Here is a 72,089-nt window from a genome sequence, read left to right as displayed (position 1 = left end):
GACGCTGCAGAGCAGTGGTTAGCTTTGTGCATGGTCCATGTTTTGTCTGCATATTGCAGTTTTATGTTCATTCATACATTCATTTGATCTTAAAAGCTCTATGAATGTAAACCGGACCACAGGGACATTTTAGCATGTTCAAACCAGCACACAAGTAACCATGGCCTTTCACTTTGTCTGGTGAAAACAATTTGTGTCATGCCGGCTTGGTTTTAAAGTTAAAGTTTGTCAATTAGGATCCTTTGATGATGTGGTCACACAAATTGACAGGTACAACCGTAACATGTTTTGATGAAAGTCAATGTAGGACGGAGATCGGGGTCGACAGATGGGTCAAACACAGGACTTTCATCCAGGAGACCTGTGTCAATGTGAAGTGAGAGTCAACATTATTATTTTAAAATAAGTAATCTAACAATAAGTTGTTTCTGTGGAGGCGACATGTCATTTGAACACATTTTGCGTCACCCAATGTAATGCATGCAATGTTAAGAGGTCATGGTCATTGGCGGTATTTCTGTGAGATTACGTTGATACCAGTACATATATATAATAACAACAATGAAGAAATTTTACTTTTTACTTTTACTTTTCTGCAGTGAGAGCACATATAGCATACATCTTTGGTGCTAACTGACATTATCTGTACTGGTAAATTGATTGACGCCATATCTTGTGGGCCGACACTCGTTTGATGCATCGCCTCAATTCCAAGAGGCAGTTAACCAGCAGAGGGGCCGGCGTTGTTAACCACTCCATAGCTCCATCTGTGATTTGAGCACTGGTCACTCCCTCTGCTACCCACAAAGGGATGAGGGGCGTGATCAAACTGTCAAACTCACAGCGACGAGGTGTCCTGTAACCTCAGCACCATGTTAGGGAATCATGTGCTGTAGAACTGAACGCAGTTGACTTTTCCCCTGAAGCCCCTTTCCTTTTTTAGTGTAAAACTTGTGATTCAAGCAGAAAGACCTATTAAAATTGATAAACTGTATATTATATTTGTGTATAATACAGTATTGAAAGAAGCATCATTGAACAACATGAATAGCAGGTGAAGAGGCTGTGGTTGTGGTACTCTTACCCTAGCAGAGGTGTCCTGGTCCTGGGCAGAGGTGGTAGAAAAAGCTCCTTGGGGTTTTTCCAGTCGACCAGTGACTTAGATGCAGAATAATCCAGCAAACTCTTTCTACCTCTACTTGTGGTCTCTTTCTCTCTCTTGACTTGCTTACAGCTCTGTTCTGCTTCCGCTCTTTCTCTCTGTCACCATGCACATCTTCCTTCATCCCTCTCTGTCTCTCTCTCTGGTTTTGGTATGTGGTTCTCCGAATCCCCTTGTTGATAACTTTTGGTCTTCGGAGTTGACTCGCTCTTCGACATTGAGCGTCACCCAGGAGAGATTGACTTACTCTTCTATTAATCTGGCATTGTGGCTTTGGAGTCAGCATGTGTGTGTGTAATCAAACTAACCACCTGCCCCCCTCAGCCAACAGTTTCACAGAGGAAGTAGCTGTGGTTAGAGCTAGAGAAATGGAGGGAGAGGGCGTTGCGGTGTGTGTCTTTGAGCACTCTTATGTGCGTTTGTGGTTTTGTGTGTGTAGTAGGCTGTTTGACAGAGGGAGTGAGTCACCTTTACTTCACCAAGCCTCATTGCAGGTCAGACTCTTAGACCGCCTTGACCACGAGTGTGTGTGTGATGGTTAGTTGAGGACAGAAGTCTATTGCTGAGATTATTAGTGAAATATTACAAGTAGAACTTTGATCATGCTTGATACGGGGTGCATGGTACTCACAATATTCCGGTATCCACTGAGTTTATGTGACACGATTGACTTTACTCCACCTCAAACTCACCTCCTACTCTATACCTCTGAAAACAGTTGTATAGTGTATTCAGTGGATCCAAGTTACTTTGATTAGAAATATTTCAAAGACAGCTGGAGTCACTGTCCTTAAGTTTCATCAAGTTTCTAGAGTGATGAGTGCAGATAGAAGCCTGAAGTCTCTCCTGCATATTCCAAACATGCAGCAAGGTAAATGAAGATTGCGCCTATAGTCTTTCGACCAATCAAAGCGCTGTACACTACATGTTAACAGTATGATGACACCTCTGATGACATAGGTGCCAACCTGCTCATCAGGATGTCAACCAATGCTCATTCACACCGATGTCAGCCTTTAGGAGCCATTAGGGGATCAGTATCTTGGCAAAAGACTCTTCGACTTGAAGAGACGGGAATCAAACTACCAATCGCCCGATTAGTGGATGACCGCTGAGTCACTCATGGGCGAGGATGGATTATTGAACAGGCTTACCAGGGGCCCAGGGTGGACGGGTCAACAAGCCCAGTATTTGTTTAGGTTTGGACAAAATAAAAACACAGGACTTTCACCCAGAAGACCCGTGTTTGTGTCCAGTGTGAAACCAAAAGCCAGCGTTGACTCGTTAAATAACTTGCATCACAAAGGTGACATACTGAACTATATGACAAATGTACTTATTCTAACCCAAACCACAATCTTCTCCTGAAACTGATGAAGTTACAACTTACCAAGTTGTTTCCTGTAAACACAGAAGTTTATTTTGAAAGGACTGTGTATGCATGTGACCTGCAGGTGCAAAACTATCGCTAGAAGGGAACCTAGAGCGTCATAGTTTGAAGCGTATGACCACTGACCAAGCTGCCAAAGTTGAAGAGAACATGCTGGTATATGAGTGTGTATGTGGGTCATCCAGCTTTTAGCACCTGCTGGTGAATTACCTATACTCGAGGGTTAACAGAGTGCAAACATACACACGCCCAAAGGCAACCTGACCGTTAAATCTACGCCTATTTACACTCCAACACCTGCACTGACACACTTCTACCCCTCCCTAACTCGACCACTGCCACCTCAACATACACACACATACGCACACACACACACACACACACACACACACACACACACACACACACACACACACACACAGCTGTTGCTCCACCTCATCAGGTTTAGGTTTCTGTCAAGGCAACCTGTTCAGGTACTGTTGGTATTCGATCACGTCTCCTAAAGTGGAGCTGAAACCGAAATCTTTCAGGACAGAGGGTATTTGAGGACTGTGTTGGGAAACAGGCCAGTGGATGTCCTACTTCAAGTCCTGGGAGAACTCAGTGGGAGGCTGCTCCTCTGCTGATCCCTGACCCCTCCCAGACACAACATGACCTCCAGCTGCAACTTCCTGGGTCAGGCTGGGTCAGACAGCGACGCAGGGGGCTGAATCAGCTATAATTGTGAGGAAGAGAGAAAGACATGACGATACTGTAAACAGATTATTATTATTATTTAATATTTTAGATGGTGATCCTCTGACTTTTCATCAGGTCTAAATTTGTCCAATACTTTCAATGCCATTCCCATCAGCCTCAACTCTACTTTGTGTTTACTGCTGATTGGTCCCATTTGCGTTCACAAAGGCAAAATGGTCCAGAAATTGAAAACACTCAAGGTGGAAATGTTGTTCGATCATTGGCCATACAGTTGGATCCTTGTACGACTCAAAAGTTGCCTCTACAGTTGTGATGTGCTTTCCGCGATGTGATAATAGCATGTGTATCAAGCAAAATTTAAAATTGTACTCATTTAGCGCCTTGCTATTTTCACCATGCTGTCATGCTACACTGGTTAGCATACGGAAAATGAGCAGACAAGATCACTCAACTGGTAATAGCATTGTGCTTTCCTTTACTGTGACAAGAGTATGTTGATGAAGCGCTAAGTGGTTTACATTTTACTCATGGCTAGTTAGATAGCTACCTTGCTAATTCCACCATGCTTCACTAGTTACTGAAAAGGACTAGTCTCTTAGCGGCACTGAGGGAGGCAAAGGGACCACGAGTTGTACGAGCTAGCTAATTATTCTCTTGTGGTCTGATCCAGTTAATTATAGTTAATCCATCAAATTCATTGTCAAGCGCAAATAGGCATATTATACAGATCAATTATTAGATTGCTTCCTTGACACTTTACAATCATTAGATGGATTTATTAGCTTAGCTTTTAATATCACATATGTGCTATCATAAAACCCAAACAGCACCACTTGGAAGGAGACCTTTGTTTTTAGACAGTCTGGGTATAGTTGGTCCACCAGGGTATGACTGACAGCTTCCACAGCAGCCCAAATGAACCAAACTAAACTGGCAAACACACCAGGTTTGGCTTCAACTGAAGAGGTTCGAGCTTTGGTCTATCACAGCTCACTTTTAGGTCACATCAGGGTTGGCAGTTCAAACAGAGCAGCATGCAATGTCCAAGGAGTCACCGCACCTTCACTCTCTCCACAGGAAAAGGAAAGCAGCGCATTAGCACAATGAATGTCTCTGGTTAATATATTTACATCTTGAGATCACGATCAGCTGCTGAGGTTGTTTTTTTGCAGGCGTGTGCATGTTGTAAGTTGTATTATCGTTCAACAGTGCATCTTCTTTTTCTCCTTCTCTTTATTGCACTTGTTTCCATCCCCCCTTCCTTCATCTCCTCCTTTTCTCCAACTGCCCCTCCTTGTCCTCCTCTGCATCCCACAGAGCTCCCACGACATCATACCCCATCATGTCTAGACCCTGCTCACATGTGTGTGTGTGTGTGAGTGTGTTCTTACCAGCTGCTAAAATACAACAGTTGAAGTGGCCTTTGAATTTATCAACAAACAAAAACAAAGAACTGTATTCTATTCATACGGAGTGGACAGACGTTGAGTCGTCGTCATAATAGATAGATAGATAGATAGATAGATAGATAGATAGATAGATAGATAGATAGATAGATAGATAGATAGATAGATAGATAGATAGATAGATAGATAGATACACTCAAAAAAACGACGCTTTCAACGAACTTAATAAAATCATGGAAAGGATTTCCACATGATTAAAATGCTTTCTTTAAGCATAAAACAATTATGTTGATCCAACTTAAAGTACTTGAGTAGGATCAACTTAATTGATTAGGGTTGGTTTGACTAATTCTACATTAGTAAAAAATACAACAGTCAATTAAGTTGGACCAACCCAAATTAATTAATTGAATCCGGCCCAAGTAAAATAGGTTGGACTAACCCGAATAAATTACGTTGATCCAACAGAATTGCTTTTTGCTTGAAGAAAGCATTTTAATCGTGTGGAAATCCTTTCTATGATTTTATTAAGTTCGTTGAAAGCGTCATTTTTTTTTATTAAAACGTGGAGTTGTCAGGTGCTTGTATGGGTCTATAGACTCATACAAGCACCTGACAACTCCACGTTTAATCGTGTTGAAATACTTTCCATGATTTAGCTAAGGTAATTCTAAAAATAACTTTAGAGTGTTAACATTTTTTAAACGTTTACCGTGAACCAGAACTGAAACTTAAGTTTTAACAAAATATACAGCCGGCTGGTAACATAACAAGACAAATGGGAGATTTTGCAATACAATTGTATTTCTCAAAGGAGGCACTGAATAATGTTTTAACAACCAGTTGCTTGCAAACATACATATCAAAATTACAAGTTTTTTCAACTTTCTATGACATACATACATTCAAAATAATAAAGTACACTGCTTCACTTATTTTTGAAAGTGCCAATATAGTGGATCTTGGTACTTAATCCATTTGAAAAAAAACAAGGGGTCTAAAAAAAAAACCCACATTCCTCTTAAAACCTTTCAAACATTATTCTTAAAAGATTTCAAACATTCTTCTTAAAACATTCCTTTTTACATTTTGCAATTACTAACTTACTGCACTTGTCGTTTAATGTCCTGGTGAACTCACAGGATTACAGAAAATAGCACAGAAACACGGAAGTTTCTTATCTGCTTTAGCCATCAGTGGGCAGTCTCAAACTAATGGAAAAGCTTTGTTTTGAGAGCTTGTCCTTTTATGGATAGTTTGTTTCCATTTAGTTCCATCATGATCTTCTGCAGAGCTTCGAATGTGTACTTGAGCTCTGGAAGGTAGCTCAGGTTGAGAGCATACACGAGCGCAAGCAACATTGACACCGCAAAAGGTACCTTTTCCAACTCATCTAGCACTTCCACCCCCTCCAGAATGACTCGAACATCCTCAGGGTCATCACTGGGCTCTGCACCTTCTTTTCAAATGACAAGGATTCCAAAGACGGTCTCTGCCATGGCCGTTTGACTGCTTTCGAAATTCTGTGACAAAACAATTAACAAGGGCAATAATTTTCACTTATGTGCATTACATCCCATTTTTATTGCACATGTTAATTTGACTGTATAAACAGCTATCAATACCTTTATTCACATAATTAAAAGACATTATGACTACCTGATATTAAATTGTTTCACTGAGCCATGGTGAGCTACTTCAATGACTAAGCCCTACCAGTGGCTTGTCTGTTACCATGAGATCAGTGGTTGTTATTCTAGCATTACCAAGGTAAATAAAAGTTTCACATTTTTAAAACTAATGGCAACCAAGAGGAAACCACATCTATTCCAACTGTGATCATCCCCAAATAAAGATAAAGGTAAATGAACATACCTTGTATTCCATCACCAGCTTCTCTGAATCTTCGTTCAGGTAGACACAGACCTTTGAGGACGCATTCTCGTCTGACGTCAACGCTGTCAGTCTAAGTATGCAGATAAGAGAAAATATGCAAAATAAAATAACATTAGGAACACCATCTCAACCAACCAGCTTATTAATCACAATGATTAACCATGCAATATCCATGTGTGCATTAGTATATGAACCCTTGGGATCCAGTAGCTGCTGGCGCCTATGACTTCAACTACACCTTTCCTAAAGTTTCTTATTAATCTCCCAAGGTTTTTGAATGTTCGCTACCGATCACAGCTTGGCATCACCACCCTAATTTCAGAAATGCGTATTATTCTGGAACCTCTCAGTTCATTTTAAATTGCCAAGGGGCGTTATCAACAGGTGCAGACAACCAATAAGAGCAACGGGGAAGTAAAAAAATACAAAAGCTCTACGAGTAGAATAGCCTCTCTTTAACTTTTCCATTGTTATCATACCTGGGTTATGGGTACCATGATGCTCTTGATCTTTCTCCCTTGAACTCCACCTTTCTTGGCATACACCTGGATCAGGTTTTCAGAGTGAAGATCCAGCTGGGAGAAGAACTTTGACTGCAAATTGATTGTTGTGATTCTCTTGAATTCTGCATTCACCTACACAAAAAAGAAATTAGTTTGGCTATTTTGTTGTCACTGTTGTTAGGTACACATTTGATATTGCAGTTCAGTCCGTTCAAGACATGCAAATGCACAATACACGCATCTTCAACTGCAGGGTTATCTTCAGTATGTTCATCTTCCTCAGGATTATCACAGGATTCTTGTGAAACTTCACTGGTTGTAACTACATCTGGCTTGAAATATTTGAATGTATGTGGATTGTGTTTCCTGGTCTTGTGAGAGTGAAATGTTCCGTATACATTTGTTTGAACACTGCAACCCCCAAACATACAAGTAACAGTTTCTTGACTCTTCACATGAGTGCAAATGTGTAAAAAAGAATCCTTCTCTGTGGAAGATCAATACAAGTGCACAAATGACAACTGAATGTTGACAATTCTAGCAGCTCCTGGGAGTTTTGTTGAAGATGGACTCTACTTAAATGAATGTGCAAAGCATTCCACGTCTTAAAAGTACATGGGCAGTTTATGTGTGGGCATGGATAGCGCTGCCTGTGCTGTCGTCTAATATGTTTTAGTAGCTCATATCTACCAGATAGAGATACACTACACTCCATACACCTCCACATAATTTAGCTAGACCATCACACATAAGCTTTTTAACATTGGAATCGCTTGTTCAGTGAGAAATGTCGAGGGAAAAATCTCCTCACAATGAAAGTGGAGCAGGCCAGCACACGTGGACTGATAGCTTTTCAGTCACACGGCGCTAAAAACGTTACCGAAACTGATTTACAATTATAAGGAATTTAATTCCACTGATGCAAGTACGATTACAGTTAAACATTGGAGTACATACTCCTATGAAATATTAAAACAATAAAACCCCATTTGCAAAAAACTCTACTCAGCTCCTCAGGTATAAAACACGTCTGTCCTCTGCGAGCATTCACGGGAGAGAGAAAAAAAGACTTGAAATTAAACCACCCACATCTGTTCGAAACACCTCCTCTTCCGTTTATCCCGATTCCTATTGGCTAACTTCCAGGAGTGTATTCGCCTGTCTGCCTTTCTGTCCCTGAGTTTACATTCAACACATTCAATGACCGTCAGTTACGTTTTAATCCCTTCTATAATAATCCTTCAGTGTGAAAGTTAAACTTCTGCAACTTGGCAGAAGCTTCATGTCTTTTAGCTACTATTCCTACATCACTTTATGTTTATCTTAATTATGCATTCCCAAAACCCTTATGATTATGACTAATTATGAATTATTAATTATGAATTATTAAACACTTTTATTATATCTACTAACTACAGTTTTTTGCTAAAATTTCTTACAATTCCCCCCTAACTCACAGTTCACTGTGAGTTAGCTACTCAAATGTAGTTAGTTATTCAAATGTCCCTGGAGACCTCCCCCCTACTCAATCCAGGGAGAGGCTCCCTATCTATCTAAACAGAGGCAAACAATTCATGCATACAGATATCATTTCAAGTATTCCTGTTCAGTCCGTTTCAAAATCGAATCCGTAAAAAAGGAAAAAATCGAATCCGTAAAAAAAAGAAAAGATCGAATGCGTTGAAAATCACTGCCTTCCATGTCTTGGGGCTGGCAGGATCAGGATACAGCCTGTAGGCTAGAGAACACATACTGAGAAGCCTTGACTGTTCTTTTACACTTGACAAAATTGCATTTCTTAATCCTTACACCCTAAAATCCCCTTATAACCCAATTAAACTAAAAATAAAATCTCAAAATACTCATCCAAAACAATCCTTCTATTTCCCAAATTTCCAACATCTCACCGGATGTTTTAGAAGTCCATCTGGGCCTTATCAGGTCCTTCAGGATCTCCGAGAGGATGGTCAGGAACCGCTCGTGAAGTCCCTCTGGTGGCCTCATCTAGACTGTGGCCATCAGAAGCTCCAATTCTCCCTCATCCTCGACACATAACTGGTTGCCCTGGACTGGTGTCTGGCTCATCGGTGAAGCAATAAACCCCTGTAGAAGTCCACGGATGCAAGGGAACCCACATCCACAGACGACTAGGAGGCCTACGACGACAGCACACAGAGTAATTACGATTGACAAAAATGTATGTTTCCACTGGCCAAACATACTTCCCAACCAGTCGGTGAATGGATTCGTGACACCAGAGTTCTCCGCTAGCTCTTGGCTGAGTGCTGTCAGTCCCTCCAGAGCCCTGGTCACCGATCCATCAGGAGCTGTGTTATTTGGAATTAAAGTACAGCACGCAGACCCAAACATCTGGCACACGCCACCTTTCTCTGCTAAATCATATCTAATGCCATTCTGTTCTGCAAGGTCATAAAACTAGTCTTCGCCAGCTGTGCATGCAGTCCTGATATGGCGTCCCTGGTGAAGTTTACAAAACGCTGTTGGTTATAGTAAATGTAGTTGATCCAATCGACATTTTTATTAATCATCACCCTCTGAGAGAAAACAGATTCTAAATCTGCTGCTATTTGATTTCTGGCTTGAAAGTCGTTAGACACCCCCCTTGGCACTCTTATGACAGCTTATGTACACTTGGTCATCAAAGGCTCCCTTCGGGCCACCGGCATCTCTTTTGGATCTTCTGTTAGCATGTGGGCGTGGAGAGATGAGTTCTCTATAAGTTGCATCATTGACAGGCAAGATATAGAATGACAATATAAGTTGCACCAACGCACATCTACCTGTCCAATCTTTAGGCAGGATTGGATATATGGTTCTTCCTCCACACCACCACCATAAATCAGCTCTAGGTGCTGTCTGTCTTAACACACTGTTATATAGATAGTCGCTAGCATTGTGACTGTTGCTACAATTTTGCAATAATTTGCAATAATACTACCTACATTGGGCCCCTTAGCTGTATCTGAGACTATACAATCAAATGGACCCTCTGTAACCTTGAACAGAGGTGGGGTATTATATTCTACAGGTGGGTAATCCCAGTGTAGCCCCTGACAAGTGTGATGGAGGGGCAAAGTGTCATCAGTAAACAGAGTTAAAATACAACTAAATTCAGGACTTAGGAGTCTGAATCTTGAAGGAACTGGTGTTGCTAGGGGTCTAGATCCTAAACACACAATACAATCTGTACTTCTGACTTGAAGCCGTATATTGTACCCACCATAAATTCTCATCTGCCATTCCAGTTTCCAAACCCCCGGTACCTCATTCTCTGCGTCAGTCGTATGTCGAACCTGGTCTTTTTGACAGGCTTAACAATAATCCTAATGAGCCCTTGTGGGGCAGGACTATCAGTAGTTGCCTTTCCCTGTACTACGTAAAGTCCTCCGTCAGTCAATTTTGGGTCTGTTAAGGTAAATCTTAAAGGATTACATCTACCCACCCCCTTTGTACACATCACAGTCATAATATGATAACAGCTTCCCATACTTATTTGTGGCGGGCCCACACTGGTCAGTTATGATGCACAAGGTTTTGGACATCCACCCGTAGGTGTGTTCATACTTGGGACAGGAAACTACTTCACAGAAGTCTAACTGGACCGTTGATGTTGTACCTTCTTTGAACATAAGAGTGAGAGTTACATTTTCATAGGTGAGTGTCGTCAGAGAAGCCTCTCTACGTGGTCTAAGATCGGTTTGATTAGCTACTGAGGCTAAATGTCGAATCTTGATGTAGTCATGCATGTGTTCTGGTTCCTGTCTGTGGTTAATTCCCCATACTAAGAGGGAAACTACTGAAATCAGGAAGAAAATAATTACAGACTTCCATAACCCTCTGAACCTAGAGTCTCCTACTGGACGCCCTCGCTTAAACTGTGGGGGAAACGTCATCTTCAGTACTGTCTAAACCCTCTTTTGAGGTGTCTTTAGCTTCAAACCCCAACCCTAACCCTTTGCCTGTTTGATGTTCAATCCTGTCTCTGCGAGTGTCTCACTCGTTACCTTCGCTGCTGCACAGTGAGTGAGGTGGTGCCAAGTCACTCCCATTTTACCTTTTCTGCATGTGAGGTTGCCAATACTACCTCCCATGGACCTGTCCACCTTGGTTCACTCCACCTGCGCTTGTGGACTCTTATCCACACCAGACTGCCTGGTGACACGTCAGCCTGCTTCCTTTCGTCAGCTGCTGCTTCTGCGTTTGTCACCTGAGAAAACAAAACTCGGCTCATGTTAGTTAGAGCTCCCGTATATTTCTCAATTTCTAGAGTTAGCAAGTCTAGGCTAAGACCTATCACTGAGTTAGAGGACTTGGATTGTGCTGTATTTAAATTCAAAGTTGTGGTTTATCATGACGTTATGAAATCTCAAAAATTTTGAGTAGCACCTTTACTGAAAACTATTCTAAATGTGGATCTACAAAAAATGTTTGACACCTTACCCTTCACCACGATATCTCTGCTGTAAGAGATCACATGGCAATCATCTATGTATCTTGGCTATACACTGAACCTCCCCATGGTCCTGGTGACAGCATGGGCATCTGTTGATGTCTCATGGGAGGAGGTCCAGATGGACCTGGTCGTAGGTACTGCTGATGTTGTGGTGGGAACGGAGCATGTTGTGGTGGTGCATTGGGCTGTCTTCCTCTTCTTTTATGTGGGCAATCTCTCACCCAATGACCTTCTCTCCCACATACGTAGCACACTCCTTTACTTACAAGACCCCCATGCCCCCCTTTATCGTTACCTCTCCCTCTGTTGGATGCACCACTTCTGCATCGTGGTGGGGGCTGATTGTACACCACCGTGGAGGCTGGTACTGCTGGATTTTGTTGCTGCTGGGCTTCTGCTGCTATCATCTGTTTCTTGGCCTGAACTTTTCTATTTAATTCTCTGTCGACCTCTGCTACTTGAAGTTTCAGCAGCAGCCGCGTCATTCTCTCTATGTCTTCCTGTCCTTTTGTCTTCTCAGTTAGATGTCGCTGGTTGTAGTGAGTTAGGTGTTTCCTCCACATGGCATCTTTCATGTTGCTCAAGCCTACTACTTCTCCCAGCGCTGTCCGTACCGGTGGAGGCAGGCCCTTTTGCACACTGTGTCGCCATACCACAGTGGTGGCTTCATTGCTATCATGTCTCCCACCTGTGGCCCTCTGCCACTCTTCTTCAGCTCTCCTCAGATACTGATGGGTTTCTTCTTCTGGTTTTATCTTCAGTCCCGAAAGAGAGTTCATTTTTGTTTTTTTGGCCCAGATTCTCCGCATTGCTGACCAGAAAACTCCTCGAAAGTTGTCAAATGGGGTTTCATCCCCCCTGTTGGTCGTTCCTGTACTTACCTCCAAAATGTTCAATTTGGCTGTTCCTTCGGTGTGGATCATCATGGCTCGTATGTCTCCCAATGCCAATTTATCAGCTGCGGTGAGGTTTTCAAAGACACGGATCCACGGATTGGCTCCACCTGCCAGCGGTGGCAGCGCCTTTCCCAATGCGTCCATCTCTCGATGTCCCCATGGCACAAACTCAGCTGTCCGTTGGATTTTACCAGCTCTCCTACTTCCCTTCTCTGCCTCGTTAATGTAAACATTATGCAGCCTAGGAGTGTTCAAATGTGTGTATTGAATGTGCACACTTGTCATCACATGAATCAAAGTCAACTCACCCTCTGTGCTGTATTGTGTGCGGCCGTTGACTCCAAAACTGGGATCCACTGCTTCACTTCCCAGATCTGGATCCACTCAACCACGCACCTTGACTAAAACAAACACAAAACTGCCCAAAGTTCAGCAGTAAATGTTAGCATACGTCTGTAGTGTAAGAGAGGTCAACGATCTCTCAAATATGTTTGCGCTGTCCGTGTCAAAATTGATTCTTAGGAACGATGTAAAATAGTAAATGTACCAAAATTAGTCAATACTGGATATGTGAAGGAATCTCGAATCCAAAATTGAAGTTAGAATTCCGAAATCAAACTCAACATCTAAATCAGAATCAAAATCAAGATCACAATCCAGTTCCAAATCAGAATTCGAAAGGTTTAAAATTGGAAGTAAAATGAAATTAAAAAAAAAAGAATAATTAATCAATTAAATATTAAATTCAACTTTAAAAAAATCAATAACTGTCTTCAAAGATATTCAATCAGAAATACCAATGCAAGTCAAACTGTTGAACTGCACTTACTCTGGTCTGCACAATAATGAAACTCATTTACTAATGAATCACAATTAAGTTCAAGATTGAAGAAGCACAACTGAAACCATTAATCTTTGTTAAAATGCTGAATTAAAACCAAAGTCAACAACTAAAGTTATAATGCTTAATTAAAACTAAGGTCAGGATATAAGCTCACAGCTCTTAGACAATGAATCTCTAAAAAATTCACAGATTCTAAACACTAGGTTTATCATTATCTAGCAGTTACTCCTCCTGGCCGCTAGTTGGTTTTCTGGCGTTTTGCATTTCTTCTACTATTTTTCGCCGACAGGAAGTTATCCTGATGTTATGCTAACGGATATGCTAACGACAAAAACGGAGCTTCTAATAAAGCATACGCACACACAAGTTTCACCAAAATCCCACACTTTAATTCCACTGGTACGCCCTCTGTCTCCTCTCACACTCTACTGGTTATTTTATTTTATAAGCACTTTTATTTTACATACAGAGTACCGCAAAACCGGAGCTACACGTAGCTAGCGTTAGCTCCTCACAGCGCGGCTACAGATTATGCAATGTTATTCATCATTTTAAACGTATTTCCAAGCTGCTAAAACACAGACTGGTCACACGTATTATTGGACTTATTGTCCGGTTTTATTAAACCTTAAATCCTCCGGTTAACAGGCTATTAGCTCCAGACCTGAGTTCATTGTTACGTTATGATCACGAGTTATAAACTTCCAGCGACACACCACTCTCCTCAGTCAGTCTAGTTCCCCCAAAAGCCCATTATTCTACTTCTTCCGAATCACCCACACGATCTCTACTTTTAATGCACGGCCAAAACAAGCGAGATAGTCTTCAAGGTACGGTGTTTCATCACCCGTGAGCCGCAGCCTCAGAAGCTAACTCCCGCTAGCCTAGCTTCTCTAAACAGCTTATGCTCAAGACCCAAAACTCGTGGTCTAAACCCGCAAAGGATTGCACCCCTAAGCCGGAATGCCACGATATTTCAGTTCGCCAAGCTACATAACTGCTTTAAACTAGTTATCTGCAGACCTAGCAAAACTTATGTTGAGCCGAAGAGACTCTCAGCATAAGCAAAGCAGTACGCCCTGTCGAAAAACTGTTTGATTCCAATGTGGTGATTTAATACAGCGCTGTCTGCCTTTAATTCTTTATTCTTAGGATCCTTATACACTGGACTAGTCCCTTAGTTCACCATACTTCAGACAGTAAATCGTAGCTTACCTCAGTGGAACTCGGCCTTCTCCGTGGAACGTCCTTACCGGCACTGCAGAGCTAGCTGTTAGCAACGCTTAGCCAAGCAGACTTCCCCTAAATTTCCTAAAAGCTACCTCACAGATTTCATGAAACGGCTCTGCCTACCGATATTATGGGCCCAGGATGTCTGCTTGACCAACGCTGCCTTCAGCACACACAGCGAGGCCGGCAAGGGAGCCCCTTCGTGGTTAGCCAAATTTGTCGAGGGAAAAATCTCCTCACAATGAAAGTGGAGCAGGCCAGCACACGTGGACTGATAGCTTTTCAGTCACACGGCGCTAAAAACGTTACCGAAACTGATTTACAATTATAAGGAATTTAATTCCACTGATGCAAGTACGATTACAGTTAAACATTGGAGTACATACTCCTATGAAATATTAAAACAATAAAACCCCATTTGCAAAAAACTCTACTCAGCTCCTCAGGTATAAAACACGTCTGTCCTCTGCGAGCATTCACGGGAGAGAGAAAAAAAGACTTGAAATTAAACCACCCACATCTGTTCGAAACACCTCCTCTTCCGTTTATCCCGATTCCTATTGGCTAACTTCCAGGAGTGTATTCGCCTGTCTGCCTTTCTGTCCCTGAGTTTACTAACACATTCAATGACCGTCAGTTACGTTTTAATCCCTTCTATAATAATCCTTCAGTGTGAAAGTTAAACTTCTGCAACTTGGCAGAAGCTTCATGTCTTTTAGCTACTATTCCTACATCACTTTATGTTTATCTTAATTATGCATTCCCAAAACCCTTATGATTATGACTAATTATGAATTATTAATTATGAATTATTAAACACTTTTATTATATCTACTAACTACAGTTTTTTGCTAAAATTTCTTACAGAAACATTCACCGTTTCATGCCTGGCAGGTCAGTGAGGTTGACCAGGACACTCTTGCGGTGGGATGGTGCAGTCAGTGAGGTTGACCAGGACACTCTGGGGGATAGCAGACACAGGACACTTTTGCAGTCAGAAGTTGCTGCAATAAAGTCAGATAGAACAATCAATGAAGGTTAAGTTATTAAGTTGTCTTGATGAAAAAATGATTGTCAAGGAAAGTAGCAAATATTATATATTTTTCTCACTGTGACTTTCTGCTATTTGTAAAAACACAGCATATTTGTAAAGATTCATCATGTAAAAAAGAATATAGATACATTTACTTCAATTATCTTTTATTAATTCAATATTATTAACAAATATAAATGTTACCCCCAAGTTAACACATCTCTTCTATCATTGGAAAGATAACCAATCGGAAAATAAATACAATCGGGCCTGTAGCAACGTCCTCGTAGTAAAAACACAGAATTCAGCATGTTCTGCATCATAACAAGCTGCCCTTATTCACTAATAAATCATACAGACGTCTCTTCAAACAAATTCCCCTGTTATAGACAATGAGCATTCATCTGTCGTATAAAAATAACTCTTTCTGGAACATATGGTAAAACAATACTTACAGTGATAAAGTGCACGGTTACGGTGACTCTAGATTATTTGGCAATGGATGTCCACACAGCTTATAACTACTATCGTACCCGCTTTCCTCAGGTAACGCTACTCCATGACTTTAGCTGTGGTTGGTTGTAGAGAGAGAGAGACCGTGTCGCTGTCCGTAAAAACATTGAGATATCTCGGCTCCAAAGTGTGCAACGTAGCGCGAAGGCTCTGATTTGAATCCGGTCAAATTGTATCCATATTCGGCTAATCAAACTCAGCCACCCTCACCCAAACTCTGCTAGTATTTAGCTTAGCTTAGAAAGTAAACAAGACACGCGTGTATTACGTCTGCTGCATTCGGCAGCAGTAAGAAACGGCTAACGTAAGCAGGCTAACACAGGGACATGCGGGAGAAAGTCAAACCCACACTAAGGTCTGCAGCACACAAGTCCACAACATCACCCTGCAGGGCATCACTGGTGTGAACAGTCTAATAAAACCGTGCAAATCTCAGGGAAAGGTTAAGTTTCCCTGAAATTTACGTTAGCAGTAAGCAGGCTAACGTAAGCAGTAAGAAACGGCTAACGTTAGCGTAATGTAATAAAGTCCAAACACATTCTCAGTCTCAAAACACATTCTGCACTGTAATGCACATGTCATCCATACTGGTAAACACAAGTGGCAACAATCAAATACAAATAGAGAACACATGTCATTGATTGAACACAATCACTCAAAATTGATTTCACTTGTATCAAATGATGTGACACAACCAATATTAGCCAGTTTAGAGAGCAAACAGGTGGTTGAAGGTGATGTCGATGGAGTGCTCTGGCCTGACTCAGCCCAAAGACAAGAAGAAGCACATTGATGACATGTTGACTCCTTTGATTTTTGTCCCTTTTACTGTGGTATTGTATACTGTAGTAGGCCTACAGTGCATTGTAGGCTGTATAATGTACAATAAACAAATTGTATGGCCTTGAACATCGTGCTTTCTATTTGTTACAGTAACAGTACTGACTGCTCAATAGATTTTGACTGGTTGCAGGTTCATATCAACAAAGAACAAGAATTACAGTATCACAGAGACAAAGGACATGTTTGTGAGATGCAGGGTACAGTACTGTAAAAATAGGGGTACAAGGAGGAGGAAGAACAAAAGAAATTGCAAAGAGCAAAGCACAGTAGTCATTTCTGATCAATTTTGAGCTACTGTAATAGAACATGTTTTCGTTCATATGAAATTTGTTTTGAGATTAAAAATCTACTTCTCCCTGAGAACTATATGTTTTGAACAATGTGTTTTCTATTTATTGGTGTATTGTTTACTGACTGCTTGATGGTGTATATTATTTTGATCACTTTGTTTATGATTTGAGAGCAGTGTTTGATTTTGAGCACAGGTAAAACTGTTTTGAGGCGAAAGTTTCATTTTGCAAGAGGATTCAGAGGTTTTGTAAATAGTGCTTGAAGATGAGGTTTTGTGTTTACAGTTTTGAGAGAATGGGTGACCGTTTCAAGAAATGTGTCTTAGCAATCGAGAAAAACTGTAATTAAATTAACAACTAGTAAACTAAACAACCTGGACAGTAGAGCCAGGATCACCAACAACAAGCAACAACCGTGTAGCGTTGTTGTAGTCATGTGAAGGACGATGATCAGGCCCGAGGTGTTTTATTATAAAGTCTAATGGCAGTGGGCAGGAATGTTTTTCTGAATCTGTCCTTGTGACAGCGGAGCTGGATGAGTCTATTGGAGAAAGTGCTCCGCTGTCCCTGCAGGAGGTGGTGGAGAGGGTGGTCCGGGTTATCCAACATGGATAATAGTTTCTTCAGTGTCCTCCTCTGCACCACCTCTTCCAGATTGTCTTGTTTGCAGCCAATGATGGAGCCGGCCTTCTTAAGTAGTTTGTTAAGTCTGTTGGTGTCACCGGCTCCAATGCTGCTCCCCCAGCAGACTACGCCGAAGTACAGTGCACTGGCCACAACAGACTGGTAGAACATCTCAAACATCTTGCTGCACACGTTGAAGGATCGAAGTTTCCTCAAGAAGAAGAGTCGACTCCTCCCCTTCTTGTACACAGCGTTGATGTTGTTCTTCCAGTTCAGTCTGCTGTCGATGGAGACACCCAGGTACTTGTACTCCTCCACCATGTCCACATCCTCTCCCAGAACTCTCAGCGGTTGTGGAGCCGTCGTCTTCCTCCTGAAGTCGACCACCATCTCTCTGGTCTTGGCCACGTTCAGGCGCAGGTGATTTCTACCGGCCCACTCCACAAAGTCATCCACTACTGCCCTGTACTCCTCCCATCCGTCCCTTATACACCCGACCACTGCAGAGTCATCAGAGAACTTCTGCAGATGGCATGACACAGAGTTGTACTGGAAGTCAGTGGTGTACAAGGTGAACAGGAAGGGAGACAGAACAGTTCCCTGTGGGGCTCCAATATCACTGACCACCCCATCAGCCCAGTCGGCCCAGTCGGACAAACTGTGGTCTGCCCGTGAGGTAGTCAGTGATCCAGGAGACGGTGGACGCGTTCACCCCCACCACCCGCAGCTTCTCACTCAGCAGCACTGGTTGGATGGTGTTGAATGCACTGGAGAAATCAAAGAAAGTGATTCTCACAGAGCCACTGGTTCATCCAGGTGCGACTGAGCTCGTTGCAGCGGGTAGATGACCCCCACACGAGGCTGGTATGTAAATTGCAGAGGGTCCAGTGAGGATTTCACCTGCGGTCGGAGGTGGGCCAAGACCAGCCTCTCCAGCACCTTCATCACATGGGATGTGAGGGCAACTGGTCGGTAGTCATTGAGGCCAGATGGTGTCGTCTTCTTTGGTACAGGAACCAGGCACGACATCTTCCACAGCTCCGGGACTTCCTCCTGCTTCAGGCTCAGGTTGAAGAGCTGTTGAAGGACATTAGACAGCTGGATGGCGCAGGTCTTCAGGACCCTGGGGCTGATGCCATCAGGTCCCGCAGCCTTGCCTTGGTGGAGTCTCTCCAGCTGTCTCCTAACCTGGCCAGTCGTCACAGAGAGGGGGGGGGAGGGGGGTCATAGTCTCGGTGGTGGCAGAGCCCTTTGAAGAGGAGGGCTCTGAGTCCATGCAGCTCACCAGGGGGGACAGAGGGGGAGGTGTTTGGGATGTGTGGAGGAGACAGATGAGGGCTCTGAGCTAAACCTATTTAAAAAAAAGTTTAGCTCGTTGGCCCTCTCCAGGGAGCCCCCTGGTTGTCTGCCTCCAACCTTGAAGCCGATGATCTGCTTCATCCCTGTCCACACATCCTCCACGTTGTTCTGCTGGAGTTTGGCCTCCAGCTTCCTCCTGTAGGTGTCCTTGCACTCCCTGAGCTTCACCCTCAGGTCACGCTGGACTGTCCTGAGCTCCTCCCTGTCCCCAGACCTGCTTTCTTCTTGTTAAGAAGAACTTTCAGGTCACTGGTAATCCAAGGTTTATTGTTGGGGAAGCAGCGTACTGACCGGGATGGAATGGCGGTCTGTTCGCAGAATTTAATGTATTCAGTCATACAGTCCGTCATGCTGTTGAGGTCCTCCCCGTGTGGTCCACAAACTACATCCCAATCCGTAGACTCAAAGCAGTCCTGCAGGGCGTCGATAGCCTCCTGAGACCACCTCCTCACAGTCCTGGTGGTCACAGGCAGCCTCTGCACCAGAGGAACATACCTGGGTGTCAACAGGAACAGGTTGTGATCGGACCTGCCAAGCGGGGGTAGGGCAGTGGCAAGCGGGGGTAGGGCAGTGGCACTGTATGCATCCTTAGCATTAGCATACAGTAAGAGTTTTATTGTTCCGAGTGGGGCAGTCAACATACTGGTGGAAAGTTGGCAGGGCTTTATCCAGAGTGGTGTGATTAAAGTCTCCAGTAATAGTCAAAAACGCACCTGGATGTTGACTCTGCAATCCAGACACAGTGGAGTGGATGGTGTCCACTGTTTTCTCTGCGTCAGCTGATGGGGGAACGTACACAGCCACAACAATGGCGGACGTGAACTCCCTCTGCAAATAATATGGATGCATCCCCACGGCTAACAGTTCAATGTCCGGGCTGCATAAGCGTTCCTTCACACACACATGGTCGGGATTGCACCACCTCTCGTTCACATACACTGCAATCCCGCCACCTCTCTTCTTACCGCTCTGAACGTCTCTGTCCGCCTGAACAGTCCTGAAGCCGGGAAGCGACGCACTGTGATCTGGAAAATCCGCGCGCACCCATGTCTCCATCCGCTGGGATCTCAAGGCTGGCGCCGGGCAGCTGCCGCGGTTTCCTCAGCGCAATCAGCTGATCACGGGAGTAAACAATGGCCCCAGTTATCGTGTGTGGCTCTCCGTTACAAACAGGAAGAAAAGCAGCAGAAAGCCACGAGAAAAGTTGACAAAAATGTTACAGTCCGTTGTCTGACCGAAAGAACCAAACGTTAAGGAAAAATAAAAAATAAAAAGTAGAGGGGAAAGAGTGAAAAAAAACTAAAATTAAAACAGAGGGGAGCTGCTGCAACAGGCAGCCGCTGGCACGGCGCCATCTTGACACATCATACCAGACTCACTGAGACGGGTTTCCTCCCACCCCCAAGACATGTACCCGGTATGAATAATTGTGATGCAAAATATTTGCAGGTGAGAATTTTAAAGGCCGTAACACATTCTGTGCCATCACCACATAGCAGGCTGTTACGATGTCGTGGTCATTTTATGTATTCCTGTGAGATCACGCTGATTTTGCGTGTAAGCAAGCATTCACATATCAGTGGAGGAAAGCCAAGAAAAGAACAGCGGAGCCAGGTTAGTGCAAATGTAACAGACTTGGAATGGCATTGAAGGAGACGACTCAGAGGGTAGTTTTCCAGTTTTGCAGAAGACAACATAAACCACATTAGTTTCTTCCTGGTCTCACTCTCTCTGTATACATCCGCTCCGTCATCAGCTTCATAAGGTCATCGCCTTAGCAGTTACTAAAGTACGTAACGTAAACAGTTACATTCCCAAAGAAAACAACAAAACAGTGCAACGATATTATTCCACACAACTTACCCTCATCAGTACGAAACACCACTGTGAGGGAAAGTCGGGACAACGGGGGCTTTGGAGGTACAAAAGAGGCGAGACACTGATTCCGCAGGAAGCATTAACAAAATAAAACGCTAAATAAAAATAGCTCATAAAGATAGAATTCACACATACTCGACAGAATAATAAAGTACATTTTTAACTCTGTTACACAAATACTGGATGATTAAAATGGTGATATTGTAACACAAACTCAGTCACATCTAGTTGTCCTGTAAGTTTTCTTTTACTCTTTCCTATTATCGCCTACAGGGCCAATAGGTCTGTTGACGTCGCAGTCAACATGGCCCTCCACTTCATCCTGCAGCATCTGGACTCCTCAAGAACCTCAGGATCATGTTTGTGGACTTCAGCTATGCCTTTAACACCATCTTGTGACCTGGTGCAGTCTGAACAACCTAGAGCTCAACGCACTAAAGACAGTGGAGATGGTTGTGGATTTCTGGAAGAACGCAGCCCCACCTGCCTCTGTAACCCTGTGTGACTCCCCCGTCGACGCTGTGGAGACCTTCCGCTTCCATAACTCAGGACCTCAAGAGGGAGCTGAAATTTTAAAATACATCCACTATACTGATTAGAAGTAGCCTCGTGTCTCTGCTGTTTGTGATTGTGGTTTTTAAATGACTTACCGCATGACTTATTTCATGTATTTGTCTGTTGGGTCCAATCAGAGCAACTAGCAGACACACGCATGCACACACGCACACACACACCTGGTGTCTGTGTGAACCTGGTGCCTGTGTGAACCTGGTGTCTGTGCGAATCTGGTGTATGTGTGAATCTGATGTTAGTGTGAACCTGGTGTCACTGTGAACTAGTGCTGGTAATTTCCCGTATGATATGAATTTTTCACACACCGTCATACCGGTGCATAGCCGAAACAACTGCTGGAACTTTTCACCAGGCAGCAGAATATATTGTTCGCCACTATTAAGGCAACAGTCGGAGCTAGTTGTCTTACGTGTATTGAGAGGGACCTCTAATCATGGTTATAACTTTATAACACAACAATTAATAACCCACAACTAACGCTCTTTAACAGGACAAAACACCATGACACAATAGTTTGTGACAAATAAACAATTTGTAACACTAATAATTGTACATTTTGTTAAGAATAAAACTCATGTTGAGGAGAAAACTCAGGTGAACAGACTTAGGTCGAGGCGTTTAGCTCAATTCAAGCAATAAGGTTTATTTGTAACAGAAGTATTATGTCCAGCAGTTAAACGTGCACGGACCTAGAAAGTTCACTCTGTAGGAGCGAATGAAAAGCTAAAAGGCCCTTAGACAGAGTGCGCGAGTCGTGAATAGGTTCTTCGGATGGAAGCCTATTGGTTGAATACTAAGTAGGAGGTGGATCTGTTTTTTAGCGTTCAGATGACCTGATGGAGCTCTGGGCATCTCCGCCCACACTGGCTCACTTCAGGGTCCCGCCTTCTCTGGAACGTCAGTGTGTGTGAAATGTTGATGTAACAGCATATTGTTATGTTCGGCCGACTAGATAAGCTAGGCGCTAGATATGCAAGGGCGCCTCTTTCTATCTCTAAGATGGAGCAGGCAGTTGAAACTAGTTCTCTGTAAGACTATGTGACATTTAACTGGGGCAAAGGCTATCCTTCAGAGTTCTAGTATTTTCCACTTTGTTCAGGCGAGTGCTAGAGTGCCCCACCTGGCGTTTTTGACCTTCGTGCACTAGAACTCACATATCCGCGTATAAGCTGTGTTTAACATTGAATGAATGTATATTTTATTTACAATTTATAAAATTGCACCTCCGAACGACATGCTGGGTACAGCTCGCTAGCTAGCCTGCTAGCACAACAGTCTGCTAACAGCTGGGAGAGGCTCCATCGCTACAGTAACGTTACATTAAAGAACAGAACAGAGCGATGCAGGATGAACAAAGACAGACCGGAGATGCACCGATAGAGTCTGTGCCCAAGAGAGGAGCTGTGCCGTCGGATTCGAGGCCGTCAACCAGTAACATTAGCGCGAGTGAAGCCGAAGGGTCAGACATAGCTTGAAGAGGCATTTGCTCGAGGCACTGCTTATGACAAGAAAAGCAAGCGGTGGAGCGACATTACGTACGCAATAATGACCCATCTATGCAAGGATATGGTCTCGCTACAGACAGTCGAGAAAGACTCAGAGCAATGATTAAAACACTGAATTCAAGGTACGTCTTACCGGGGCGACAATACTTCAGCCAAACTGCTATCTCAACATTATAGGAACAAACGAGCACACCCTATAGTAAGCAAAGCCTTTATACATGATGACATTAACATGTTTTTATATTATATGTACTTCTGACAGTAGAGTAAGCCACTATAAACATGTAGAAAAACACAGTCAAGAAAAAAAAAATACCGTGATATACCGTGAAACCGCCAGAATCGTAAAAAATACCGTGATACAAATTTTTGGTCATACCGCCCAGCACTACTGTGAACCTAGTGTCACTGTGAACCTGATGTGTGTGAACTGGGGCTAACTGGCTGTAACAGCACAGGGGGTCAGATCACTTACTAGGACACACACACACATTGACTGGATGAACTGGGCTGTTCCGTAGAGCTTTGATGATGTCATGGGTGAGCGGTCAGTTCACCGTCCTGTTGGACATTGTGTGTGTGTGTTTGTGTGTGTGTGTGTCTCAGTGTAACAGATGTCAATGATGAGGCATTGTCTGCCCTTGAAGGACCAGTAAGACCTATTTTGTTCCACCTTTGGGACAAACAATTGTAGAGATCTGTGTTTGAGTGTGTGTGTGTGTATGTGTGTGTGTGTGTGTGTGTGTTAAAACGGGTAAAACAGATCATCAGAGACCTATTTAAGTTCAAAAGAAAGATATGAAGAGAATTCTCATCATGAGAAGACACACAGAGGACGAGTGGGAATATGTGTGTGTGTCTCACAGAGAGATGTGAAGGAGATTCCATCGCTTCCATTTTGATGAGTCAGCAGCAGAAGGGGGATTCTTCCAGTAAAACACCTCCTTCTGAACACACACACACAGTCTCCCATTCTGTACACACAAACACATACTTTCAGGTGAAGAAAAGAAAGAAGAAGAAACATTCCTTTATTAGTCCCACAGTGGGGAAATTATTCTCTGCATTTGACCCATCCCTGTATATATAGGGAGCAGTTAGGGGTACAGTGTCTCGCTCAGGGACACAGGACACAGTGCAGCCGAGGATTGAACCGGTGACCTTTCGGTTGGCAGACAATTCTCTACCCAGTAAGCCACGGTCGCCCCCCAAACAGTGAGAGCAGTGAGATGTTGGAATATATTCCATCACATACACACACACACACACACACACTGAGTCACAGACACCTGGTGCTGTCATTCCACAGACAGATTGTTGTGTCTGTCCTCTTGTTCAGTGTGTCAGCTGCACATGAACATACACGATATGGACATGATGCTTCAGAAGCTCATATTTTATGTAATTATTCAGTCTACTCAATATTATTCAAGACTGAAGCAGATCAAAACATTTGAATTGGTTGATATAACTGATTTAATTCATCTGTATTCAAAATCCTACTAAAAGCTACCACGAAGAACTTTCATTTTGCAGAGCTTCTTCTTGCCCTGCAGCGAGGAGAAGCTCTGCTCCTGGAGGAGGAGATGCTGCTGCCACCAGAAGCTGAGCTCTCCTCCTCCCTCCGGAGCTCCAACTGCAGGTCCGAGGCTGCAGGTGAAGCCGGATCTGGGTCTTTCCACGGTGGACCGGTCTCTGCTGGAGGATCTGGGTCTGTCGATGGTGGACCGGTCTCTGCTGGAGGATCTGGGTCTGTCGATGGTGGACCGGTCTCTGCTGGAGGATCTGGGTCTGTCGATGGTGGACCAGTCTCTGCTGGAGGATCTGGGTCTTTCCACGGTGGGCCGGTCTCTGCTGGAGGATTTGGGTCTGTCGATGGTGGACCAGTCTCTGCTGGAGGATCTGGGTCTTTCCATGGTGGACCGGTCTCTGCTGGATGATCTGGGTCTGTCCACGGTGGACCGGTCTCTGCTGGAGGATCTGGGTCTGTCCACGGTGGACCGGTCTCTGCTGGAGGAGCTGGGTCTTTCCATGGTGGACCGGTCTCTGCTGGAGGATTTGGGTCTTTCCATGGTGGACCGGTCTCTGCTGGAGGATCTGGGTCTTTCCATGGTGGACCAGTCTCTGCTGGATGATCTGGGTCTGTCGATGGTGGACCGGTCTCTGCTAGAGTCTGAGCTGTTTCTGGTTAACCTACAACTTCATCTGATTTCCGACCCGGTGGCACCGAATCCGACCCGGTGGCACCGATGACGAGCATTAATCTCTCTGATTTTACTGATGTAGGTCAGATAGAGCAGTGGTCCCCAACCACTGGGCCGCGGACCGGTACCAGGCCATGGATCATTTGATACCGGGCCGCACAGAAAGAACAAGTATTATATTATTTCCGTTTTATAGATTATCAGAGTCTAAAAGAAGTTTTATTTTGAACAATTATCGGTTTCTCTCGCAATTTCCTCCGCCTGTGCCTCTTGACATGTCAAGACGCTTGTCTCGGTCACGTGATATGTCACCTCAAAAATGAAGCCCACAAACTAGCGAAAATGAGTAAAACACTTTTGGAGAGCTTCTTTGCAAAGAGGAAAGGCCACTAAGGAGACAGAAGAAGAGCTACAACTTCCAAGAAAATAAAGCTTCATCTAACAGACCATATCAGGAGTCTAATTAGATATCAGGAGTAATTCTGACGTGCCAAACCCGCTCTGCAGAATATGTGGCGACAGAGGAAGATCAGCTGCTGGAGGTTGTAAATGATGGTGGCATTAAATGTATGTTTGAAACAATAACTCTGCTGGTGTTTGGATTAAAATCAAGGCTGAATATCCTGAGATCGCCACTAAAGCACTGAAAACCCTGCTTCCATTTCACACATCCTCTCTGTGAAGCAGGATGTTCTGCAGTGACGGCAATCAAACTAAATGAAGTAGCCTGGACATGAGCAACAGACTGCGGGTGTCATTGTCTCCCGTCTTGTTGCAGAGAAACAAGCTCAGGGCTCCACTGATTCAGCGTTATTGTGAGTTGTATTTTTTATGCATTTTATATTTGTTTTCATGCCGATCGTATCATTTTATTTCGTCGTGTTTTTCCGCCACACCTTGAAGGCCGGTCCGTGAAAATATTGTCTTACATGAAACCGGTCCGTAGTGCAAAAAAGGTTGGGGACCACTGAGATAGAGGATCAGGTTTAGATTAAGACTGATCATAACTAGTCAAGTACCTCACAATTACTTTATAGTTTCAAAAGTAAAGGTACTCATTCTGCAGAAAAACATGACTCGAGCTCTGTGCAGGGAGCTAGGTTGGTGGGGGTTGTTACTGTTGAGACAATGAAATAGGATCCAGGAAGTCCAGTTAGATTAATATGCTTAACGGCTCCTCACAAGCCAAAACACTCAACAGGCAACTCTGGAAAGTTATCATGGCGGATACTACTTTATCTTTCGTCAAGATAAGATAAGATAAGATAATCCTTTAGCAGTGGGGACATTTACAGGATTACAGCAGCATAGTGGACAGTGCACACAAGATACATAGTAAAAAAACAAGTATTATGAATAAGTAATAAACAGTAAGAATACTAACTAAGTAAAAAAGCAAAAATCCACAATAACTAAAACATAACTACATCTCAAAACAAAAACAAAAAAATATACAGACAGAATGATGATCAGGAGGCAAACATTAGGAATACATTCATGTTATAAAGTCATCTATACGGAGACGTGTGCTGGACAAACAGCGCCTTACTGGTCACCATGGTCAGTGTCAATGTCAAGTCAATGGACACAATACACGATTCAAGACATATAGTTGTATTAACCCCACCCCCCCCCCCACCCCCCCCACACACACACACACACACACAGAGATGCATTACACCCTCTAAGGCTAATGAGGGGATGACTGTTTCTCTCTCTCTCTCTCTCTCTCTGTCAGTGTAGAGATCGGGGGTTGGCAAACAGAGCATGGCAAATGTGATAATTGGTCCCATGTGGTATTCAGGAGTGTATTAATGTGCGTGCGTGTATGTGTGTGTGTTTAAGGTTTTGTTTATTTGTTTGTTTGGTCTTTTTGGAGAAGAGCTTTTCGGTTTGTTTTCTACCAAAGTACTTTTGAGTCAAAGTTTCAGTCTGCAAAGTTCACAGTAACTTGGTTTAAACTGAGAGTGGAGACGAGTAGAGGAACAAATCCATCATCAGCTCTTTACTGCAGATGAACCGCTACGTTTACACCATTGAAAGGTGCTAAATAGGAGATTGGGAGCATTTCTATTTCTTGCTGCTCAACGGCTGACTCAGAGAGACTTTATTCTCTGCTCAGGTAGACAGTACTCCTCTCTGTCTTCACATAGATGATAGTTGTTTGATGAGATATTAATGATCTAAATATTGTATATTGTACCGTGAAAATAAAAGTTTAGCAACATGATTTACCAACGTGAAGTATACTTCACGTTGGTAAATCATGTTGCTAAACTTTTATTTACACACAGAAAAAAAAAGGTTCTTAAATGGTTCTTTAAAAGGCAGCGTGGTTCCACGAAGAACCATCCCCTACTAAAGAACCATTTTATCTATTGGATGGTTCTACATGTTTTTAATGTGGTTCTTTGGGATATTAAATGGTTCTTTGGGATATTAAAGGGTTCTTTGGGATATTAAAGGGTTCTTAATTCATGTTTGAGTTGTTGAATCGTGGGGGATGGGATAAATTAGAAAAAAAACTACCTTGCATGATCTGGGTGTGGGGTAGTTAGCTGCCAGCTGATACGTATATATATATATATATATATATATATATATATATATATATATATATATATATATATACGTATATACATACATACATACATGTCGGTGAATCGGCCCTAAATAGCCTCTTCCCATATTAATAGCTGTGTTCCAGAAAATTTGAAGGGGAAAGTCATGAATGACAACATAAACCACCAATCACGATCATGAGATATCTGTCCGCCCCGCCTACTTCCAAGTGACAGTCGTCCATCTGTCTGACTGACCACCAACGTCTTTTCAAACCAGTCGCCCGTAACTAACAGTGGTCGTGTAAGGTAAGTTGAAGCTTGGTTATTACAGGCAAATTATTGCTATTTTTTGTCATGTCACAGCCATCTGTTATCCGAGTGTCTGAATAAGCTAAGGTAATGTTAGACTTTTAGTTTCAACAATCCTTATTGAAACCGTTATGAGTTAATTTCGCATGTATTTCGTTTTCTAACGGTAACTTGACCGTCAGTTAATTGCCTTTGTTTGAAGCTAACGCTAGTTAGCTGGCTAACGTTAATTCGTTAGCCTAGATAGCGCGCGAAAATATATTTTATGTTAATTTAGCTACGCTGCTATGCTTCTGCCTGTGAAATCTGTTTTGGCTAACGGAGATGCGAGTGAGTGGGCGAGCGAGGGAGATGGAGCGGCATTGTGGCTGCCGTCAGACAGAGCTGTGCTGATCCGCGCAGAGCTCAGTGAGCTGTAAAAACTGAAGGCAGCTGGATACTATGAGCCACATTTTGTGATGATATAAATTATGTGGACCTTAAAGCAATTCCTGAATGTTGTGTAAATACACATTATTGATTGTAGTCCCACAAACGATCTTAAATGTATGATTTTTAACCAGCTGTGGAGGATGAAGCAGGACACTGTTTGAATAAGATTGTTTCTCAAGGAGAGCACAGGACATGTAACTTATACAGCAGACACTTATGTTCCAGCAGGTAAAAATAATGGATTTAATGTTAGTTGACCTTAAAATGTTGGTGCTTGTATAGTCTATGATTTGTCAGTTTGAAGGCAAATAAACATGTTGATGTGCTGTAGTACAAACAAGTGCAAAGATAGCTGTCGACAATTTTTGATAATAGTGTACTTTTATCACACAGTATCTGTCAATACAAAGTTCAAATGAAAACATGTGCTGCTAATGTCCATGGGAACTGTATCTCTGCATTGAGAGTATGCAGAGGACTGTGTTTTTTGTGGATATACATTTAAATTGGGTTTATTATTAATTAATTAATCACAATGGCCAGAAATAACAAATATAATTATAGTAAATTATAATGCATAGATTGTATAGAACAGACCTGTTGCCTTTACTGTGCACAAGTCAGGAAAAACTCTGTTATGAATGATGGATGCTGCTCACCCAGACTTGAGCATAAACTGTTCGTTTTCAATGTCTTGTGCAATACAGTAATAGGTTAAGCACTATAGTACAGTCACTCATGAATAATGTGGACATATGTAGTCGTTGTGATGGTAAAGACCTCATTCAAGGATGTTCAGCATTAAGCAAGGCAAGAATGTTAATTCCGAAACATGGACATGATCCATGGCAACACATACCGACTTCGAACATGATTTTGGTCCAATAATGTTTCTCTCTGCCATAGATAATGAAGTAGCTGGGCCTACTACGAATCATTCCAAAAATGAAAGACCAAGTGAAGTTCCTGTCTGCTTTAGCGCAGCTGAAAGTGTGAGTTACGTTATACAGTGGAGCCATGTCATTTCAGTTAAAATTCTAAAGATTTACTTGTCTTGTTTTTGGTAGTTTTTTAACTTGTTGGCTTAAATTAAAATCAGATTTTCCTCCCCTTTAGCGGTGAAAGTGAAGCCCCTGTGAGTCAGAGAGCCCTAGCAGCCCAACCAATGATCAACTGCCAAGTCCGGTTTCCTCCAACAGTCTTCACGGCACTGACCAACAAGGATGCAGCTCTGTTTGACCATTTGAGCCAAGACACAATGTAAGTTTGTGCCATAATAGAAGATGGCGACAGACACCAACACGTGTGATGCGTTACATCATGTAAGCAAACCATATACCTATCAACTGTGAGCTCCAGATCAGACTGGAGACGTAACCTCAAAAAACTAAATGTCTAAGTAGTACTTGCTATCTGGCATTTTCAAAGCATGTGACAGTAATATAAAACGGTGTCCGACAAAAGTTCAGCTCTAAACGGTGCACAGCGCAGTACCACTCGCTGCCATTTAGGACACGGTGTCGCGGACATAATGAACAACAAAAGATATTTCAATCGTTTGAACTTGTGTGTTTTTCAAGAACAAATATTCAAACATAATTGTTGGCCAATTTTGACAGCCGTAATGTACAGTACTGACATGTTATCTGCCTGTAAAACAAGTTTCCTTATTAATCAAGTTTTAGGTCTGCATGCCATGGTGAAAACTATGCATCATGATGACAAACTACACATTTGCAGACCTTGAACTGCTCTTTCTGATCATTTGAGTTCGGTATCTGTTTATTGTGCTGATCTGGAATGTCAGTCTTGTATAACGCCTTGTGTTGTGTTCCTTTTGAAAACTTACAGGTATCCCTCTGATATTCAGTATGTGCAGCTCTTTAAGTCTGTCCTGCTCAACTTCCCTTTTCTGAAGGAAAGTTATGGATCTGGATATGGAAGTATTTTCTCATTGACTAAAAGAGTAATAGAGACAAACTGAATTTTATGCTTCATACTTCATGCTCCAGCTCAGTCCTAATTGTGTCATTATTTATTACTTAGCAAACAGATGCAATGGATGCTGGGGACGACGAAAGAAGTGCGAGCCACCACAGTGCAACAATGAAGCAGGAGTACCAAAAGACGAGGCCCAACTTGGTCATCATTCGCCAATGCCTCCAGAGAGTACAGAAGACACTATATTCAACAACGCTCTACTGCAGAGGTCTTAAAAGAATTCCCCTGCTTCTCTATTCCAATCTTGGTGAGTGTTTTATCTAATATATAACACGTGGTCCAGTGTTTCCCACAGGATTTTGTGAGACTGTGGTGGGTGGACCTCAGACCCTGAAATGGACAGGTGAACCAGCTGAACCAGAACTTAAGACAGAGGGCAATTTGGGAACAATTACCTATTGGTTTGACAACGCATATGCCCCCGGGGGGAAGGGGCTATATTTCTGTGGTTCCAGTGTAGCCGGCAGATATCCAGGCCCAGACTTCCTTTTCAGTGCGCTGTTTGTTTGGTTACTGTCTGATGAGCAACATAAGATGTGAGACTGGAGTTGAGAAACAACGTGTACAACAAGATGGTTTAAAGTAGCCAGTTTACAAATAATTTCAAACCATGCCTCATCAATCCATTTTCCCTTTAAGCCTTTTAGAATATCCCATATACTGTGTTTTGTGAAGAAGTGCTCTAAAAAGTTGACTTGACGTTTACCTAGATACTGTTATCCAAACACTCCTGAGGAAATTGGTATGACAGTCTCAAAACAGAATCAGAATCAGAATCAGAATTGTGACATTTATTGAAAAATGATTTGTCATTTGCAGGCCAGTTGGTGAATGCAGCCATACTCCTCCTACCATCGGTCTTCAAAGAAAATGCATCACAGCTCTTTGCAATAGATAAGGTTAGTCATTTGTGTTTGTAGGGGGCAACAAAAAAGGGAAACATATTTTCAGAAAATTAGGATTAAGTGCAATTTCATAAATATGACAACTAATCTCAACAAACTAGCATTTTATGTGCAACTAAGCATATCAGAAAGCTTTGATCTTTAAACAGTACAGAATACAGCTTTAGATTTCAAATGTTTTGTTTCAGGAACTACTAAGCCCAACACCCACAATGGTCCTGAGCAGCAGCGATGGCAAGCCCCTGAGTGACGGCACAGATGTTTTTGTAGCAGTGGATGGACAAAAAATGATGGTGGACAATGAAGACACAGACGGTTCATTGGCCGTGGGTGTTGTGTTGGCCCTCTATCATCTGAAAAAAACATTTTCATTTTTGGAGGCATTCATCCTGAAGCTGGACACACGGTACCTGTAGCTGTGCAGAGAGTGGCAAATGCTCCGAACATTTCTTAGATAGGACACTGCATGTAGCACATGGATTACATTGTATAGAGTTGATTTCTGACAATAAAGTGAAGTGCAGTACATCTACAGGTGTTTGTTTTATCCAAAAATCTATTTGCCATCATTTCCGTGCATGTAAATGATGATTTTATAGATCATCACAGAAAGGATCCTGGAATATGTCTACAAAAGAGTAGGAACCCTGATTCCATTGTTATGCTGTTTAAATGTAAAATCAGTTCTTTAAAGAACCATTTATTCCTTGGAGGAACCATTTCTAGCTAAAGAACCATTTGAAAAGGGTTCTTTATGGAACCATTTGGGACCATAAAGAACTTTTTTGAAAATGGTTGTTGAAAGAACCTTTTTGTCTTTAGGTTCTTCAAAGAACCAGAAATGGTGCTTCAAAGAACCATTTTTTGAAGGTTCTTCGAGGCACCTTTGTGGGTTCTTTAAAGAACTGTTTAAGGAAATGGTTCTTTAAAGAACCCTGTTCGGAAAGGTTCTTTGTGGAACCAAAAATGGTTCTTCTATGGCATCACTCCGAAGAACCATTTTCGGTTCCAGATGGCACCTTTATTTTTCTGTGTGTACGTTTGCTGAACTCCAGCTTCATCGTTGCCTGTTTGTTCAACAAAGGGACACGTTTCCTCTTTGTATCCTCTGACTAATCAACAGCCCCCAAGGACCCAGCAGCATGATGGATATACGGTTCAGAGGGGGGGGGGGGGCATGGGGCCCTCCTCTAGTAACGAGGACTAACGCCGCTGACGACCCGCTGAGGATTACGACACGTTGTATGTTTGACATTTATGACATGATTACTAATACTAAAGGCTATGCAGCTTTGACGACACACGTGGGTGTGTGTGTGTGTGTGTGTGCGTGCGAATGTTTACGATGTAACGACCAGGTTTAATATGACTGCACTCTTAGAGTGTGTGTGTTTGGTGTTTATGGCATTATTAGTGAATTTAAAAGCAACACATGGATGCCACACTGACTGTATACTTCCACTTCTGTAGTGGAAATGTCTAATGTGTGTGTGTGTGTGTGTGTGTGTGATGGCTTTTACAACATTATGACTTCACGTCATCAATAAGCTAACAGTATTACGAACTAATTATTTGACGTGGAATATTTAAAGTGTGTGATACAATGTCACGAATGGGTTAACGGCTAAATGGCACACACTCAGAAACACACACACATACGCGCACACACGCTCTTTAAAAGAGTTCCACTAAAACTGAGATAATGAAGGAAATACTGTCCATCATAACGCAAATAACGTATTTAACTAATGACTGAATGACTGTATGACTGTAAATATTGGTCCTGATCTGACATGATTCATGAAAAATGTCCCGTACATTTTCGTTCAAATTTTATATTGGATGATCATCTCAGAGGGAAGGACAGTGCCTCCATTCCACACCCAGTGTTTCCTGGCTGAGCTGCAGCTCAGATATCAACACAAAGAGAGAGTTCTATACAAGAAGACCGTAGCATTGGAAGTTACTGATCCTGAGTTGTATGAGGTGACTGCAGGCAATCGGCTCAAAGTCGTCGTACGACGAAGCTAAGTCCTTTTAGCTGTTCCACCAGCTAAAAGGAAGAGTCTGTGTGTAAATGGTGTGGTGTTACTTCTAAAGTAAGCTATCCCAGATATCTCTAACACCTGCTTATGTCAATATTTTTAAAACTGAGTTTTATTGAATATTCTTCTGTCTGGCAACCAACCCTTAAACATTTGGATGAAGCTACGCTACAGCAGAGTCACTCAAACAATAGGACACACGCCGGTGGGGTGCACAACGCTGTGGTTTGGCTTGGACACACCTCCTGCATCTGTCCACTCTCTCCTCATGTCTCTCTGCTTCATGACGCCTCAGCTCATTATCCACACACACACACACACACACACACACACACACACACACACACACACACACGTGTGCAGCAACCTGATCATTGGCGAGTTAATTGCAGACTTGTTCTGACACAAGATCGCCACGCTACCTTGAGCACCATAATTGTCACCAACACACACTCTTCTGTACGGTGTGTAATTACAGGTAAGAGGAGCTAAGAGGTGCAGCAGGTGGCGGCCATATCATATTCATCAGACGCCTCTTGATTGGACATTCAAACCGGAGGGGAAAAAACTTCTGGAGCTGCTTCATTATCATTCAATGAGGCATGGGGTTCCTACAAATATATGATATGTCATAATATAATAATAATACACAAGACAAAATCTTGCAAAGGTTTGCAATAAGAACCTCAGACAAAGGTCACTAATAGGTGGAACACTTTCAAGGTGATGTATATATATTTATATATATATATATATTTATTTATTTATTTTTTATTCAAAAATAAATATATATAAGCATATATTTGTTATTTTCTTTAATTATATTTTGATGGAACGTTACCATGTGATGCTATTGTTACAGATTTAACATGAGGTTCTATTGTGCACAGGTGTGGCCCTCAAACTGAACCCAACAATTATCATATTTACATAAACTCATATGCATCTACATTTATCACCAAACATTTACATTGAATATATAAATCACCAAATACAAATGAGTCCTTGAGAGTGAAATTCACCTCGTATTTAAAAAATAAATGAATGTTTTGTTTTCTCAGGAAAACATTGTTACTGCTTCTTAAATGTTACAGGTGTTTTTGAATAAGTAAATATTATTCTTTCTGTATTTGGCCCGACCCAAATGATATTATACAGACATGACATCACATGATTAAGGATACCTTGTCAATTCAGTCAGCAGAAAACAGTAGCATGAGTGAGAAAAGTTACAGTTACATTGAGCTCAGATCTGTGGTGAGTGCAGGATAACAGTTAGTTAAAATACAGAACATAACAATGGCATTGTAACCCAATCAAATAGTAAAGAGGAAACACACACACACACACACATAGACCACAGTGGTGAAAGGAGGTTTGAGGCCACACTGTGACTGCCAAGTGGTCTGTGGTGAGAGGCTCGCCACAATGTTGGACCAACCCAAACACACACAGAAACGCTGTGGTATTCTAAAAAGCCCAAATCCAAAATGTGTGGATTGTGTGTGTGGACAACAGAGCCAACGTCTGTCCATGCTAACACTCGTCTGCTCACACAGTTGTTCTCTGTCTAACTACAGCATTCTGGGAAATGTAGGTTCTGAGGCAAACACAATTGAACTAATCAGTTCCTCTTCAACTTAAAATACATTTCCAGCTGTGTGTTCCCAGCTGGTACTGATGATGTTGCACTTCTGTGTGTGTGTGTGTGTGTGTGTGTGTGTGTGTGTGTGTGTGTGTGTGTGTGTGTGTGTGTGTGTGTGTGTGTGTGTGTCTGCATGTTCTACTACAAAGTTGGAGAAAGGGGAATCTCAATGTCATCAGTGTAGGGTCCACATGGGGTTCAGGGATCTGGGAGCAGCTTCAGCAGCAGCATTTTGGGAAGGGGGTCGAATTCTGAAGCCGTTTGCATTTCCTGAAGCGACGGCAGAGTTCTGGCAGAGACTTTAGGTATTACTGGAACATCTAGTTGTGAGCAATTTAAACATCTGCTTTCAATATCACGTGAGCTGCTACCAGCTAATTGTTGAGCCAGAGATTGGCTTTAATGGCAACTTCCAACTGCTGCTGCTTCAAATGAAAAACATTCCACTGTTAGACACACACACACACACACACACACACGCACACACACTTCTAAACAAACATTACAACTCGTCTTAATGAAACAATCAGTGTTTATAAGCTCATTTATAGTAATCTTCATGGTTTCCCATCTCTCTCTCTCTCTCTCTCTCTCTCTGTATTTCATTCCACCCCTTCAGCTTCTTGTAAATTCTTACTCATCACTGACTTTACTAAACACACTGGTTGTGATGCAGGGAAACATGTAATTCACCACAGCATGTGTGTGTGTGTGTGTGTGCGTGTGTGTGTGCATGTGTGTGTGTGTGTGTTGACTCATGTTGCAAGCATCATAATGTTTGCTAACAGCTACTGAGCTATGTGATTCATGCTGTGTGTGACTCACTTCAGCAGCATGGATTAGGTTTCCAGTGATACCTACAGGTGGGAGGTGACATGGCAACATCAGATGTCGGCATGACAGACATTACAAAGCAGACGAACAAATACAGATGTGAATCAAACATCTGGTAGGAGTCCAGCTTTCATTGCTCTTTTAGATTCTCACTTTCCCAGTGATTGTCAATCCTCTGCATTCTTCCATAAATATGGGACCGTTATTGTAGCAAAACTATTTTCAAATGGGTGGAGAGTTGTTGTATTGAGATTGTAAATGTGTACATAAATCTGAGAATGTGTAGATATCTGTAAATGTGTTCCTGTTATAAGCATATTCATATTCATACTGCTGGTAAGCAGGCTGTAATCCCACTACCTCAGCTCTGGCACTGCCATTACATACTCTCATTGTTCTTACAAATCTGCTACTTCTGTAATGTATTTGTGTATTCTATAGTATTGTATAGTATCGTGTTGTACTATAGTGTTTGCTGTTGAATTGTACTAATAATATTACACCACTATATTGTAATAACTTGTCCAGGGACTACAGACCAAGATGAGCTCTTTAACTCTGACACATTCACCTTGAGATGTTGGTTAAAGGGTGCTATATGTGGTTAATAAATAATAAATTCAATTTAAAACAAAAACACACATATGCACATCTCTGCCACGGCCGTGAACAAAGACAGTTGAGAGGCTGCTTGAGCTGTTTCCTGTGAAGACACAAGTTTATTTTGAAAAGACTACATGAATGTAAGAAGCAGAACACGTGAAAAAAATATAAAATATCATAAGAAACGCTGTATGAGGATACGGTGCAACAATTGCTTTTTGACTAGTTAGGATTGGAAGCTAACATAATGTCAATCTGACTTGCAGCAAAGTTAAATATACAGTCAATATCTCTTTAGTCAACATGTTCATTCTTGACAACAATGAAAATGTTAATAGTGGAAATGTTGATTGAAGATGTCTGTAACATAATCACAAGATTACTTATATCTTGTGGCCCTACGATAACATGCATGACTTTAAATGAGGATGCTTCTCTGTTTTCTGTTTGCCATCTATTAGCACTCCGCTGGTTCTGTGGTCGAGCGGCCTGATGGAGCGTGATGAGTTCCTACAGACTCAGTTCACACAGGAAGAAGAGAATAACTCAGAGCAACAAACAGACAGAGAGCCTATTGTGAGCACTGACAGTTATATGGTGCAGGATGAAGGGCAAACAACACGAAACAACAGCAGCACAAATAAATGCATCTGTGTGTGTGTGTGTGTGTGTGTGTGTGTGTGCAGCCACAGACAGCATGTCTCCGTGTCTGCTGCCCCTCAAATAAATCCTGCGCTGTTGTTTTTCCACTAATACAGCTACTGGAACAATCAAATATATTGACCACACACACACACACACACACACACACACACACACACACACACACACACACACACACACACACACACACACAGATAAGTCTTGTCATGCACTTGAGATGTATATTGGTTGAGGTCTCTACAATTGGTCCGATATGCAACATTATCTGGTCACATACTGGCTCCACTATGGTCACACACACACACCACACACACACACACACACACACCACACGCACACACACACACACACACACACACACACACACACACACACACACACACACATTCACATTTAAAGAGAAACAATGATGTACAGATGCACACTTGTATATACACATACACTGCAGACCAGTAGACACACACACACACACACACGCTGACATACAGTACAAACTCGCTCCAGCTCTGCGTCTGCTCGTCTGGGCCCATTGATCCCAGGTTCGGTGCCACAGAGCTTTCAATCCAATGCTGATAAGAAATATACACACACATACAAATACAAATTATCATACACACACACACACACACACACACACACACACACACACACACACACACACACACACACACACACACGGACCAGACACATAGACTCCAGCCACAGCTGTAGTTGCATTTGTAATAGTTTATTATCATTCTTTCTGGGATATGTAATGCCAAACTCCATAAAAAACGGGTTCACTGAGCTACCTTTACGAAAACACTTGTGTACAGGTATGACCTTACTGGAGAATACTGAAATAGAAAAATGCTGGAATTTGAATTTGTCTTTTCCAATTTACAGTCAGCACTGAACCAGTTTTAATATTGTTTGGTATCTCGTAGTGTTGCTATTGTGTTACCGTAGATTGTAGATTTGTAACACTTGCTATCGTGAGGAGTCAATTAGCTGCTTTGATGCCATTCATATTCAGATCCAGCTGTGGGCACCAGCTGATTGATCAGAGCGAACATGAAAATTGTCTCAACTTATAAAAACTGTTATTAAGGAGAGAACCAAATTGAAGGGGAACAAGTAGTGCGCTCTTCCAACCTTTGTGCCTGCAGTTATACAAGACAGCTCACCAATGTTTGGTGACACGGATTTCTCCTCAACTTTGGTGAACGTTGGTGAAAGACAGATTCATATGTTGACCAATAGCCAGCCAGAATCAATACCAGTCCCCCTGTCAAACACCTGCTGGACTGATCCCCCTGACCTGACAGCAGTGCTTTACTATCTGTCTCCACATGGAGGGACGACTGAAACCCTTTTAAGGCTTGTCTCTCTCTCTCCCTGTGCCTCCTGTTCGCTATCTCCCCCTCCCTCTCTCCCTCTCCCTCCCTCTCTCCCCCTCTGCCTCTCCCTCTCTCTCTCTCCCCGTCCCTCCATCTTTTCCCTGTTCGCTATCTCCCCCTCCCTCTCTCCCCCTCTGCCTCTCCCTCTCTCTCTCTCTCTCTCCCCGTCCCTCCATCTTTTCCCTGTTCGCTATCTCCCCCTCCCTCTCTCCCCCTCTGCCTCTCCCTCTCTCTCTCTCTCTCTCTCTCTCCCCGTCCCTCCATCTTTTCCCTGTTCGCTATCTCCCCCTCCCTCTCTCCCCCTCTTCCTCTCCCTCTCCCTCTGTCACCCTATCAGGCAGCAGGCTCTGTAGTCGATAGGGCCATTAGTAAATAACAGATACATAATTTATTAAATATCCTTAGATACATATTTCAGCATCAAATTACCTGGCAAGGTAGAGAGAAGGGGGGAGAGTGAGTGAGTGAGAGAGAGGACTTACAGGAGAACGGTTAAAGAGACACGAGTTGACACATTTAAATACTAAATACATCAAACAAACAACACATTTTACATCTATCTATTTATATACTGTATATATATATATATATTATAAATAATGAAGATAGCTATACTTTCAACAAAAAACGAATCAAATAGTAAATGAACACAGAATACAATTCACTAGCTTAGGGCCCCACCTCGGCGATTTGGCCGGCTGGAGAGTTTTAGGGATGGTTGGTGGAGGGTAGCCTGAGCGAAGCGGTTTGGGGAAAGGCTAGTTTGAGGGTCCACTGCGGCTCCCGGGCCTTGCAGACCCCCTCGGTCCATGTGGGACAGTAGTGGCTGTGGAGGCAGGTGGCCTTCCGGGAGTGGTTTTAAAGAGGGGCGGGAGGGTGGGGTGCGAAAGGCATAGCAGGCTGAGCTATGGTGGCCGTGGGTATTTGTAGGGTGTGGCCGGAAGTGGCCCCGTGGAGGTGTGGCCCTGCTCCTGAAATTCAGCTAAGGTTTATCTCCAATTCACTAGCTTAGGGCCCCACCTTGGCGATTTGGCCGGCTGGAGAGTTTTAGGGATGGTTGGTGGGGGGTAGCCTGAGCGAAGCGGTTTGGGGAAAGGCTAGTTTGAGGGTCCACTGCGGCTCCCGGGCCTTGCAGACCCCCAAAAGCCTGCCTACGGGAGCAGTGCCGCCTGCCCGTTGCGCATGTCGGTGGCGCTGTGGCGGGTGTAGAGTTGGTAGGCGGGGGAGGACCAGCGGCCCAGGCTTTGATGGTGGTCTGGGACTCCTCTGCTCGCTGCGGTGGTGGCGGCTCCTACGCGGTAGGAGTGGCCAGGGAAGGAGCCGGAATTGATCCCGGAGATAGTTAGGATTCCCCTGAAGTGCAAGAGGAACCAGGATCGGTCGGCGATGCGGCCAGTCTCTGTGGTGAACAGTGGTTCGTGGGGGGCGGTTTGCTGTGTTTTCCTGGTTTGTAGTTAGCGCATGAGGGGTTCGTAGGGGCTCAGGTGTGGTTGAATTTGAAATATAGTACGGGGACCGGCTCTTCTCTTCTCTTTCTTCGAGGCTGGTCTCCGGCAATGTCGTCCGTCGTGAAAACCCCCCAAAAGACGGCAGAGGGAGCGGCATCGTTGTTGGCCAATTGTGTGAGTTCGTCGCACTGCATCCCGGTGCCAGATGTCCCGGTTATGGTCACTTGCTGTGTTTTCTGAAGTAGGCGGCGGGGGCACTGGCGTCCTGCTTCCGTTGTTGCTTTGCGTTCCGTGCTTGCTGCGTCTCGTTGCCTGCTGCGTTGCGTGGCTGCGTCATGCGTCATTCCGTTGCTGCGTTCCGTTGTTGCTTGATGTGATCCGTTGTTGCTTGCTGCATTGCTGAGTCGTTACTTGCTGCGTTGTTATGTTGCTGCGGTCCGTTGCACTGTGTTGCTGCATCCCGTTGTTGCTTGCTGCGTCGTTGCGTTGCTGCGTTACGTTGCTGCGTTACGTTGCTGGGGTCCGTCGTTGCAATGCGTGGCTGCTGCGTTCTGCCGTTGCTGCATTCTTGCTGCGTTGCTGCGATTCGTTGCTGCGTTCTGTTCCTGTTGCTGCGTTACGTTGCTGCGTTACGTTGCTGGGGTGCGTTGCTGGGGTGCGTCGTTGCAATGCGTGGCTGCTGCGTTCTGCCGTTGCTGCATTCTGTTCCGGCGTTGCTGCGTTCTGTTCCATTCCGGCATTGCTGCGTTACGTGGCATGGCTGAGTCGTTCCGTGGCTGCGTCATTGCACTCCGTGGCTGCGTTGCTGCGATTCGTTGCTGCGTTCTGTTCCTGTTGCTGCGTCCCGTTGCCTGCTGCGGTCGGTTGCTGCATTTTTGCGTGGCTGTGGTCAGTGGCTGCGATGCGTGGCTGCTGCGTTCTGCCGTTGCTGCATTCCGTTCCGGCGTTGCTGCGCGCCGTTCCGGCGTTGCTGCGCTCCGTTCCATTCCGGCGTTGCTGCGTTGCGTAGCATGGCTGAGTCGTTGAGTGGCTGCGTCATTGCACTCCGTGGCTGCGTTGCTGCGTTTCGTTGCTGCGTTGTTGCGTTGCTGCGATTCGTTGCTGCGTTCTGTTCCTGTTGCTGCGTCCCGTTGCCTGCTGCGTTCGGTTGCTGCATTGTTGCGTGGCTGCGGTCAGTGGCTGCGATGCGTGGCTGCTGCGTTCTGCCGTTGCTGCATTCCGTTCCGGCGTTGCTGCGCTCCGTTCCATTCCGGCGTTGCTGCGTTGCGTAGCATGGCTGAGTCGTTGAGTGGCTGCGTCATTGCACTCCGTGGCTGCGTTGCTGCGTTTCGTTGTTGCTTGGTATCTGCATGGTGGAAAAGTGGAATGGGGGAGGGGGACAGAGGAGAGGGAACCTGGCAACCCGGTGCCAGGACTTAGGGGGGGACAGAGGCAAGAAGACCTGGCAACCCGGTGCCTGGAATCTGCCTAGTGGGAAGAGTATGCGTAGTAGGAAAAGCGGGATAGGGGAGGGGGAGGGGGGAGAGGGAGCCTGGCAGCCCGGTGCCAGGACTAAAAGAGGGGGACAGGGGCGAGAAGACCTGGCAACCCGGTGCCAGGAATCCGCCCGGTGGTAAGAGAATGCGAAGTAGGAAAGCGGCATTAGGGGACAGAGGAAAGGGAACCTGGCAACCCGGTGCCAGGACTTAAAGAGGGGGACGGGGCCAGAAGACCTGGCAGCCCGGTGCCAGGAATCGCCTGGTGGGCAGAGTATGCGTAGTAGGAAAGCGGCATTAGGGGACAGAGGAAAGGGAACCTGGCAACCCGGTGCCCGGACTTAAAGAGGCGGATGGAGGAGAGGGAACCTGGCAACCCGGTGCCAGGACTTACCTGGTGCCTGACGTGACTTTGGGAAGGTTTGGAGGAGTTGGCACGGTGTGCTTTGTTGCGTAGACTCTCTTTTCCCTTTCTTCTCTCTTTCCTTGTGGTGGTGGAGGGGGACGCTGTGAACCTGGCAACCTGGAACGTCGAGGCCGGCGGGGCGGGGCTTGGTGGTGCGTGATTGCGTCACTTACGGCGCGCCCGTGTGTTGATGGAAAGTCCGTCGCTGCGTGGCGAGGTGTCATGGCGGCTGCGAGGAGTTGGAGCAGTGTCGCTTTCTTGTCGCGCCGCTTGTGGGGGATCCCCCTCTCCTGCGCTCCGTTAACAGGCGCGCTACGGTCCAGGCGGCGATCCTGGGCGGGTCGGTTCCGCTGGGAGATGCGGTCAGGGCGCGAGCGCCGTGCCGGTGGCTTCGAGCGCGGCGTGCTGGGATAATGGAGTCGCCGGAAGCCGGGCTGTCGGAGGTTTGTCCCCGAGCGCTGCGTCCGGAGCGAGCGGAGGAGGATGGGGGGGACTTCCGCGTCCGTTGCCCGCGTTCGGGGGCAGCGGATCACCGTCTGCCACGGAGGCGTGCCGGTATGGGACTTGGTTCGCTGGACGATGACGGTCGGTCTGGGTCCCCGTACTGGCGGATTGCCCGGAGGGAGGGATTCCGGTCGATGGATGTGGCCGGTCGGCGGGTTCGGCTGCGTTGGGCCGCCGGGCCGCTCCCGGAGGCGATCGGTGGCGTCTGGAAGCCCTGCCTCAGTGGAGTGCGGCCCCGGGCTGTGCGGGTGGCGGCTGGGGAGGCAAACGGTTCGTCGTCATCGGGAGGCCCGGTTAGTAGCAGGTCCATGCTGGCGAGGTAAGGGGTTTATTTTCCTTCGTTGTTTTTGCGGTGCTGCGGGCATTCTTGCGTTTTGGTGCGAACGACGTAGCAGCCTGGCTCTTTTCTGAAGGTGTAGCAGCCTTACGGTTTGGTGCGAAAGGCGTAGCAGGCTGAGATATGGTGGCCGTGGGTATTTGTAGGTTGTGGCCGGAAGTGGCCCCGTGGAGGTGTGGCCCTGCTCCTGAAATTCAGCTAAGGTTTATCTCCAATTAAATATTTTATTTTTCCTAATTTTAGATAATGCATTATACTTATAATTATCTACAATGTGAATTATAAGGTCATGAAAGTTACGATACATAACTAACTTTACAGGTTAAAAGCAGATTTAAATAGGTGAGTTTTAAGGGCAGTTTTGACGGAGAGTGTCTGAGGTGCTGGGGGAGAGAGTTCCAGAGGGAGGGGGCAGCGATGGAGAAGGCCCTGTCCCCCCAGGTCCGATGCTTGTACAGAGTAGGGGGGGGGTAAGGAGGATGGCGTCGGTGGATCTGAGGTTGCGGAGGGATGCGGAGGGATGCGGAGGGAGCGTGTCGGTGCAGGAGGTCTAAAGGTATGAAGGGGTTCAGGGTTGTGAAGGGCTTTGTATGTGATGTGGAGGATCCTGAACTTCTTCTTTGCTGTATGGGGAGCCAGTGGAGGTTCTGAAGGACTGGGGTGATGTGGTCTCTGGTGGAGTGGGAGAGCAGACGGGCAGCTGAGTTCTGGATCTGTTGTAGTTTGTTGATGATTTTGGTGGGTGAGCCGTACAGGATGCTGTTACAGTAGTCCAGTCGAGAGGTGATGAAGGCGTGGAGGAGAGGGAGGGGCGGAGACGGGCGAGGTTTTTGAGATGTGATTGACATGGCGTTCATAGGAGAGGGTTGGATCAAAAAGGATTCCAAGATGACGGATATGTGTGGAAGCAGGGACAGTGGTGCCATCGGTGCAGAGGGAGAAGTTGTGGTGGGATTTGTTTAGTGATTTGGGGCCAATGGTGACAGGACGGCCTGTAGGACAATGGGAGGGTCGTCAGCCAGAGGTTGGACAGGACGGCCTGTAGGAGTCCTCAACATGACACAACCTACGACTCACCAACACAATCAGACTGCATGACTTTGATTTCTCTGTGTTCCAGCCTCTCCATGCGTTTGTGGTTTGAAATTGTGGAATTTACTTCAGCTACACAGTCACATACGTGAAACACAAGTCAGTCAAGAAAGGGGTAAATTTGAGAAAAGTTGTCCAGAAATACGTCACCACAATGTTGAGTTGTAAAGTTTAAAACTTGTCCAAGTTCCCACAAAGAGAGAAAGACGAGAAAATTCACAAACGGCACCTTCCCAATAACCCATGGATCATTGCACACACCTTTGCATCTCTTGGACTTCCACTGTACATCACACATTTTCTCCCCCACATACTAATATGTGAATATTTATTCATATTTGATGCCACTTTAGATGAAAATCAATCAGGTAATCAAGTCGTCGCTATGAAATTGGCGCTCCAGTGGCGTTTTGCATATTCACCGCCGCTCACATCATTAAAAACACATCCATCGCCGCCAGCGCCGCCGACTTGCCTTTAATTAGTTTGAGCAAACATATCGAGCTGCGTCTCTCACACACACACACATACACACACACACACATTCTAACACGTTCAACTCCGAGGATGTCTGCATTGCAATAATGCTGAATCGGTATAATTTTCACAAAACACTTAAGATGTGTTGGACAGAAAGTGACAGTGAGCTGATGTGTGTTGCACCCTGCTGTGTGTCCATGGCAAGGGTCAGCTAAGGTCAACAGTTTATCTGGCATGAAATTCAACACTTGTAAGCGTGTTGCTAGTAAACACATACAGTTTGGAACATTGTGATGAATAAACAAATATACTTGATCTCCAAAAATGCGTATCAAACAAGGTCAGTAAGCTCAATTCAAATGGAATCCAAAGTGTGCTCACCATTCTAAAAGCTTTGTCCTTTCTTGGTAACTGCATGCCGACCTCTGGACCATTTCAACAGACCTCCGGATGTGATTTTGAGTATTCTGAAGTGAAAAGAGATTTGAAAAAGATTGCGAGTAGGAGTAGAAGTAAAGGATTTTTACTTTAGTCTAATCTAAATCCAAAATGTAACGTTTAGTGTCTTGAGCCCTGAGTTTCTTAGTAATTCACCCATTCTGCACTCATTCATTTGATTGTTGTATCCTCATATGACGGTCTGTATGATATTTTACAATAAGTTGTTTCTCATTGTTTGTGCGTTCCCCTATGAACGTCCAGCAACACAAGAGATCAGTGACCTGTGTGAGCCCTGCAGTCCAGGACCTGTTCAGGCAACAAAACTACGTAATGAGGTTACGTCATTTTGGTTAAAATGTGTGTGTTTATTACGTAAAAAAAGTATGCTCATTATGGAACTTATGTGGCGTCAGAAAAAGTAATGTGAAATAAGTCAACGTTGACTTTTGGTCTCCTGGGTGAAAGTCCTGTGTTTGTTAGATCTGTTCATTCACCCAGAACTCCTCTCTGTGGACTTTGTAGCTATTTATACGATGTAACCTTCCTTCCTTACCTCCTTTCCTGCTTTCTTTGTTTCTTTCCCCTTGTCCTGGTATACAGACGCAGGCTGCTCATGCATTGGTGCTGAACAGTGGAGGTGGATGAAAATGTAGCTCTGCAGAATCCTCCAATATGAACACAGTGCCAAGGCGTACTGAGCTGGATCATAAATCAATATTAATATTGGGGTTATTTCTGAAACTTCTCTTCATGTAAAACTGTTTTGTGAAGGAAACGATGGTAAAGGAATGTGTAGTTAACACAGCAAAGTCCTGACGAGCAGTAAAACAGCCGATCTGTTCACATTAGATGGGAAAACAAAAAAGCAGATGACTTCTCATGTGATGAATTCTGAATACAATGTAACAGCATGGAGCACTCTAATGTGTGAATTTACTTAGTTTGAGTGTGTCTATGAAAATGTGTGTGTGTGTGTGTGTAAGTGCCTCTGAAGCGGCTCGCTCAGCCTCCAGCTGCTGATGGAAAACCTCTCATGTGTCGAAATGACCGCATCACCTCTCGCTGCCCACACACACACGCACACCCGCACAAACACATTCCCTTGCGCTTTACCGCTCCCACAAAGCCACAATGCATCTTGGGAACCATTAAGGAAACCAGAGACCACCGCAGTGGGCAAAGGACACAAACAGAGTGAGAGCGGAGGAGGGCGAGAGAGATAGAGATGGATGATAGAGAGGGAGAGAGAAAGAGAGACGAGGTGAAACAGAGGTATACTCTTCATTTCTCGGTATGGCTTCATTGTGATGGTGATGGACATATTGTAATGTATGGAAGTCCACTTTAATAGCAGTAGTTAGAGATTAGACTGAGGCCAATATTGCCCTTTCATTGTCAAGTCTGTAGCAGCTCCAAAGCAAGAAACAACCCATAATAATTGCCATTTGAACAAGAAACCCTGATGTCAGTGTTGCGATGAAGGCAAAGTGAAACTGTTCTTTACATGTTGCAGCTGCAGCCCTGAAGCCTTCGTTCTCCCTGGAGATCGTATACCTGGTGGTCGACAATCCAAATGCCGATGGTGTCATTATTCTATAGACATTGTGCAATCAACATTTACTTCATCAAAATAAGTTCAAGCAAAAACTTGTCAATTGGCATTTTAACAAAAGTGAAAAAGAATGTGTGTCTGTCCCGCGATGTGGATCTGCTCTAAAGGGTTCTTCCTCAGCCTGTGCTGCACCCTTCCACTAGGTTTCATGAAACTGAAACTAAAAACTGGAGGGACCGAGAGGAGCAGAGAGCGATGCAGTGGGACGGCTCAGTGATCGTCGTCTGTGATGCTGCTGATATTGACACCAGCGGAACCCGAGAGGCTGCACTTTAATGCTAACCGCTGCACTCTGCTGGAGCATCCATCACACCCTGCTACAGGCCACAGCGCACACACACACACACACACAATCAGGCTGGAGGGAATCAACATCTGCAGTGTCGGCCGGTCATGGTCCCGAGATGATGAACCCTACTGACTTTAGTGATCCCTTGACTTCTTACCATGATCATCAGGTCAACATTTGTATGTGTCCAATACTTTGATTCATATATTATTTATATCACAACACCTTCAAATGAACAATATCCCCCTCAGCTGTACTTCACCCTGAAGTAAGCTGAACAGAAACAATTTCTTACATCTCTCGAGCTCGTTTTTCACATCTTGGCTCACCAACACACAATGTTGTAAAATGTGGGAGTTAACATACAATTTTTTTCTTACAACATCCTCACCCAAACAAGTGACTAAAATCACTTAATATTCACTATATTTTTACGACTGTGCACTATTTGATTGAAGGGAAATTTGCATACAAAGGAATTCATGAGACAAATTCACCAAAGTTACATTGATTTATTTGTACTCATCTCTTCCTCCGTCCTCCCCATCTATCCCACTCCCCTCTTCTTCTCACCCATATTCTCACCCCTTCTTCTCCCTCTCCCCTTTCCTCCTCCTTTTTCTACTATCATCTTATTTCAGACGTCACTCCTTTTTTGTTTGTTCTCCTTCTCTCTTCCCTCCATTTGTCACCTCTATTACATCATCTCCTCATCCTTTGTTTCACTCTCTTTTCTCCCCTCTGCTGTCTTTCTTGCCCCCTCCTCCTCCTCTGTCTCTGATGTGACCTGATCTCAGTGGATCCAGTGTCATTTCTCTGCTGTAATTAAAGTCCAGTTGACTGCAGTCCACTCAGGTGTCTGGTGACAAGACAAGAGTGAGTTCACCTCCGTCTCTCGCCCTTTTTCATTTTTCCTTCCTTTCCTCCCCCCTCTAAATCTTTTCATTTGTACATTTCTCTTCTCTTCCTTTCTTTTCCTCTTCTCACATTTCCCCTCTTATATTTATATATTTACTTATTAATTGTCTTAATTGCCCCTATAATTATAAATGACTTCCTCTCAATTGTTGACATGTTTCTGAAAGCAGACCTCGTATTCTCAGAACTCTCCAAATCCAACTTCAGCAAATCTCTTGTGAAATGAAACTCAATGTCGTCTTCATCTTCCACCATCACATGAAGAGACATTTACGGTACATTCATATCATGAATGTAAAACACAACTATAAATGTAAAACTGTAAAACGACTGAAATTAAAAAGAATGGAAAACAGGTACGAATGAAAAGCAGGAGTAAAGCTGCAGATGGGGATTGGGCTGTGAAACACTGTGAACCTGCTCTAGTCTGGTTGTACTCTCTGCCCAGCCCCCTCTTCATCACACCATGGTCAACCAAAAGGAACTGGATCTCATCAGAGATTATGTCTCTCCTTGGTTCATATGTATTCTTCGATATATATTCATACTGTACATAGTAGTTAAATGTTAATGCTTAGTTTCTCTGTTTGAAAGTTTGAATAACAAGTTAGAATAAAAGCTTCGACTGTGAGCCCCTTCACACCTCTCATCTGCCACCATAGACAGGTGAGGTTATTGGGACTGTGGTGACTTTCACATCCAGGTGAAATCTATATGGGCTGCAGTGATGTATGTGTCTGTGTTGTACGTGAACGATGGGCAACTGAGAACAGGAAGCAACGCGCATGGATGGCTCTACCAAATTGCATGGAATCCATGTTGTTGAGCGGTTTCATTTAACCACAAAAGTCCACCAGATGATGGGGCTAGAGGAAAACCCAAAAGATTGAGCCGGGTTCAACTTTTTGCCCGTTTTCCTGCCAGAAGCATTTGCTTTTGGAGCCACTGAGTCAACAGCTGTTCCATTCTGTCTGAACACAGTGTTAAAGGAATAGCCAGATGTTTTTGGTTGTAAGCGTATTCTCCTCCTTGTCGTGAGTTAGATGAGAGGATTGATACCACTTTCATGTCAGTCCGTTCAGTATGTCATGAAATTAGCTTAGCTTAGCATAAGTACTGAATATGGGTTCAATTTGCATGTAAAAAGAAGACAGAAGTGTGTTTGTCTACAGTAAAACACATGCAGTCACTGTTCCCCTTCAGAGAGCTTGTGCCCCGTACTGCTGACTCTGCCTTTAAAATGACTAATCTGTAGAGTTGTGATTATAGATCTGCTCTAGCTAAGGCTTCCTCTGATATCTCTAATTATAGAGGATCACCACGGCCATATGATAGCCAGGAAGTATCGCCTTCCCCTACCCTAGACCGGCTAATCACATGGCCTGGTTTCACCTGAGGAAGGCAGACTGATGAACAGGTTCTAATTACATTCCACTCAGCTCTGCTGCTACAGAGCAGAGGATTCAGTCTGAAGATGTTATTAGATCTCTGTTCCAGTTCAGCTTAACTTAGTGATCAAGCTAGAAGTTCACAGTAGCTTATGATTTGATTTGTGTCCGTTGTTTTATTGTCATGTGGCTACAGTAAGTGCATATGCCCCACTTTTAAATGATACATGTGTTCTTTAAATATCACAAATCGTATTGACGTGCTCATACTCGGGGAGGAGAAGGTGGTTTGATCTCACCATGCTCTCCATCACTGTCGTAATGCTCCACAGTATTCATCTTATGGAACAATCCTCCCTCTGAAGTCAGAACTGGAGAATCTGTCACATGTATGAGGTGTTAAATTGGTTGTAATCATTTAAATAAACAACACAGACATCATGTAAAGTACTCAGCCTACTTCTGTCCACATTGTGTATTATTATAATTCACTCATAATGTGCTTCTTGCAGCCTCATAGTGCACAAAGACTGATGTAAGTGTCACCACAGTGTCTTCAGTCAGTTACTGATGGATTGTGTGTGTGTGTGTGTGTGTGTGTGAGAGAGTCCTCCCCCGTCTTTCTGTTAGACAACAATACACTTAAAGTCTCAGTCAGTCCGAAGAAAGAGAGGAGACGCTGCTCTGCTTTAATGTCGCTGTAAAGAGATCAAGACTGCACACACACACACACACACACACACACACACACACACACACAGAGGGGAAGCCTGTGTGTGTGTGTGTGTGTGTGTGTGTGTGTGTGTGTGTGTGTGTGTGTGTGTGTGTGTGTGTGTGTGGCGGAATGAAGAAAAAGAAAGTGAAGGACAGAGAGGGCAAGAGAGAGAGAGCGAGTCCTCCAGTCTCCAAACATCTTTGATACAATTAGAACTTACAGTAAGCCTTTATTAAAGCAACATACTGGAAATCTTATTTCTATACTTTCATTTTATAAATGACTAAATGTACATGTTTATCTCTTTCCTTTCTATTTGAGATTACATAACCCTCACTCCAAGTCAGACATGTTGCAGCGCTGACTTTATTAAAGCTGGAGGCCAGGCTTTCTCCATCTAACGGAACGTCTGCTACGTTCTCACAACGCTGACTATGCACATTACCAGGAGAGCTCTCTGTAATTGGTAGTACACCAGAGTGGTGCGGTTTGGTCTCTGTGGCGACTATTCTTTGTGGAGTTACTCTCACTACCAAAAGTACATCACTGCAGGTAACATGCTACATTTACAGCTGCACTTACATCTCTCTGGTCCCGCCCTCTAACGCAGACTGGCCAATCATAGCGGAGCATTAACCAGCTGGAGTGTGATGTCAGCGTATTGTAGCGTAGCACATGGAGCCAAAGTTTATTTTAGATTACCTTTATACGCCAAAGCGTCGTGGAAACTCTGGGCACTTGGACTTTGGTGTCTTTGAATGAAAATAGAAATTGATTAAATTCTCAGTGCATGTACTATGAAAAAAGCAGTGCAGTATTTTCATTACAGTAAGAAAGACCGACTCAACTTTAGTCCACTCAATCACTTCATACACATTGATAATTCTGTCCAAGGGTACCTTCTGACGGTGATGATAATATAACATGACAACAGGAATTTGAGGCTACATCCGAAAAGCTCAATACAATCTCTGAGTGTTAAAAAATGACATTCATACAGCCCTATCTAAAATACAGGGCAGCTTGTTGGTTTTCTTGGAGCGAGCGGAGAGACTGAAATATGAGCTGAGCTCAGAGCGACAGTGAGAGGAGAAGTCTGGAGGTTTGATGGATGAAGCAGAGGGAACAAATCCCCACTGCCCGGGATGGTAAGAGACCACATGTAGAGGTGGACTGGAGGGAGACTCTAGTGACACATTCTAGTGTAAAGTGGGACCGTTTCTTTGGGGGGAAAAATCCTAGCTTTGAGCTCACAGCCCCGAAGGCCTTCTATTTATGAACATTGATGACACTTCCTCCATTCCCCTCCACCGATCTTTTAGAATAATAAAAGATAATATATTGACATAAAGTTGTAGCCAAATAACTTAAAGGAACCTGAGCAAAATGCTATGAGCGCTCCTTTCTTTAATGTTGTTCTGACAGGAAAACATAATTTTAGGGAATAAAAGGGTCACAAGTGTACCGTCCTGCAGCTCATCAATCACTGTGGCCACATTCAGCAGACGACATTAGAAACATCAGTCAAAATAGAGAACATAATAATTAAAGAAGATGTTTTGGTCATTTATTGACTCTAGCATATGTCTGCTTTTGGGAAGCAGGTGTACCTTGTTTGACCTGTAACGTTACTGTTATGTGGTTGTTTAAGGGAAAAGGGCTCCACGGGGACCAGCATGATAATATCTCTTTCTGCTGGAGGGAAACATGAGCAGAAATCTTTAAGAGACAGAGAGGGTCCACATAGATCTCCAGGGCCGCTTCTCAACCATCTCTGGACGTGATACACAACGCTGTGTTCAGAGCTCCGCTCAGCTTCATTCAGCTGATCCCTGGTGAGTATTACAATCTGTACGAGTGTGTTACAGCGTGTGTGTGTGTGTGTGTAGTAACTCGGACCGCTGAACGCCGATACTGATATCTATCCTGCATAATAACATCCAATAAACTTTATAGTTTTTCTTGATGTGAAATGTCTGTTTTTAGCCCAGTTCTTTCCATAGTCTATATTCTAGAAGATCATCAGTTAAATCACCAAAAACTGAATGCAGACCATACAGACAAGAATTCATCCATAATAAGGCAAGGCAAGACAATTTTATTTGTACAGCACATTTCAACAACAAGGTAATTTAAAGTAAAACATAAAACCATTAAAAGCATCAAAACATAAGGCAAATGAAAAGGAGATTTAAAAACAATTAAAAACATTCATTAAAACATTAAAAAACAATGTAAGAAATAAAATGCAGTAGTAAAATGCAGAAATGCAGGAAATTGATTAATATATTAATTGAATGTGGTTCAATTAAAGGCAGCAGCAAACAGAAAACTATTCAATCTTGATTTAAAGGAGCTGAGGGTCTCAGCAGACCTGCAGCTTCCTGGGACTGTGTTTCAGATATGTGGAGCAGAAAAACTGAACGCTGCTTCTCCATGTTTAGTTCTGACTCTGGGAACAGAAAGTAGACCGGTCCCAGACGACCTGAGGGGTCGGGATGGTTCATAAGGTAGCATCAGATCAGAGATGTATTTTGGCCCTAAACCATTCAGTGCTTTGTAAACCAACAGCAGGATTTTAAAGTAAATTCTTTGTTGGACAGAAAGCCAGTGCAAAGACCTCAGAACTGGAGTGATGTGATCCACCCTCCTGGTCTTAGTGAGGACTCGAGCTGCAGCGTTCTGAATTAGCTGCAGCTTTCTGACAGACTTGTTACAGAGACCTGTAAACACACCGTTACAGTAGTCCAGTCTGCTGAAGATAAATGCATGGACATGTTTTACACATCCTGTTGAGACATAAGTCCTCTAATCCTTGATATATTCTTCAGGTGATAGGAGGCTGATTTTGTAATTGTCTTGATATGGCTGTTCAGGTTGAGGTCTGAATCCATAACTACACCTAGATTTCTTGCTTGGTTTGTGGGTTTTAACATCAGTGATTGAAGCTGAGCGCTGATTTTCAATCGCTCGTCCTTGGTACCAAAAACAATTACTTCTGTTTTATTTTTGTTTAATTGAAGAACATTCTGGCACATCCAGTTGTTGATTTGTTCAATGCAGTTAGCCAGCCCTGTTATGGGATTATAGTCCCCTGGTGACATAGTTATGTAGATGTGTGTGTCGTCTGCATAATTATGATAACGCCTTTGTTGTTTTACATAATCTGAGCTAGTGGAAGCATGTAGATGTTGAACAGAAGAGTCCCCAGTATTGAACCTTGGAGAACACCACATGTCATTTTAGTCAGCTCTGATGTGTAATTAGCTACAGACACAAAGTATTATCTGTCCTTCAAGTAGGATTCAAACCAGTTAAGTGCTGTGCCAGAAAGTCCCACCCAGATTTTTAGTCTTTCTAGGAGTATGGCATGGTCGACCGTGTCGAATGCAGCACTGAGATCTAGTGACACTAAGACTGAACTTCTGCCATTGTCTATGTTTAAGTGGATGTCGTTGAAAACCTTAACAAGAGCAGTTTCAGTGCTGTGGTGCTGTCGAAAGCCTGACTGGAAAACATCAAAGCAGTTATTTACGGCCAAGAAGTTGTTCAGCTGTTGGAAAACCGCTTTTTCAATTATTTTACTTAAAAATGGGAGGTTTGATATTGGCCTATAATTTTTCATTGTTGCGGAGTCTAAACTAGCCTTCTTTAGGAGTGGTTTAATAACTGCAGTTTTTAGGGCTTGTGGGAAGACACCTGAGAGAAGGGATGTGTTTACAATTTGTAAAAGATCAGTGGTCATGCAGTTTGAAGTGTGTTGGTAGAATATCCAAGCAGCAGGAGAATGACTTCAGATGTTGTATAATGTCTTCTAGGCTTCTACGGTTGATTGAATGAAATTGTGTCATGATATTTGAATGGATGGTATTCAGAGATCGGGACAACACATATCCTGTGGATGGTGTGGGGGCACTGACTGCTTGTCTAATTTTCTGAATTTTGTCAGTAAAAAAGGAGGCAAATTGATTGCATGTCCAGGTGGATTGGAGCTCAGCAGCTACCGACACTGGAGGGTTTGTTAGCCTGTCGACGGTAGCAAATAAGGCGCGTGTGTTGTTCTTGTTTTTGGTTATGATGTCAGAGAAGAATGACTGCCTTGCATTTCTAAGTTCAAAATTATAATTGCGAAGTCTCTCTTTATAGATGTCACAGTGAACCTGGATATTAGTTTTTCGCCACCTGCGCTCAGCTTTCCGACACTCTCGTTTCTCTATTCTGACCAGCGTAGCATTTCTCCAAGGAGATCTTTGCTTACCCGAGACAACCTTCACTTTAGTGGGTGCAATGGCATCAATAATATTTTTAACTTTAGAATTGAAGCTATCTACAAGCTCATTGACTGAGAGACAAGAGAGGGCTGGTGTGGAGGAGAACTTCTGAATAAATAGTTCACTGGTGTTTTCAGAGATGTAACGCTTTGTCACAACCTTGGTTTGGACATTTGTGTGCAAGGAGATTGCACTCTCAAAGAAAACACAGAAATGATCAGAGAGCGCAACATCAGTCACAGCGACCTTGGAAATGTTTACACCTTTGGTGATGATTAGGTCCAGAGTGTACCCCCTGTTGTGGGTGGGTCCTGTCACATGCTGAGTCAGATCATAGTTATCAAGGACACCACATAGTTCTATAGACTCTCTGTCCTGGGGATTATCAACATGGATATTAAAATCACCAACAATAACAACACAGTCAAAATCAATACAGATTACAGACAGCAGTTCAGTAAACTCATCAAAGAAGGTTGCACAGTATTTAGGCGGTCTGTAAATGTTTAGGAATAAAGCTTGCGTGGAATTCAGAGCCACATATTCAAAAGAACTAAAATGACCAAAGGACATCTGTGTGAGGATTTGTGTCTAACTCTGCTGTATTTCCCTCAGTAGTGTCCTCCTAGGAGTCCCGCCCACTGCCGCGCCTCTCTCCGTAGGCACAGCTGTGCCTCATCTCCGGTGATCGCTTCCAGCTGACATAAATACTCCTGTCACTCTCATCCCAGTTGTCAGTCCATCCGTTTACCTACCTGGTATTCCGACCCGTGAGTAGTCCCGCTGTTCACTCTCTGAAGACCCGTTACTAACGTTGTCTCTCGTTTCTTCAACCTGCCTGCCGTACAGTGTCGAGCCTCGGGTTTTCACCTGTACGTAGAAGCCTTCCAGTTCGTTCCTCGGAGATCAACTGTTTAGTGTTGGCGTTCCTGTGTCGAGCCTCGGGTGTCACACAGACGATCCAGCCTGCCTGCCAGCCACGGACGTGGACCGGGCTCTTCCCGGCTAAGGATTCGAGCGGAGCGCGAGGACGTGCCTCCGTAGTGATGTTTGACAGTTTGCCTGTCGGCTTAATCTGCCGCTCCACAGGATTAGTCCCTCTCCGGCTTGGAACCGGGCGGAGGCGTGGAGACGCTTCCTATTGACTTTGTACATTTCCTGTTTTTTCCCTTGACTGAGAGAAATAAACGAACCTTGGTTTTGAAATAGAACTTCGCTGTCTGAGTCTGCATTTGGGTCCTTGAAACACCCCACATCATAACAATCTGCTTGCATTGAAGAGAATCATTAAATAAAATAGCAACTCCACCTCCTTTCTTATGCGCTCTTGTTTCACTCATGAAACTGAAGTTGTGAGGTGTTGATTCAATAAGAACAGCTGCACTGTTATCTTGATTTAACCAAGTTTCAATTAAAAACTAAATGTCCAGTTTGTGCCTAACAATAAAATCATTGATTAAAAATGTTTTTCCTGACAGAGACCTGACATTGGTTTGGACTTGGAGCCAGTTTCGGTGGTGGGGCTGGAGCTGTACGTCGAGGAGTGGGGCGAGGAGTGTGTTTGGTCCCAGCAATTGTTAGGGGGGTCTGGGGCCCACAGGGAGCAGGACTCAAAAGCAGACTCAAGGCGAGGTAGATAGGTTCCACGTACAAGTTCTTTACTTCGAGTAGGGTTCGGTACACAGGAGAGGCACACAGGGAAATATCGCGGATACAATCCTCAAACATCTCCGAGACAAACTGGCACAGGACAAGGAGGAAACACAGACTAAATACACAGGGGAACGAGGCCCAGGTGGAAGCAATGAGGGCGGGCTTGTAATCACCCAGGAGGACGGCACACGAGAGAGGGGGGGTGTCTGAAACGAGAGACAAGGTGAGTGACAAACACAACAGGAACAGACTGTGGCAACAAACACTACCCAGAAGGTCTAGGCGTAACAGTACCTCCCCCTCCAAGGCCGGCACCTGACGGCCCAGGGTTCTCAGGGAACCTCAGGTGGAAGTCTCGGATCAGGTCCGGGTCCAAAATGTCGCTGGCCTTCTCCCAAGACCTCTCCTCAGGCCCGTATCCCTCCCAATCCACAAGGTATTGCCGACCGCGGCCGCGTCGGCGAACCGCTAAGAGCCGTTTGACAGCGTAGGTCGGCCCGCCATCAATGATTCGGGGTGGCGGTGGGGGTCTGGTGGCAGACCCCCACCTGCTCTCCTTGGCTGGCTGTAGCCGGGCCACATGAAATGTGGGGTGGACCCTCATGGGTCTGGGGAGTTTAAGTCTCATCGCCACTGGGTTAATCACCCTCGAAATTGGGAAGGGGCCCACAAACCGAGGGCCCAACTTGCGGCACTCCCCGTGAAGAGGGAGGTCACGTGTAGATAGCCACACCTTCTGGCCGACCCGATAGGTAGGGCCCCGGATCCTCCGTCGATCCGCCGTCCTCTTGTAACGAGTAGAGTTCTTGACGAGAGTCCGGCGGGCTCGGGCCCAGGTGCGTCGGCAACGGCGGACCACGGCCAAAGCAGAGGGCACCCGAGCCTCCCCCTCCAGGGCAGGAAACAAGGGTGGCTGGTAGCCATAGGCACACTGGAACGGAGAGAGACCAGTAGATGAGGAGGGGAGAGTGTTGTGCGCATACTCAACCCAAATGAGGTGTCTGCACCAGGAAGTGGGGTTGTGAGACACCAAACAGCGAAGGCCGGTCTCCAGCTCCTGGTTCAATCGCTCCGTCTGCCCATTAGATTGGGGGTGGTATCCAGAGGACAGACTGACCGTTGCTCCTAAGAGGCTGCAGAACTCCTTCCAGAACTTGGAAACGAATTGGGGCCCCCGGTCCGACACCACATCTGTAGGGAAACCATGGAGACGGAAAACATGAGACAGAACAGCCTCCGCCGTCTCCTTGGCGGAGGGCAACTTAGGCAGGGGAATGAAGTGGACCATTTTGGAGAATCGATCCACGACCGTAAGAACAGTGGTGTTACCCCCGGACAGGGTAAACCCTGTGACAAAGTCCAGCGATATGTCCGACCAGGGGCGATGTGGGACCGGTAGCGGCCGTAGGAGACCAGACGGAGGAAGCCGGGGAACCTTACTCCGCGCACACACCTGGCAGGCCGATACGTACTCTCCTACCTCCTTCTCCATTGCGGACCACCAGAACCGCTGCCTTATGACAAACATCGTCCTCCGAACCCCGGGGTGGCAGGAAACACGAGAAGAGTGAGCCCACTGGATTACCTGAGATCGGAGAGAAGAGGGGACAAACAGCCTGCCGGGGGGGCAACCCTTAGGGACAGAAACATTTGTGGTAGCCTGTCTCACCCTCTCCTCAATCTCCCATGTGACGGCCCCCACCAGGCAGGACGGGGGCAGAATGCAGGAGGGAGGATTGGGGGGGGCAACAGGGTCAAACAGCCGAGACAGCGCGTCCAGTTTGACGTTCTTCGAGCCCGGGCGATACGACAAGGAAAAGTTAAACCTATTAAAGAACAGAGCCCACCTGGCTTGACGAGGGTTCAGTCTTTTAGCGGTTCGCAGATATTCGAGGTTCTTATGGTCGGTCCAGACCAGAAATGGGTGCTCCGCTCCCTCCAACCAGTGCCGCCACTCCTCCAGGGCAATCTTGACAGCTAGCAGTTCCCGGTCCCCGATATCATAATTCCTCTCTGCAGGTGAAAGTCTCCGGGAGAGAAAAGCACAGGGGTGGAGCTTGTTATCCCCCGCTGACCTCTGGGAGAGTATCGCCCCAACCCCCATCCCCGAAGCGTCCACCTCCACCACGAACTGCCGCCGGGAGTCCGGAAGAGTAAGCACCGGAGCAGTGGTGAATGCGCCCTTGAGGCATCGGAAAGCAGCATCGGCGGCGGGGTTCCACTGAAACTTAACAGCAGAGGAAGTTAATACATGCAGGGGGGCTGCTACAGAGCTGAAGTTCCTAATAAACCTCCTATAGAAATTAGCAAACCCCAAAAACCGTTGGACCTCCTTGCGGTTGTTAGGGGTGGCCCAATCCGTGACTGCTCTGACCTTCTCAGGTTCCATCTCCACCTTGCCCTCAGACACCATAAATCCCAGAAATGAAACAGTGGACACGTGAAACTCACATTTCTCAGCCTTCACAAACAGCTGGTGGTTGAGAAGGCGACAGAGAACCTGCCTGACGTGACCCCGTGGGTCTCCTCGTCGGGGGAGAAGATCAGAATATCGTCCAAATAAACAAAAACAGAGATATTGAGGAGATCCCGCAGGACATCGTTCGCCAGGCCCTGAAAAACAGCTGGAGCATTGGTTAGACCAAACGGCATCACGAGATACTCGTAGTGCCCACTAGGGGTGTTGAAAGCAGTCTTCCATTCATCCCCCTCCCTAATTCTGACCAGATGGTAGGCATTTCTTAAATCAAGCTTAGTAAAGACCTTCGCGTCTTGTAACAGATCAAATGCCGACGAAATAAGAGGGAGGGGGTACCGGTTCTTGATGGTGATGTCGTTCAGGCCCCTGTAATCAATACAGGGACGGAGGGTCTTGTCCTTCTTGCCGACGAAAAAAAACCCAGCTCCCGCCGGCGATGATGATGGTCTAATCAGGCCTGCAGCCAACGCGGAGGTCACATACTCCTTCATAGCCTGTGTCTCCGGCGCAGACAGGGAGTAGAGTCGCCCTCTGGGAGGAGATGATCCCGGGAGTAGATCAATGGCGCAATCATACTCTCTGTGTGGCGGCAGAGAGGTGGCTCGGGCCTTATTAAATACCTCCTTAAGGTCATGGTAGCAAGCCGGCACCCTGGACAGGTCCGGGTAGTCGGAATCCAGTGGAGGCGCTGGCCGAGAGGTAGGTGGTGTAAAGTTCAGGGAAGTCCCTGTGGGGAAGCACCTGTCCGCACACTCCCTCCCCCATGCAATCACCGTCCCCGAAGCCCAGTCCAAATGGGGGTTGTGTAGGATCAGCCAGGGGTGGCCCAAAATGAGGGGGTGTTGCAGGGACTGGAACAGGTGAAAACAAATAGTCTCTGTGTGGTGGTCAGGGAAGGTTAGCTCTACAGGAGCCGTGCGGTGAGTTACCCGGCAGAGTAAGCGCCCATCGAGGGCGCTAGCTTCCAGGGGTCTGGGGAGGGAATGGACCTCCACCCCTAACCTGCAAGCCAATCCACTGTCCATCAGGTTTGCGTCAGAGCCGGAATCCACCAACACCTCCTGACTAAGAGAGGCGGTCGGAGAGGTGATAGACACACTGGGGAGTCTACGAGGGGAATCTACGGTAAGGGAATTTGGGCTTTATGGCAAAATTTAACATGGGGCTTAGTGGGCCACCGGCACTTTGTCGACACGGTGACAATGTGCCGGACAGACGGCCTACATCCCATGCAAACTTTGGGGAACACTTGGGCCGTTGAGGGCAGAATGTGTAGGAAGTGGTCAAATCCTATAGATGGCGCCCTTGACCAGTGGCTGAAAAAGTGGGAGGGGCCAGGCCCAAAGGGGTGTTTTGGGCCTTTCGGGTGGAAACCATGGAAACGGACGGGGAATGGACCGGTCAAGCTGCCAAACATGGAAATGGGCGGGGCATGGCCAAATGGGGCGATTTGTGCCTTTCGGGTGGAAACCATGGAAATGGATGTGGAATGGACCGGTCACGCTTCCAAATGGGCGGGGCATGGCCAAATGGGGCGTTTTCTGCCTTTCGGGTCCAAAGCCTTGGAAAACATGGAAACGGATCACGTATCACCATATGATGCCACAAACATGTCGGAATGTTCCTGAAAAAAAACAAAAACTTCCCAAAGGGCTACAGACTTCTCCTTTGGCATGCTGACTCGGGTCATCGGAGGGAGTGTGTGGTGCAAAATCCAGACAGTTTCAACCTTCTTTACCCGAATTATGGTCAATTGTTACACATTGCACAAATTGCACCAATTTCGGCCCCTGATCCTGTTTTTGGGCACCTTAACTTGGACCTACGACCTCTAGATTTGGATCATTTAACCTACACGACCCTCCCTTCATTCACAAAAACAATGTATTCCTTTATCTTGCTTTAAAGTATTTTTAATGAATTAAAAGACTCTTAATGATGTGTACATGTTGCTGTTTCTGTTGGGTGCAATAAAAACACTTGTAACTGGCTTATCATTCCATAATTGACATATGATGGACACAAGAGGACCCTCTTCAAGGTCCAATTGGATTCAAGTCATTAGCATGCCGCCAACAGGAGATAGCTTTCCAGAGGATCTGCAGATTTGCTGCTCGATGTGCTCATTCAAGTCATCAAGGGGAGTGTCTCGTTCAATTACAATACAGTTCCAACCCTTTTCTGAGAAGTTATGACATTCAATACTTTCCATTCAAATGTAGTCGGAATGTCCCTTTTTGGAAAATGGGCCATTTCGGATTTAGAACAAAGGTCAGTTTTCACTCAGTTTTCACTCTTTGGTTTCGGCGGGAGATTTTTGCCGGCCCCTAAAAACACAAATGACATTTTTGACATGTAATTGACAATTCTTGGAACATATTGAAGACTCTACTGGGATTGATTGGGTTTTGTAGCATTAGCACGTTGCTAACAGAAGATAGCTTTCCAGAGGGTCTGCAGGTTCTATTGCACCATTTTCACATTCACGTCAGCAAGGGCAATGTTGTCATGCAATCTCCCATCAAATTCAACCATGTTGTGAGAAGTTATGACAAGTTGAAGGATGGGCCGTTTGGGTAATCACTTTCCATTCATTTTATCCTTCAAAATGCACCCATTCAAATGTAGGCCAACTGCCCCTCTTCCCGCGCAGGCATGCTAAGTGCTAGGGAGTCCCATCCAACTTGAATGTGTCTCATTGGGGCCTGTCTACAACATATTAAAAAAGCAGGGCTCTGACATATTCAGAAGTAAAAATTTGTCTGATCTCATCAAGAGTACGACAGGGTGTACAGCTTATGGACGTGTACCCCATGCTGAAGTCTGAGTTTGATACAGGCAAAAATCAGTTCTAGATAATCTAGAGGGATTTTTTTTTCACGTGGCCTTATTGTAGGCCTTGTCCACAATGTGTGTGCACAATCTGGGGGTTCTAGGACCCATATTTGAGAAGTTATGGCCATTCTTGCATATGACAAAAAATAAGCGAATAAGGCCCCAATTAAGCCCAATTAAGCCCTTTGTGGGTGTTTTTGGGGACCTTAACTTGCAGCTATGAGGCCCAGATTATAGGTGTGTAATGGTGACGAGCCCCTCTTTGAAGCAGAAAAGGATTTAAAACCCTACCCCTTTTTAAAGTATAACAATTTTGAGAAAAGACTGGTAAAATCTGGATTTTGACCACTTTTTAATATTGGTCAATTTTCAAACACTTGTAAATGGCCTTCTTTGATGAAATTCAAATATGATACGAGGCCCAGATTATTGGTGTGTAATGGAGACGAGCCCCTCTTTGAAGGAGAAAAGGAATCAAATCTCTACTTTGAATTAAAGTGGACATTTAATAATAAATGCAAAATGCCATGAATCACTATGGGAAAACTGTACAGAATATCCCGTTGATATTCACACCATTTCATCTTGGGGCAGAGGTTGACTTAATGTGAAAATTTCAGCCTCCTAGCCCATTGTTTTCTAGGTGTCTTTAGGCAGAATTGAGTCAAAAGGCCGTAATTTCTACGTGTACGGAGTTTACCATAGCAGAAAGTGTACCATCGCAGAAAGTGTATGGAATTTCCCCTTGATTTTCATACCACATGGTCATTGGCCAAAGGTCGACTGACTGATAAACTTTCAGGGTCCTAGCCAATTGCTTTCTATGGGAATTTGGGCCGAGTTCGGTGAGAAATCCATAATTCACTATGGGAAAAGTGTTTGGAATTTCCCCTTGATTTTCATACCACATGGTCATTGGCCAAAGGTCGACAGACTGCTAAACATTCAGGGTCCTAGCTCATTGCTTTCTATGGGAATTTGGGCTGAGTTCGGTGAGAAATCCATTATTCACTATGGGAAAAGTGTTTGGAATTTCCCCTTGATTTTCATACCACATGGTCATTGGCCAAAGGTCGACAGACTGCTAAACATTCAGGGTCCTAGCTCATTGCTTTCTATGGGAATTTGGGCCGAGTTCGGTGAGAAATCCATTATTAACTATGGGAAAAGTGTTTGGAATTTCGCATTGAGTTTCATACCATTTAACGATGGGGCAAAGATGGAATGACTGTGAAAATCTCAGGGTCCTAGCCCATTGTTTTATGGGGTAATTAGGCCAAATAACTTTAAAATGAAGAAAAATGCCATACATTACTACGGGAAAAGTGTACCGAATTTCCTATTGATTTTCATACCACGTGGTTCCTGGCCAAGGGCCGACTGACTGTGAACATTTCAGCATGCTAGCCCATTGCTTTCTAGGGGTATTAACTGAACGTCTATTTAAACCAAATAAATGCAAAATGCCATGAATCACTATGGGAAAACTGTACACAATTTCCCGTTGATATTCACACCATTTCATCTTGGGGCAGAGGTTGACTTAATCTGAAAATTTCAGCCTCCTAGCCCATTGTTTTCTAGGTGTCTTTAGGCAGAATTGAGTCAAAAGGCCGTAATTTCTACGTGTACGGAGTTTACCATAGCAGAAAGTGTACCATCGCAGAAAGTGTATGGAATTTCCCCTTGATTTTCATACCACATGGTCATTGGCCAAAGGTTGACTGACTGATAAACTTTCAGGGTCCTAGCCCATTGCTTTCTATGGGAATTTGGGCCGAGTTCGGTGAGAAATCCATAATTCACTATGGAAAAAGTGTTTGGAATTTCCCCTTTATTTTCATACCACATGGTCATTGGCCAAAGGTCGACTGACCGCTAAATTTTCAGGGTCCTAGCCCATTGCTTTCCATGGGAATTTGGGCCGAGTTCGGTGAGAAATCCATAATTCACTATGGGAAAAGTGTTTGGAATTTCCCCTTGATTTTCATACCACATGGTCATTGGCCAAATGTCGACTGACGGTTAAATTTTCAGGGTCCTAGCCCATTGCTTTCTATGGGAATTTGGGCAGAGTCCAGTGAGAAATCCATAATTCACTCATCTCAACCAGTTCACCCAGTTCACCCAGTTCACCCATCTCACCCAGTTCACCCAGTTCACCCAGTTCATAATCTCCCATCAAATTCAACCATGTTGTGAGAAGTTATGACAAGTTGAAGGATGGGCCGTTTGGGTAATCACTTTCCATTCACAAACAAACACACACACACACACACCACACACAGACACATTGTTGTTTTTGTTGTGATTGTTGTGATTGTTATGTTGTGTGATACTTTTATATTATGGTATAAATAAAAATCTATATTTTTATTATCAATGTCCTGCTTATTCCACAAATAAGGTATTCAATTAAAATGACAGCAATTGCTACCATTCGGTTTGGGATTTTTGGCATAAACGAGAGCCCCATCAAATGTAGTTGGAATGACACTTTTCCAGTTATTAGGGTATAAAGGTGTAATGACTGTTGTTGATAAAATTAGCTTATATACAGTTTAAGTAGCATTTAGCTTATATGCAGCTTTAATTAGCAACTAGCTTATATACAGTTTAATTAATCACTAGCATATTTGTAGTTTTAATAACCATTAGCTTATGCAGCTCTATTAACCACTCATAAAGTGCCCACAGCACACACTAGGGCCAGAGAGAAGCAGGAGGGAGATTACTGACTTAACTGCGCCACAAAGAACAGGCCGCCATCTTTAGAGAAGATAAGGAAGGAACAATAGACAGAGATGCAGGGACAACGCCCTAAGTAGTTCTCTCTTGACAACTTGTTTCTCAGGTCCGCACTCATGCAACATTTCATGCACACTGATATAAGAAGACGCCTTCTGGGAGGGGCCAAGGTGAACGGACGTTCACGGCTTCCAACCAGGTTGTATTCACATACAAATGTGCTCCGCCTGCTACTTTGATTTTGACAAATGGACATCAAGGGGTGGAACCATATATTAAGCTTCACACTGCCGTGTTGAAGTGTGACTCATGGTGAATCTCTGCGAAGTTCAACCATTAGCACCCAAGCATGTTTGATTGCTGGGCTGAATAACTCTGTTGATAAATAAATCTATTGCTTTGATATAACTATACGCCTCTGAGAGCTTCTGTTTCATTCTTAAATCTGCTCTAAGTGTGAAAGACAGCTTTATTTTCACAACAAATTGGTGGAGGATGCGCAGGCAACTTTGATACAGAGCAATCGGATTGGAATGTTAACCGACCTCTCTATCTGTGATTTCAGAAACAAAATGCGAGTCTCCCCGGAGGCTGGGAGCCCTGGTATTTGCCACCAGGTCGTGCCTGCAGTTCGGGAACAGTCTGATAGTGTCGACACAACTAACAAGGTAGGCAGAAACCTATTTAACTGAATTCTGCATATTGTATTTATAGACATGATCCAAATTTTATCCGACTGACCGAACTGTGAGTATGGCATAGTCATAGAGTACTGGTAAAGAATAATCACACTGCTGCGGAGTTATTCAGCCCAGCCATTTGGGGGGTCTGTACATATGCGTGAATGAGTCCAGCAGAAAACGTTAGATAAAAGGCGAAAGATAACGCACCTGTGGCCTTGTAGATGTGAAGTAGGGTGAAACCCACACACGCGTGGATCACGAAGCACTCAAATCCATGCCACAAATAGCGTGATCTTTAACGTAATTTATAAGACGTTTTGGACTACGAAGAAACTGCATAACATGACGGGGATATATGTATATGTCATTGATGTCATTGATAAACTGTATTGAGAAAATTGACTGTGAAATTCCCGTATTGAGACCACCGAGTCCTCGGACATTAAATTTGGGTGGCGTTCAGTGTAAAATAGTATTATCTCTGCTTAGAGTAAGCTTGACGAAGTTTCTGGACGAGAGCACAGACTTTAAGTTTATCGGTGTGTAGTTGATAACGGACGAAGTTAAAGAACGTAACCAGAAGCGAAAAAGGACCAGCAGAGTCCTAGGTTACTTAAAGAGTATTAAAATTGTGTTGTTGATATACTGCGCTGATGGCGAAGTGGTGAACATAACGGTCTTCCACACGGTAGGCCCGGGTTCGATCCCCGGCTGTAACATGTATTTTATGATACGCAGCGACCGTTGTGATGTACTAAAATAGCGCTGTTTTGTTTTGTGTGTTGGTTAGGGAAAGAATTGTTTATTAATTGACTGTATTTGTAAAGATATTAATTTCCTTCGGGGACCGTGCTTGTGAATTGTGCGCATTTCAGAGACGGCAGAGTGTGATTTTAATTTGTGTTTATCATTTGACTGTGTTTGTTTGCTGAGAAGCAGTTTGTCATTTGTGCGGTGGCCAAGAGGTCAGTCAGCACAGCAGTCGGTTTGCTGAGTTTGAGTAAAAAGAAATTGCTGTTGAAATACACTGATGTCAAATAGTGTGTCTGAGAAAAAAAAAAAAAAAGAAATCTCCTTCGAGGACCGCGCTCGTGACTGATTTGTGATTCCAGAGACGGCAGTGTATGTTTTAATTTGTGTTTAGTATTGGACTGTATTTGTGAAACTATACACTTCCTTCTGAGACCGTGTTTGTGATTTCTGCGCATTTCAGAGACGGCAGTGTATGGATTCACTTTTGTTTGAATGCGTGTGCGTATTTGAGGCGTACATGAGAGAGCTGAGAGCTGCTGCTGAGTTGATACAAATGTTCGTGCGTTCCTAGGAGAGACAGACAGCTGAGATCTTGAATTGTGGTTGAAAATGTTCGTGTCAGTTGAGCAGAAAAAACACGCATTATACACAGGCGTTGCAATCACACACAAACATAAAAAACACTAGAATAGACTGAGAGACAGCTGAGGGTTAATATAAGTGTCAGCTTTATTGGAATAGTTACAGAGACTACAGGTTTATTGGAACATTGTGTTCCCTAGGGACCGTTAGCAAAGTTTATAGCGGAAAAAGCAGGGATCCATTCAGTCAGACAGACGCTGAGAAAAAAGGGAGGAAAGCATTCCTGATAACAAAACAGGTGCGACCGTAGGGAGTGTATCGGCTCCAAGGACAGAGAGCTGAAGAAATGGGCATATTAGTTGCCATACTAATCTGAGAAATTCGAAACCACGTAACACACACACCAGCACCTATCTAATTCAACTGCCCCTCTTCCCTCTCCATCCCCGCATCAGACACACACACCCGTACTAGACAAAGCACCCCCACCAACTTCTGATCCAGACGATTCAGATGATAGATGATCTAAAACATAGAGTTACAGCCATTGAATTAGTAATTCCAAAAACATAGAAGTTCACACCTAGCAGGGGTGAAAAGGGGGATTTGTAAATAAAATATATTCATTCACTGTTAAATAATATGCGTTATACTTGTAAAGCTTATATTGCGGAGTTGTGAGGTCACTGTAAGTAGGTAAAAAACGCCGAATGGGGCATTCCGTCACCCGTTCGCACGATAGGAACAGATAACAGTGACCCTGAAAGTAACACTTGCTTAAACCATCAGATTAGGGCATAAAACTGCCATCTTAGAGTGGGAGAAGAGTTTCTTTTTTATCTATTCACACAGAGACCTCGAAATAAGTTTAGAACTGTACTGATTTCGAAGGACATTTGACATGAGTTTTGGCTCTTTCTGTGGCCACTTCAGGAACTGCAACAAGAACAGTGGACAGGAGCTTTGGCTCCATCTGGTGGACATTTGGGAATACATATTTCAAATCAGTGAAAACATTGCAGAGGAGGAAGTCATGGCAACAAAAGTCACCACTTATCTGTGCAACTTGGAGAATGCTGTCCAGGATCAGAGCAGGATGAATGGAAGAAGCAGACATTGGCCGGTGGAACAACAAGCGTACAAAAGAATGATAAAGACATGGAAGGCTAAAGATATTTGGGATGGAGAACTGCTGAACTGTCCTCCCACTGAAGAGGAGCTGCAACAAATAAGCAAAGAACGCACTCAAGTGTCACTAATGAAGAGACAGCTGGCAGAGCTTGACGTGGCTCAAAAGACTGCTAAAGACAAAAAGAAGCAGCAAGGAGGAACTTTCTACTGCTACAACTGTGGAAAACCAGGCCACTACGAACGAAACTGCCGCTCGCGGGGTCAGCAACAACAACAAGGCTCACCACGTGGAAGAAGAGGAAACCACCAGAGAGGGAGAGGCATTCAGGATCCAAGAAGCCAGAATCAAGCTGAACAGCAATATCTTTCACCACATGCCTGGCAACAACAGAGACACTGCTGCAACTATTAGCCTCAAAAGAGAACCAAGGTCCAAACATGTAGGAGACAAGTCACTTTTCTGGGTCGCACTCTCTCATCCAGCGGCCCACAGCCCACAGCCCACAGCCCACAGAGAAAGCATCCTCCATCATGAAACACCTCATCCCCACTAGTTTGGACACAAGAAACAGAAGAAGCGTTCACCACTCTCACGCAGACTCTGTCACATGCATCGGCACTTCAAGAATTGACTATTCACTCCCTTTCCACCTAGATGTTTCTGAACAAAAAGGAGGGATGGTAAATGCAGTTTTGTATCAGAAAAAAGGGGGAGAAAGAGACTCATCAAAGAATCCTCCTAAGCAAAGAATTCACATTCGGAGCTGCAAGAAAATCGGAAAATTCAAATCAAAGAATCCTCCTAAGCAAAGAATTCACATTCGGAGCTGCAAGAAAATCTGAAAATTCAAAAAGAATGCACAAGATCACACATCGTCTATGAAACAGGAGGAATGTTGCTACAAAGGAGATGAAGGAAACACAGCATCCTATGCTGTGGTGAGACAATTCGAAGATCTAGAACACTCAATAGTAGCATCAGGTATCCTACCTCAACCAGCATCTGCGCAGCTAGCAGAAGTCGAAGCGCTCATACAAGCCTTGATAATAGCAGAAGGAAAATCAGTAAACATCTTCACAGATTCGGCTTAAGCACATGGAGCAGCTCACGTTGATGGGCCCATGTGGCGAAGAAGGAGGATACAGACGAAAACAGATGGTTCTGAAAACAGCCATACAAGAACCAGAAATCACTGAAGAAACACTGATTGAGATACAGAAGAAGGCTGGACCATACGAATGGTCCGAATGGCAAAGGAAAGGAGCAACAAAAGGAGAAAGTGGACTTTGGAGATCCCATGATGGCAGAGTGGTAGCACCAGCAGAATTGTGTGTCTCACTGATACCAGAAGCACATGGACCAACGCACGAAGGAAAGAAAGGAACATTACAAAGGATGCAAGCACTGTGGTGGCACCCACACATGGAAAGTATGGTGTCCCTCTTCTGCGACGAATGCACCACCTGTGGGGATCACAATGTGAAGAAACCGTACAAAACACCTATGGGCTCTTATCCTGTACCATCAGCCTGCTTCCAAGACATCAGCATAGACTTCACTGACATGGGACATGAAAACAGAGTACAAGGAAAAAGGTACATCTTGGTAATGGTGGACAGATTCTCAAAGTGGGTGGAGGCAATCCCAACTAAAAGAGAAGACGCACAGACAGTAATAAAGTGGCTGCAAACACAACTGATACCTCGCTATGGGGTTCCTAGATGCATAAGGTCCGATAATGGTTCACATTTCAGTAATAAGCATTTGCAGGAAGTGGAAGCCAGACTAGGAATCAGACATAGGTATGGATCAGTGTATCATCCACAGTCACAAGTTTGGTAGAGAGGGCAAATTAGACGCTAAAATCAAAAATAGCGAAAACATGTGTAGCATCAAAGCTGACATAGGTTGAAGCTTTACCACTAGCTCTAATGGCAATGAGGAGCGCAAAAGGAAATGAGACGCATCTTTCACCACATGAGTTAATGACAGGGAGGCAAATGCTAGGTCCTCCAAGAGACGGTAGTCATATTCCTGCCCTAGATGTGCAGCAAGTAGAAATGAAGGCATATATGACTGCATTAATCATTCTCACGGAGGCTCTCTCCAAACAGGTCCAGCGAACCAGTGCAGCTGACCAGGAAAAGGTAAAAAATCTCATCCGAGAGGGTGACTGGGTCAGGGTCAAAGTTCATAAGAGAAAGTGGACTGACCCCAGGTGGACAGGGCCGTACGAAGTGAAGGAGGTTACTTCACACTCGGTCCAAGTCATAGGTAAAGCAGGAGCACCTTGGCACCACCTGTCACACTGTGCCCCAGCACCTGAGCCGTCCAGACCTCTAGCAGAGGTCCGAGGTAATCTGACGCAAAATGCATAATTTGTTTTGTAATTTGTAATTTGACTTTTCAGCAACCACCAACAGGTGATCCAATTAGCTACAGGACATGGAAACGACAATGTTTGGTTAAATTGGATTGTTGATAATGCTATAAAAACAAAATGGGTGGCTGTGTAGCTTGTGCTGCAGCTAGACCAGCTATGTTCACCGAACCAGCACCACTATATCCTGAATCTGACCCAACAGGATACGCGTGCATGACAAATATGACTAAAATGGCTACTCCACCAAATTGCACGACTCTGGCATCCATATTTAAAGTACAAAACCTGACCCAACGCAGACGCAGACATATCTTAGCAAAAAGAGCAGCTGGAACTGAGTTCAGTCTGGACAAAGGTCCAACCTACATAGATGCAATCGGAGTGCCCAGAGGAGTGCCTAATGAATACAAATTGATAGACCAAATTGCAGCAGGTTTTGAGAGTATCATGAGTATAATTCCATGGATAACAGTGAATAAAAATGTTGATCGTATCAATTATGTGCATTACAATGTTCTTCGTTTGGCTAATCATACTAGGGATGCAATAGAGGGTCTGGCTGAGCAGCTGGCCCCAACTTCTTTGATTTCTATGCAAAACAGAATGGCTTTGGAGCTTTTGCTCAATGTTTGGAGACCTGTGTTGCACTATCATCCCCAACAACACTGCGCCGGACGGTTCAGTCACAAAAGCACTGAATAGTCTGAAGGCACTGTCAAAAGAAATGCAGGAAGCATCAGGTGTAAACAATCCATTTGGAGATTGGATGGAAAACATGTTTGGAAAATGGAAGCACCTGATCTTGTCAATAGCAGTGTCAGCGGGTGTGTTCATTGCAATACTGGTGTCATGTGGATGTTGTATAATACCCTGTATTCGTTCTTTGGTTGGCCGTCTTATCACCAATGCCCTCTCCAAGGAACCACCACCACCCCCTCCTTATGGAGCTTACCCAGTATGGGAAGAGCAGAACAGCCTGGTAGGGTCAGGAGAGGCAGAGGCAGACACAAGCGTGTGAACAGGGTAGGAAGGTTAAGAAAGTGACGTCCTTCAGACGTCAAGAGAGGGATTTGTTGATAAAATTAGCTTATATACAGTTTAAGTAGCATTTAGCTTATATGCAGCTTTAATTAGCAACTAGCTTATATACAGTTTAATTAATCACTAGCATATTTGTAGTTTTAATAACCATTAGCTTATGCAGCTCTATTAACCACTCATAAAGTGCCCACAGCACACACTAGGGCCAGAGAGAAGCAGGAGGGAGATTACTGACTTAACTGCGCCACAAAGAACAGGCCGCCATCTTTAGAGAAGATAAGGAAGGAACAATAGACAGAGATGCAGGGACAACGCCCTAAGTAGTTCTCTCTTGACAACTTGTTTCTCAGGTCCGCACTCATGCAACATTTCATGCACACTGATATAAGAAGACGCCTTCTGGGAGGGGCCAAGGTGAACGGACGTTCACGGCTTCCAACCAGGTTGTATTCACATACAAATGTGCTCCGCCTGCTACTTTGATTTTGACAAATGGACATCAAGGGGTGGAACCCTATATTAAGCTTCACACTGCCGTGTTGAAGTGTGACTCATGGTGAATCTCTGCGAAGTTCAACCATTAGCACCCAAGCATGTTTGATTGCTGGGCTGAATAACTCTGTTGATAAATAAATCTATTGCTTTGATATAACTATACGCCTCTGAGAGCTTCTGTTTCATTCTTAAATCTGCTCTAAGTGTGAAAGACAGCTTTATTTTCACAACACTGTGAACATTCCAGCCACGTAGCCCATTGTTTTCTGGGGGATTGAGGCAAAATAATGTCGAAATAATGTCAAAATGCCATAAATTATTATGGACAAAGTGTACGCAATTTGCCTTTGATATTCACAATATGTAATCTATGGGTCACGGTTGAATTACTGTCAAAATTATAGCGTCCTAGCCCAAAGGGTTGTGGAGATATTCTGCTTCCTAGTCTAAAGGTATTTAATGTAATCTAAAAAAAAAAAATCTGATTTCACCTGAATGCATCTAAACATCAACCAATGAGAACAGAGCCCTGCCCAGCCCATCCCATCCCAGTGTGACCCTCTACAGGTTTGCCTCATTTCAGAGCAGACCACTGAGAAGGTAAGTCTGATTTCCATCTGCTCCCATCCTCCTGGTAATTTCATGGCTAAATGTCTGAATGCCTGGGCTGATTATCTGCTAATTGTTAATTCAGTAGAAGTGAAGTAATTATGAGTGTAAACATGTAATTACATAGGTGGCTGTAATTCCACATGTCACATGTGGGCTTCTGTGCAAGCCGCCATTTTGTGCTTCAGAGTGTGGCTTCACTGCTGTTCATTGACTAACAGATTTAGTTGTGATAAAAGTCCAAGTTAAACTGCTGAAATATCGTTAAAGTGTAGTTTATATTTAAACATTAATTAAATGATTGATTTATGATTTAAATTTGTTTTAAATAAGTTTAATATTGTCAATAAAGCTTATTTTTGGTTAATATAGTCATTTTTTCAAGAAAGTAGTAAGAAGTTTTTTTCCAAAGTATTTGTTTTTCGAAGTATTCTTTTCCAAAGTACTTCTTTTTCGAAGTTTTTTTTCCAAAGTATTTGTTTTTCGAAGTATTCTTTTCCAAAGTACTTCTTTTTCGAAGTTTTTTTCCAAAGTATTTGTTTTTCGAAGTATTCTTTTCCAAAGTACTTCTTTTTCGAAGTATTCTTTTCCAAAGTACTTCTTTTTCAAAGTTTTTTT

Source organism: Melanostigma gelatinosum (genome assembly GCF_949748355.1).
Source record: "Melanostigma gelatinosum genome assembly, chromosome: 24".
Classification (NCBI taxonomy): Eukaryota; Metazoa; Chordata; class Actinopteri; order Perciformes; family Zoarcidae; genus Melanostigma; species Melanostigma gelatinosum.
The sequence above is the reverse complement of the archived record's forward strand: the minus strand, read 5'-3'. Positions refer to the sequence as shown.